The sequence below is a fragment of the Accipiter gentilis genome, chromosome 4 (genome assembly GCF_929443795.1).
Source record: "Accipiter gentilis chromosome 4, bAccGen1.1, whole genome shotgun sequence".
NCBI lineage: Eukaryota > Metazoa > Chordata > Aves > Accipitriformes > Accipitridae > Astur > Astur gentilis.
The window spans coordinates 15,214,114-15,286,202 of NC_064883.1; the positions used below are offsets into that span (position 1 = coordinate 15,214,114).

At 38.5% G+C, this 72,089-nt stretch overlaps 1 protein-coding gene across 1 annotated transcript; it reads left to right on the top strand.

The window, feature by feature from the left end:
* Window positions 1-4,125: 4,125 nt before the first annotated feature.
* Window positions 4,126-58,324, top strand: MEOX2 (mesenchyme homeobox 2). Its single transcript, XM_049798333.1, has 3 exons — window positions 4,126-4,877; window positions 44,328-44,500; window positions 57,011-58,324. The coding sequence occupies exons 1-3, from the start codon at window positions 4,367-4,369 to the stop codon at window positions 57,233-57,235; spliced, it is 909 nt and encodes a 302-aa protein (XP_049654290.1). The 5' UTR covers window positions 4,126-4,366; the 3' UTR covers window positions 57,236-58,324.
* The last annotated feature ends 13,765 nt before the right edge of the window (window positions 58,325-72,089 follow it).

Consider the following 72,089-nt stretch of genomic DNA (forward strand, 5'->3'; position numbering starts at 1 on the left):
GGGATTCAGTATTTTTGACAAGTCAGTCAACAAATTATTCATTTTCTGTGCAAGGATTTTCAGTTAAGGCATTCAAGCATCTCTGAGATGATGCATAATCCTCAGGCTTTATTATTGCTTATATCTGTGGGTTTCCATTGCAGCACAGGTATCAAGAGAAACGAATTATATTGCTTCTATGGGAGTTAAACAGGCAAAATTTAGGGAAAAAAGAAAAGCCTGAAAATAAACATACATCTGTTGTGAATCTGGATTGACTCTAAGGTTAAATAATGATGCCTGCCTTCACCAAATTGCCATGGAAAAATACGAACTGATCATAATTACAGTACAATAAAACTTCGTCCTCTTGCTTTGGTAGGCTCTTGAGTACAATAAAATCTTTGGCTAAAATAAACTGAATTCATATTTGTAAGCTTTCTCTTTGACAGTAAGGAAAATATTCTTAAATGGCGTAAATTGCCATCTTTTTGCTGACTTCAACAAAGTTATGACAATTTATACCACTCAAACGGTGGTCCCCAAGTATGCCCATCTGTCTGATTTTACTGAAGTATGCGTATTGCCAAAATGCAAACTGCACACTAGAAAGAACTGTTCAAGAATCCTACTTACATTCTGATAAATATTCAGGAAGATGGTTCTTTCAGCCTCCAACGTAAAAAATATAAGCAAGACTACAAAAGTCCTGAAGAGGAGGCATTGTACACTGGTTCATTCAGGTCAATTTTACATGATCTCTTTCCCCATAAATCGTAAGTTAAAAAAAAAAAAAAATAATTAAAAAATCACCAAACCGGAAAAACACAAAGCTAATGCAAATATTAGCCCATACATGAAAATATAAATGATGTTCCAAACTGTGTTGGCTCCAGATGTTTTTATGAGTTAAACGGTTTACTGTTTTCATATATTTAAAACATTCTATTTTTTCACTTGATGTTACAAGCTTTGGGCAAACTTGCTGGCATTGATTTAAGTTATGCTTTTGTACCACATGTAGGTCAAACGCACATTCTGAAAAGATATAATATGAACAAGAATTCAATCATTAATACTGAGAGGTAATAAGTGCTTACACTTTCTTCAGCAATTATTTCACTGAGAAGCTTTACACTGAAGCTTTCTTTGACAGAAAAGTCACAAATTTTTACAAAGGATGGTATCGTATAGCCACAGTTATCTGATAACTCTGCACGGAAACTTTTTGAATCATTTCAGTAAGCATTTGAGATTGTTTAGTTGCCTTAACATTAGTCGCCTCTATTTGCATTCTCCTTAGATAGTTCAAAATGAAAGCATAAAGCTCTATAGAGGTCTGTATTTCCAGTTCTTGCGTGCTTAAAACCCCTTACTAAAGAAGTAATAAGAACACTTGATGCAGGACTTGTGTACTTTCTAGGGGACTCAGGAGCCCAAGGAAGCACAGTCCCGAATATTGAGGTTTGATTACGAAGCTAATGGCGAACACTTAGCCGTGCCATTATAACTTTGCTATTGCGTTCTTCTTTTTTTTTTCCTCTTCACCTTTTGGAGCCTGTCCTACCTCTCCCTAAAAAGTGCTATTTGGCTCCGTCTCTTATTTCTCTTGGAAACCTAATCTTTCTCCCTCCCCCTCGCACCCTCTCACTTTCTTCATTGTCCTTCACTTATTTCACTTTTTTTTTTTTTTTTTTTTTTTTTTTAATCCCGTGCGAGAAATCCTGTGCGGCCATCCCCTAGAATTAAAAAAAGAGGCATTTTTACACTGGCTTGGGTTTGGGACCTCCCCGGCCCCTTCGCAGCTGTGGCCGTGTCAGGGCTTCAGCGGCGGCGGCGGCCCTTGCAGGAGGGGTCCTGGCATTCCTGCCCCCCCGGCCCCGGCCCCGGCCCCGGCCCCGGCCCCCCCGACGGCGTCTCGCCCCCGCGGCCCGGGCGGGCGGACTGACAGCAGCAGCAGGTTGGCGAGCCGCGGCGGGGAGCGGTGCGGCGGGGAGCGGAGCGGTGCGGAGCGGAGCGGGGCGGCCGCCGGGGGGGCCGCCCCACCGCTCCCCGCGCTCCCACCTGGGGCCGCCCGCGCCCGGCCCCGCCGCCCGCCCCCGCCGCCCTCGGGCCGTCGCCGGCGGGGAGACGGGCCAGGGCCGGCGGGGCCACGGCGGGCGCGACGCACCGCGCCGGTGACTCTGTCGCCTCACGGCAGTGCCTGCTGCTGGGGGACCCCCGCCACGCACCCCTGTGCTGGCAGCCCGGCGAGTCGGCAAACCCAAGAGGGGTTCAGCCACCGAGTTTTCTTTGTACTCCTCTCTCTTAATATTAGAGCACATATTGAAACGATAAACACAATGAAAAGCACAAAATATTTCATCGGTGTTGTAACTGTATATTTCCTTTATTCTGAAGAAATACCGAGTTTTGACCGGTGCACAGAGGCAGCAACTTCTGCTTTGGACGCCACTCTCTTTTTAAAGTCCGCATTGTTACAGTTAAAGCTAAAGACAATTTTTAAAAAGCATTAGATGTCAGAAAAGGGGGGAAAATCTTACCGTCGAAAGACTGCTGCAGGTTCCAGCTCAGCCTGAAACTGCAGGGAAAAGTGGAGCAGCTGCTGAACAAAAGTTTTAGATTTTTTTTTTTTTTTTTTTTTTTAGAAAGTCTGCAAAACTAATTTCCCACAAAATAGGACTCAATTTCCGTTTAAGAAACTCGCTCTTGCAAATCTCATACAATTCCTGATTTTTTCCAATAGCAATTCAAATTCATTTTATCTTTCGCACATGGACCCAAGAATTTAGACTTAAATTGCAGGAGGGCAATGGGTTTCCTTTTATTTATTTATTTATTTAGAATTTTGATTTGGGGGGGGGCGAGGAGGAGGAGGAAGGTACAGCGAGGAGGAGGAAGGGCTGAGGAACGGCACGTTTCCGCAGTAGGCACCTCTTTGGTCAGTGATCAATAGATGCGTTATCCTGACTTAAACCAGTTAACGGCCGCCTCCGTGGCTACTGTTAATTCCACAACAGGCAAGTTACACAAAATTAAAAAAAAAAAAAAAAAAAAAAAAAAAGGGGCAAGCCCGGACTCCCTAGGTTGTCCCTCTTGAGCCACTGAAGACCGCAACGAAGAAAATGAAGATACGGGGAATAAAACTCAGGAGAGTTCTTGTTTCGAAGGGGCAGGGGGCAAGCAGGGAAACTCGTCTTTCTCCGGCCAGCTCTGAGGGCCCGGTGGGCGCCGGTGGTTTCCCTGCGGAACCGGCCCCCTGAGGCTGGCGGGACAGCGGGAGGTGCGGGCGGGAGGCCGGGGCAGCGCGGCGGCTCGCCCCGGCAGCCGGGGCGGTGGGTGCGGGCGGGGCGGGGGGGGCTGAGTGCCCCGCACCCGCGGCCGCACCGCGCTCCTCGGCGCGGGGGATGGCGCCCGGCCCCGCACGCCGCCGCGGCCGCTTGCGCGCTGGGCCGCGCTGCGCCCTCCCACCTGGGCGCGCAGGTGAGGCGCTGCCAAGCGCCCTCCAGCCCGCCGGGGAAGGGGCGGTGGTAGCCCCCCGCACCCCCGCCTGCCACCCGGAGTACAGCCGGCGGATTCCCTTTCACGTCTTTATCGCGCTCCCCGGGGGGGGGCGGGGGCACCCCGAGCGGCTCCGTCAGCCCCGACGGGGCGGCGGTGGCCCTGCCGGGGCCGCACGGCTGCGGGGGGGGGCACCGCCGCCCCCCGCCCCCCCCGCCGCCGCCGCCGCCGCCGCCGCTCCGGCTGGTTGGCGGGGGGGCGGGGGGGGGCGCGGGCGGCCTCGCCGGCCCCGGGGCAGCCCCGGTGGGCGCCGCGGCGGGGAGGCGCGCTCCCCGCGGCCCGCCCGGGGGCAGGGAGAGGCGGGCTGCGCCCCCGCGGAGCCGGCCCCCCTCCACCCCCCCCCCCCCCCGCCGCTGCCGCGGGCGCCCGGGGCGCGGGCGCGCAGCGCTGCCGCCCGCTGACGGAGCGGCTCGGCGCGGGGACGGCGCTGGCGTTTTGGAGGGAGTTTGCATGTGGTCAGTGCTGTGTTGCTAAGCCAGCCCCCAGCTCACATTACACACTACTGTATTTATAACCTCTCGGAGCTGTTTCCCCCTTCAAGCAGTTCTCTGGGACCACCTTCTATTGGCTTCAACCTCTCCCACTTCTTGACATCTGAGCAGCTCTGAGAAAGGCTCATCTAGGTCCGAGTGTTTATGCAGCGGAGACTGGCCACTAGGGCTAAAGACCTGGATTATCTGAGCTCAGCTGCCTGCTGCAAAGTCTGTCGTTGCCTTTTTGGAAAAAAAAACCCCAACCCCGATCTGTTTACAGTGAAAGTTGACAAAGGGTGGTGAAGTTGGATCCGTCCTAAACTCTCCTGCCTGGAACCTGAGACTTGCATGCCATGGATCACACACTCTTTGGCTGCCTGCGCAGCCCCCATGCCACTGCGCAGAGCTTGCACCCTTTCTCCCAGTCTTCTCTTGCCCTGCATGGAAGATCTGACCACATGTCCTACCCTGATCTGTCTTCTTCTTCTTCCTCTTGCATAATAGCGGGATACCCCAATGAGGAGGGCATGTTTGCCAGCCAGCATCATAGGGGGCACCACCACCATCACCATCACCACCACCACCACCACCAGCAACAGCAGCACCAGGCTTTGCAGACGAACTGGCACATTCCTCAGATGTCGTCTCCTCCCGCCGCGGCCAGGCACAGCCTCTGCCTTCAGCCCGACTCAGGAGGACCCCCGGAGCTGGGCAGCAGCCCCCCCGTCCTGTGTTCAAACTCTTCCAGCCTGGGCACTAACACCCCCACGGGGGCAGCGTGTGCGCCAGGGGACTATGGCAGGCAGGCTCTGTCCCCGGTGGAAACAGAGAAGAGGTCCGGCAAAAGGAAAAGCGACAGCTCAGGTAACGGCTCACGCTTTCCCCTGCGGGGCGGGACCCCCGGGCGGAGGGTGCCGGGGGGAGCTGCGCTGCCGGGCCCCGGGACTCCCGCCGCGGCGCGGCGCGGCGCGGCGCGGCTCGGCTCGGCTCGGCTCGGCTCGGCTCGGCCCGGCCGGCCCGGCCAGGCTCCGGCCGCCGCGGTGCTCTCGTCGCCCACTGACACCGGGCTGCCGGGTCGCTCCTTCCCTCAGACGCGCTCTCGGGATCTCCATCATTAAAGCAAGCTTTATTAGGGCTACGGGGGCGGAGGGGGGGTGGGGGTGGGGGGAGAATAAAAAGGAAAAATCCAGCCCGTGATAGAGCGTGAAATCGAGGTGGCGGTGGTGGGCAGAGAGGTTCCCACAGTCAAGGAGAGAAACGTTTGTAGTTTTGGTGAGGATTTTAGCATCTGGTCCCGCGCCCCCCTCCCCCCTGCCCGGTACGCCACCTCTGCTTCAAAATTCAGAATAGAGCGCGCTCCTTCCCCTCCGCCCCTTCGCCGCGGAGCGGACTGCGGTTCCGAGGCGATTGCACAACGCTTGGGAACTCTGCCTTGGAAGTGGGGACTCGGGCGAGGAGCTGATGCCTTGCTGCCCTGGAGGAGCTGGGAGCGCCTGCACCGAACGCTCAGCGTGGAAGGGGCGAAACCTGGAGTCCGTAAAGCGAACGGGTGAATGGGAGGTTTCGAAAGCTGCCGCACTGATTCAGTGCGCTGGTGGCGGGGGTGGAGGGAAGGAAGGAGCTGTCTGACTTCTTTTAAAATCACCGCAATTCTTACTTAAAGACGAGCATAAAAACATGTAGACCCGCAGTCATTCCAGAGCGATGATTTGGCATCGCTGAGCGTGCAAAAAAACTTGACATAATCTCCGCTTCTTGAAACGGCAAAGCCTGTCAAAGTCCCACTCTGACAAAAGCCACTTGGCGAAGGCAAGGCGACTGATGGCACTTCCGTCAGGGCACACATAAACCGGGGGGTCATCAAAAATATACTGAGACAGGCAGGAGGCACTTGAAAAAGAGAGGGCTCAACAGTCTGAAAACTCAAGAGCAGGCGTAGCGAATTGTTTGTTATCGAGGAAGAGAAAGTGAAAGGCTTTTCCAGATATTTATGAAGTTCACAACTGAAACCGTGACCTCTTTCGCTCAAAATGTTGTGAGCTTGCTAAAGTAGTAAGCAACAGAAACTTTTTAAAAAAACAACCCTCAAGGATACCATCATTTTCTTCACTGTCCGTCACATTAGGAAACATTTACAGTAATTCAGAATGGGTTTAACTGAATTTCATCTCACATAGCTGGTATCCAGGCTGAAAACTCTTCCAAGATTAAAAGCCGTATTTAGTTAAAACACTGGTGGTGAAATCTGTTGTTGCATATTCCTTACATTTTATGAGATAAAAGGAATTCTTTGATTTCGTGAGGTATATGAGCAATACTAAAATTTGAGTCCCCATTACTACTGGGAAAATAACTGGATGCCTGTTGGTGTAAGGATTTATTGTATTGTCAGTCTGTTTAAAGCTGAAGGAAAAAAGAAAATTGGTCCCTTTCGCCATCAGGGAAGTATCTGTCTCGCTTTCTGTTTATTTCATTTTGCAATGCAAACCAAAAAACCACCAGCGGGGAATGCCCCAAACTGTACCCTGAAGTGACTGGAGTCTTCCGCCAGATTTAGTGGACGAGGGTTCGAGCCTTTAGCCATGGTTAAGCTTATCTTGCGCTGTACTCCGAACCTCACTTTCTAAGACTTTCTGAAGATCGAGGCAGGTCACCTTTTCCTCCTCCCTTCCCCTAAGAAAAAAATCTTATGGCGGTTCACACAATTGTGAGTCTCTCAAACAGAAAATAGGCATCTTGTGACAGCAACCGGGTAGCTGCTGTGTCTTTGGTTTTTCTTCAGGACAAGCCTGAGTTTTGGACCGAATATTTAACCCCACCCCTTTATTAATCCTGAACTCTGGTGCTAGATATTTAATGCCCTTCTAATGTATGGCAGCAAGAACTATTTTTAAGTCACTGTATTTCTATATTTGTCACCCATAATTGCCCCTCATTTGATTAAACCCCATCCCCTTTATTTCTCATTAATCTGTTTTTTTAAACAAATTACCGTACTTGAAAGAATTTCATCCATGCCTTCCCCACTTTTTGGAGACATATTCATCACACTTGGAACTACTTCAATAGGCATTTGTATAAAATCCTAATAGTAAATAACTAAGAAGTGAAGAGAGACTGTTTAAGTTTCAGTGCCAGCATTCTGAGACAATTATTAATGCTCTTGCTTATTTACAGATATATTTCCTCTTCTTAAGCGTATCACTTAAAGCCACAGAATGTTCAGTGTTTTCTTGAGCCCTGAATCTGTTCTGCATTTCAGAGCTGAAGTAACCTTAGGCTACCCTTTTCTTGCACTACTCTGCTTTTACTTCTGAATGTTTAAGACGAGGAACGTCGATTCGTAAAGCTGAGTTTATAGATAAAGAAAGTAAAATGTGAACATTCCTTGTGTCATTGATCTCCCAAACTAGTAACTGTTGCTCAGCCATATAGATACTCTGAAAATTTACCAGCAGAGATACCTCATTTTACTTATTTGCTATGATGGCAGGAGTGTAATTTTTTAAAATCATAAACAAAAATCTAGAGGGCGAGCACATTTTGGACGACGGGCTGTGTGTTTGTCCCTGTGCTTGCTCTTTCCCCCTGGAATTCACATATTGCAAGGGAATGGGAGGATAGAAGTATTTTGCGCTATGCTGTGTAATACTTTTGTTTGGGATTGAGAAGGCAAGGTAAGATGTGCATTCATGGTAGTTTCATAAACTGTCTGACTTACAGTTTTCTTTTGCCCTAACCCAGGTTTTAAGCAGTTTGGGAAGTTCCCTTTGAAGATATTGAATAGGCTGCTACAGAACAGGGTGAAATTGTCAACTGTTCTTGTTGTAAAGGACTGGGAAATACTGCTTACTTAGTCATCGACCCCTGCATGCTACAGCTGTCAGTGTCTCCAGGTTTTGTAGTTGCTCCCTCATTATCTTCCGAACATTCCTTTCAACCTGCGTAGGCCCAGAAGCGGGTCAGTAAACTAGCCTGCGAGTTGAGGAGTGATGCACACTAATCTTTAGAAGTTAATGTTTTGCAGTGAATAATGGCATCTGCATCCTTGCCTTTGTAACTCAGCTCTTCGTATGTCAAGGATGTAGGAGTAAAAAGACGATACTAAATTTGAGGAGAGGTTACAAATAAAATCGCTTATTTTAACGTGCACTAGTGGTCAGAATTATCTGTGTGCTAATGAGGTGCGGATGAAAACCATGCTGAGTGTATAAAAAACATATTCTTGGAGTGCTTTGTTGCTTTGTGGTACGAGTTGTTCTATAAGGAATATTTTGGATTTTTCTAATGCCTCCCCTTCTCATTACTTGCCTGTGACTATTGAGGCCATTTTATTTCTGTTTTTTTACAGAGTGGGTTTTGATTCTCAGACGATGCAGATCGCATCAAATGCAAAATTACTACTGCAATTGTCTAAGTTGGTCTCTCTTACGGAGGTCCAAGTTTTCTTAAAACTTCAGTCAGGAGAAAAGCACATTAATGCCTACATAGAAAGTGTAACCTAGGCTTACTGAGAAATACAAAAAGAAAGTGAATCTGGTAGCCTTAAGGAAGCCTAAAATGCTATGGCGAAAAAAAATATCTGTACTATGCTGAAAAGACCAGGGGGAGGCTGAGTACTGTTGAAGGAGTTCTGAGCCCTACAGCTATTCAAACATTTAATTGCGATAGATAAATGTGTGCTACAAGTAAATTTGATTCCAGGTAAAGTCCAATGTAATTAGACACATGCGCCCAGGCATGAGAAGCCTTTTACTTTTTTTTTTTTTTTTTAAAGTTTGACATGGAAAAATGTTTTTATATGACACAGATTTCCAAGGAAAGGCTAGCAGGTAATAACAACTATTCATATTTTTTACTCTGTTTACAATAGTATCATATAGAAACACTGCTGTTAAACCTACAAAAACATTTCAGGAATCCAGTGTTTCAATAGCTGTTCTGCTGGGTTTTGTTCATTGACAAATAACATGAAAAGAAAACAATACTCTTTTTTCCAGTGTTTTAACATCTTTTATAACCTACCTATTCTCAACATGCAAGCAGTAAAAAGTTACATCTCCAGGGAACTTATTTTAAACATATCTAAATATCATAAATCATACATACTTGTTTGAAATGGTCTCTAAAAAGCAGGTCATTTTGATAAATGATTATAAATACTGCAAAATCATGGGTTTTGAGGACTTCTGATTGGTTTCTGAAACACATCAGTAAGAAAAATGAGCTGCACACTTGTAGTCAAAAAGAACTGTGTAACTGATTCATCAATATGTCTGTGCTTTTCAGCGTGGTTGTAAACGGAAGCAAGAAAAAATACATAATAAAGCACAGTTTTTCTGGAAAGAGTTAATTTGTTTGGTATCCAGTATCAAAGCATCACTTACCAATAAAAAAAGCCCACCACCAACAAAAAAACACCTCTGTAGATTTCATAAATGAAACAAGTTCAAAATCTGATGAATAATAATCATAGTTTTAGGAGAAGACTTTTAAGACTACCTAATGGGCCACTTGCTGGATTGTTTACTAGATGAAAATTTGCAAAATGTTCACTTTTGCTCTCAGGAAATATAATCAGAACTTTTCTAGGACTGTAAAATTTTTAAACACTATTTTACTGATACATTCTCAGAATTTTTTGTCCATAGCCAAAGAGTAATTTTGTGTGGACAGAAATAAATATGGCCTCTAATTATGTATTTCTGTCTGTTCATATATATATATATATAAAATTATATATAATTTTTATATATATATAAAATTCAGTAGGATTTACACTTCTCCCCCCTGCCCCAACCCGCCCTTTTAGAAACATCGGGGTCCCAATGCAGACGTTCACCGGAGCACAAATGTTTATGTGAGAAGGTCTATTGATTCCGGTGGAACTACTGAAGTGCTCAAGGTTCTTTAAGCTGTTGGAGCTTAATTCTGTTACGCTGTTTAAAATCTTTGGCACAGAAATGTAACTGCATGATATTCTGCTATTATTTGGTATTAAGCTCTATCAAGGATCCCAGTCTTCAAAGCAAAGTCACAAAGGGATCTGGATGAATAAGAAGTGTGGTAGTAGAATGAAACACAGAAGGAGATATGGACACATGGAGATTAAAGATCCAAACATTCTGTCAATATCTGGAGAAAATGTCACTGAAACTTCTCAGAAAAATCATGGTTGGAGTTACCTTTCAGGATTTTTAAACTGCTCTTGCGTGGTAGGGAAAGAAAAATGCTCTATAATTCTTGCAGATATTTATTGATAAAATATTAGGATTGCCTGGTTAAGCATTGCCAATTCAGCATTATATATCTATATATCTCTATATCTATCTCTAAACTGAATTTTAATTTCATTGGTTTTAACATCCTAGGATAAAATTTGTCCTACCATATCTAGCGTAACTTCTCTAGTATTTTGCACAGTAAGTAATCAGTTTCTGGATTTTTTTTGTCAGACTTGTTGCCCTTTTTGGACATGCTAATTATTTAGTAAGTGCTTTTTAATTGAGCCTGTTAATCTGCATATAGTTTGCTGTTGGGAAATACTCATTCTTTAGTGATGTGATGACTCGATATGCTGTATCTTTGAAGTCCTCGAGTCGGATTGAACTCTGTGTCTTGAAATTCAAGGGAAGGTGACAACATTATCTTTGCTGATGTCTGCTAATAATCTGATATTGCTCAGTGGATTATTGCTTTCAGCAAATACAATGTTACACGGCAGCAGGAATGGTTGCTGTAGCATGTTTCAGTAGCAAAATGTATTCTACCAAGCAGATTTGCTAGTCTCTGGAAAGGAAGCAAAATAAATCTGGTTTTATCTGCTAGAATGAGCGGAGTTTAAATCCATCAGTAAAATGTAGTTATGGTGGGGTTGGGTTCAATCCTTATTTTTGCCACGTTATCCTGTGTCCTTGTTCTAATACACTTAAGAATGCAACTTGAAAGGACACGAAAGAAAAGTCATATTTTTTAAATATAAATAGTTGCATATGTCGCTAATAAGGTTTCTAACTAAAATAGTGTGGTGTTAGAGAAGTTTGATAAACAGTGCTTGAGGCTACTTCATTACATCAGTGCACAGCTGGGCACAGAACGCAGCCTTATGATCTGCCTCGAGCCTGTGCCCTGTCCTTTTGTGTCTGTTTCCCCAACCTATACAATGACAATACCAGTGCTTTCCTTCCATTTGTAAAGTACTGTAAGCTTTTATTTAATGAAAAGCTTTGTGTGCGTGTGTGCGCGTGCTTGCGCTTTTTTTAGTAGGCTTTAAAGACTTACAGATCTGCATCACCATTTCTCAACTATTGCTGGTGGCAGGGTAGGAGCGAGACGGTGCACAGCTGCCCTGCAGAAAAAGCCTTCCTCCCACTGCTCAGCAGGGCAATCACATCACCTTTACCAGCACGAGCTTGTGTGGCTGCATAGGTGTGCACAGCAAGAAGTCATTTGACTTCTGGGGTGAGTGTCTGGGGTCTTTGATGACCGGATAGCTGCTTTTCTATTGTATTTAATCGAAGTTTGAATTAAAAAATAGCCTGAGTAATTGCGTTGGATGCACACAGTCTAGTCTTGTATGTATTTTAAGTATTTGAATCACCAAAAAAAGTTATTAATATAAATGGTTTCTAAACATACATGCTAAGGGAAGTTTCACCTGGAAGATACTGATGACAAAATTCCCGCTGATTTTTGGTAGTGCCAGATTTTAAGATGTGTATTCTCACTACGAATTAGGACGAATTCTTAGCTTGGGAGAAGGAGATAGACCAGTTAGCCGTGCTAGTGCTTATGCTTTTTGTGATACGCTGTCTCTCATGCTTCCAGCGGCAAACACAGCAAAGGAATGCTGCTTTAAAAAACCACTGCTTCCATCGGTCTTACTTTTCTAGCTTTCGTTGTCCTTGTTATTTATTAATGTATTTTACAAAATCTGTGTCCTTTGATAAGTTTACCTAAACCATATCCTTTTAAAATGATATTTTAATAAATAAAAATTAAATCATACTGATGCTATTCAATCTCTGCTAGTTTTATATATATATGTATTATCACCAGTGCAGAGTTGCATCACTGTATCCTAGCATTCACTGAGTGATGCGAAGTGGGAAAAAAAAAATCAGTAGTATAATGGGGTATAGTGGTAGACAGTTCACTGTCGTACATGAAAAGTTGCTTCTGAAGTCTTCCTCTAAACTTTATAAATAGACAACTTGGGCTGTCAAAATTCTACTTGTTAACGTCAGTGATATTAAAGATATAATATTCATTGTAGATTAGGGAGGATGTCCTTCATTTTGAGATCTTGGACCCACAGAAGACAGTAACATACCTCCTATTCAGAATGTGAGTTTATTTTCCATATGGAATTGTGAATTTTACAAATAGTTCTGGGGGCAGGTTACCTGACTAGAAGTTGTGCATATTACTAAATAGGCACGCGATTATACATCAAAAGAAAAATCAGAAATCACATTTCGAAATTGGCTACTGAATATTTTGTTGTTTAATGTTCAATGTAATCATTCAATACTACGCAGTCTGAAATCACTGGAGCTTCTTGCTCTACACAAAGAAAAAAAGCAGTCTAAAGTTTATATTGAAAATTACCTGTGCTGAATAAACCTTGCAGTAGTGGAAAAAGGCCCCTAAAGTACATAAACAGAATAAAACATACATGAAAACTTAACGGTCATTTGAAAGAAAAGTTATTTTGTACTTGAACCTATGTTTCCTTTTACCCTTCTTTTCAACAAATGAAACAAAATAATTGACCAAATAGCAGAAGAAACAAGTCTCAAAGGAATGAGTCAAATCTTTCATTTATGATGGAAGAGCATAGTTTTACTAAACCAATAAAATCCAGTGGATTATGAAACCCTAACTGGAAGCCAAGTAATCTTTTTTCTTTCTTTCTTTCTTTCTGAAGCTGCTTCTTGGGCTAGAGAAAAATTGGTTGATTGAACATTATTTTATAGCAAATAGGATATGAAAAACTAAAACTGAAACAGATTACTGCAGGCTTTTAACAGTCCTTCTTCCTTCTGCATTCTCTCAGATCTCTAGTAGCTATTTTTTATTTTTAGCAAGTGAGCCTGAACAAATGCTGCCTTACATAAACTGAGTTAGATGCACTTCAGTAGCGTCCGCCACCATTGTGAGTTTTAATTCTTAGACTGTGATCCCATGATGATGCCAGCATGCATTTAATTTTGTATGTTGGGAGGTGAATGAAATCTTGCATGTGCTGAAGTCAAAACTATTGAGTGGAGCCAGGACTTCACAGCAGAAGTAGTCTTATTACTTTGATACGAACACACCTGAAGTTAAGTGGATGTTTACACATTTTGGCGAATTGGGGGCATTAGTCACTTACATTTACCAACCAGAAAGACTGTTTCCCACTTTGGTCCTTCTATAAATAGATACTAAAAAATCTGTTGGACATATGTGGACTGACAATATAGCTCTGAAGAGAGCTGAATGAACTGTGGGGTTTTCTACCTGCCAAGTAAAAAATGGCATATTCGAGAAGAATGCAATGTGCCCTGAGTGCGCACGGGGGCTTCCTTGGAAGGGGGTGTTTTTGCAGGGTGAGTGGGCCTCCTCGGGTACATGGGTCTCAGTAGCTTTTCAAGCCTTTCCTTTTCTTCCAGCTGGTGCAGAATACCAGAATGCTGTAGGCCTCATCCTCGTAGGATATGTGGACAAGCAAAACCTACTTGTTAAAGTGTTCTTATTACTGTAAAAAGAATGGTAGGAACAGTGACTAGATGTCTCCTAAATTCATGAAAATATCAGTTGGTTTAGAGAAGGAAAAAGAACTGAAGCCAGATGTGTTGATAAACTATATGATGGCATATTTTGCGAGGATTTGGTACACTGAGCTGGTAAAAATGGTGTGAGTGGAAGCCCAGGCGGCTGCAGTGACATTGACCACTCAAAGATGCCTTTTAAAGCTTTGTGCTTAGAACGCCAGACAGTATTTTCTGCCAGAAGAAAACAGTTAAGGCATGTTCACTCCTTTTGAATTGGTATCTTCTGAACTAGACTTTAAAATCTAGTAAAAGTCCGCAAGTCGTACTTGCCTTATATAAGGCTTAGAGAGAACTGAGAATGTTGCAAGTCCTTTGCACTTTGGAATTACTGATTTGATTGACTCAAATGTGACATAGTAGTATTAAGCTCTTTTTTTGGTCTTTTTTTTTTCTTCTTTCTATGTTCTTGTTTTGCGAGTACCACAATGACCTCAAGCCACAGCTGTGTGTTAAGTCTTGCGCTCCTGAGGACATTAGGACAATACATACTAATGGTCTCACTCCCGGCTCCCTCTCCCTCCCTTTCTCTCTTTCCTTTTTTTACACAAGTACATTTCTGAAGGACTGTATGCAGGTATATCCTTTCAGTTTCCATTTATCCTCACAGAATGAACACTTCCTTTTGAAAAAATAAAAAATTACCCTTTACCTTAATCACATTTGCATTGGATGTTAGCCTACAATAACTTAAGAACCGCAGTGATCCGCTAAATAGAACAGTGCTGTTAGGTGATGTAAGTCTGTTAGGCAATGCAAGCTGAAACAGTTATGGATCAGTGGAGCAGAGTCAGATAAGAATAGGAAGCTTCATTAGCAGTTGTCCATAAGGTGTCTTGAATCCACAGCATTATCTTTTCTTGAATCCACAGCATTATCTTTTCTTGTATTATCACTTTATTTTACATAATTTTCTAATAGATTCTATTATTGGGCCAATTAAAAGAGTGACTGTTCCATTTGCATTATATGTTTTTATGAAATAATACATTATTATTAAAAGTAGTAAATAGAATAACTAAAATTCTAAATTTAAAAAAAGTAGTGTGAATAAGCACAGGAGAAAAAGCTGGAGACAAGGTCACAAATATTTTGGATTGGTTTAAATTATGAAGAAATACACTGCCAAACTTTCCTGTAGGTTTGGTTTAGCTTTGTTTGTTTTTTTTTTCTTTTTTCCTCGACTCATTCTGACCCCTTTGCTTTTTACACTTTGATACATTGCTACAACTTTATGAGGCAAACATCTTTATTGCTTTAATATGAGGGTATGTACAGAAATCTACAGTATTCGAACCCTATAAAGCTATCTTTATTTCACTGGTTCCAAACTGAAATTTAGACATGCAGAGAAGGTACCAATTGAGTTTACAGTCTGCTGGCATGAGAAATATCAGGGATTTAATGTTTTCGTATTTGCAAACATATCACCAGAGCTTTGCCAGACATGACACCCAAACAAACGCTGTTTTTTTGGATAGAGATTGTGTGTTTCAAGTACAGTGGCTAAACACATCCAGCCATTTTGAAATATGTTTGGTGAAATTAACTTACAGACTGACCCAGTCCTTCAAAGTTCTCTGGAAAGCCATTTCCTTCCCTCCTGCAAAAGTCACTCAGTGCTTTACCAGTCCGTGTACTGATGCTCTAATCCTGCTGAAGCTTAGGTTAATGTGTATAATTCTCTTGGAATTAACAGTATAACATTCAAAAAGTTAAGCACAGGCATGTTATTCCTACTCTGTCATTGATTCCTCCAGCTCGATGGTGTGCGACTAAGAAATGTTTGTAATTCCATAACATATGGGTAGATACCATAAAAATATTATCTATGGAGGCTCTGGCTCGCTTTGTGTTTTTCAAGCATGTTTCCACAACTAATTGATAGTCTTAATTTACACACACACAAACTAAAAGCTGCATCCATGTTAACCTTGAAACATATGGTTGACCTGATTATGTAGATAAATGGAAAGCTTGATGCTACTCATATAGAGGAGTCTGGCTGCATGTTATTGCTAGCTTTTAATTAAAAGGACCTTGTTAACATATCAGCAGACTCTTATTACAAAAGGTGGAGGTGAAATCCACACTGAGCTAGAAATGCAAGTACTGCTCTTATCTGAGGTGTTCATACGGACCTGCACGGATCCTTACTTGTTCAGAAGTTATTTGATGAGGGTACATGTTCCCTAAATACCTCTGGAAGAGTATTTCTGCAAGTTTGGGAACTGAAGCAAGTCCAGGGAATGAGTGTAGCATATTGCACAACAAGCACTGCAGGAAGGTCTCACTAATCAGCCTTTGCACGTTCCCTGCAATGTCATTTAGTGTCTCCTGTATCTCTGCTCTCCATAAAGCCTAAGAGCTACCTTTATACAGTTAAGGTCGGTTACTTTATAAAAGCAGACAGCATTTCCTTTCTTTCCAGGGCATAAATGCACAGATTTAGGAAAAAAATGCTCACAAAAGAGACCTGGGGCTAAGCACAAAGCATCTTTTCACAGGGGCAGAACAACTTTGTCCTTGGTTTCCCCAGTACAAGGCCACAGGCTGCTGCTTATTCTGAACAGGGTGAGAACTATGGTTTAGAAGATCTTATTTTGCCGCCAAAGTTTGCAAGTTGCTTTTATCAGTCTTCTCTCTCTCTCTCCAACATGTTTTCAGACCGTTTTGCAGATGACTTTTATACCATTTAGCAGAATTCAAATCCTGTTTTCCTGCCCTGGCCCTCTCTTGGCTCCTATTTGAACCCTGCTAAAACCAAAGCTGATTAAATCTACCTTTCAATCACACTCTTTTGAAATTCCCTTCCTAGAATCCTTCTTCTGGTTCCAGCTTATCCGCTCAGAGTTAAACTGTTACTTCCCCGCAAGGCATTGCCCAACTGCTGCTCAGCTGGTATTTCGGATCCTGTTTCTTACCTACCTCAATGTTTTCTCTGTGCTGTCTTAAGTGTGTTCTTCCTTTTTCCATTCACACTCTTCTCTCTCTTCTGTATGGCTCACATATATGCAAGAAACATCCAGAAGCAATAGTCTGTCATTATCTCCCCAAACCATCAATTGTTTTACTGTGAACTTACTTTTGATAACTGCAGGTCAGTCATGACTCTTCCATGTATTTATGGTGTGTCAGAAAAGTGTGCAAGGCTGAGAGTAAACAAAAAAAAGGAAAAAAAAAGTTTCATGTGCTGTCTCTTCTCTTCTTGAGGTTTTAACTTCACAAGGGTGCGCACCACAGAGGACATTCTGTAAACGGCTATAGTGGAAATCGAGCATGACTCAGCCATGACAACGCTGATGGTTAATATTTAATACCAGTAATGTACCCAGTGTTGAGCAGAGCCTTGTGTAAAAAGGGAGTATCTGAAACTAGGCTGAAGGGGTGAAAAAAAAAGAATCTAACTTTCTTAAAATGCACTCTTTTAATTCCAAGATTTTAGGTAATAATTACGTGTGCCAGAAGGAATGTGCTTCAAAGAAAGTAAAGTCTCATTTTGAAGGGGCCTGTAAACTCTTTAAATATCATTGGCAATTTGTCCTTTCACTCTGCTTTTCTGTAAGAAGAATTTTGAAAGTGGTAAAGAATTTTTTTTCTTTTAATTCCATTTCATTGATATAATAGACATGAATATACATTTGGGGTGTGTGTGAGTGTGTGCATGCATGTGTGTATCAAATAAAAAATAACAGCAGATAGGAACCTGGGATAGTCCACTCGATTTGACTGGACCAGCACTTGGTTATACTGTGCTATTTTATTCCTAAATGTGTTTTAAAAACAGTCTGGGAAGGGTGAGGGAGCTGCAGGCAGGGAGAGGAAATAATGGAGGAGTCTTGCTGACACCTTTTGAATGCTTGGGCTTGGCAATTTTGCAGTTATTTTCAATATCTAGAGTTTTTCAGTGTAATATCAGCAAATAGAGTGCATGGTAAAATTACAGAAGATATTAAATTTGAACTCTGGAGACATAAATTCACATGAGGATCAGATCACAAGATTGGCTGCTTTCCGGCTAGTCTCCAGTGGGCTTTTTTCCATATCACAAAAATCACCATACAGTTTGGCACAACCTTCAGGCTCAATGAAGAGGATTCTGTTCCAGGACTGAAATAGCCAAAAGCACTAGATGCCAGAATTGAGGTGCATTTGCAGTGTAGGACGGAGACAGCTTTACAGCTTTTGTCTCAATGCTTCTTTCCCCTTGCTAGGAATAAATCTCTTTGGGTTTTGGTAAGAGTTCTATCAATTTTATAGAGGAAGGAGGGAGGAATGAGACCCTAACCTTAGTGTTTGTGACTTTATAACTACCAAAAACCTAGAAGTGTGTGGTGTCAGTAACTCGCATTCCTGTAGCACACATTAGAATCTAATAGGCAGTGTTTGAGAAGAATTTAAAAAATTGGTAAACAGATATCTTTCTGGTCAAAATTAGAAATAAATTAAACAAGGAAGATACAGACTTCTGAAAGTGATGGAGTCCTGCTCCCTTCCCCCACCTCCCATAAGCAAGCTGGTGTTTCCAGCAACTTCAAAAACTGAAGACTTCTCTGTAATCCTAAATGTACATAAGGAACAGATTAAAGTCCTGATTTGTGAAAAAATTTGAGCATATGCTTAAGAACCATTGACTTCAATGGGAGTTAAACATGTCCTCACACACAATTCTTGAACTGGAGACTAATAAGGATATTAAAAAGGATCAAGAGGCTGCCCCCCTTCAGGAAATGCTGCAAAACAGTCATAGCTGAAAGCATTTTTTGTCATAATCATACTGACTTTCATCACTACCCTCCTCACCTCACTTCCAACCTTCACAAAGAGGAGAAAACAACGCTTCTCTCCCTCTCTTCCCCTCTATCCTCCTCTCTTCTCCTGTGCCACTCTATGCCTGACTAAGCTTTCTCTGGCTCCAAAAGGGAGAGTAACTACAGACTCTGCGGTGTCCATTAGGGATGCCATTATTTCCGGTGTAATGAATGTAGAAGATGGTCAGATGGTACAGTGGATGGTGGCTGAACAACCCCCCTGAGAGAATTAATTGCAACATAATTCATTACATTGCTGTCTAGCTATGCAGACCTAGGAATGATTGGAAGGACATAAAACACAGTACAGGTAAAAAAAAAAAAAAAAAAAAAAAAAAAAGAGGGAAGAGAAACCTTGCTAAAAAGCCACACAAAATTTACCTAGATGAAGCCTATTTACAGGGAAAAAGGTACATCCCACCTCCCCTAACTGCCACCCCCCCCCCCCCCCAAACAGCAGTCTATATTTATATTCTTTTATTTAGACGAGTGACAGATGGAGTGAAGTAGTGATGACTAAAAGGCTTGAGTGTGGGTTGATTTCTTTCAATTCAGTATGACAAAATGGGTTATGTATATGGTTTGTGAGTGTGGTACTAATTTATTAAATGCTCATTTGGACTTTAAAAAATAGCTTGCCTTCATTAGCAGTCTCAGGAAACAGACTCCATGGTGTAATAAATCTCACTTGCAGGAATTTTGGCCTGATACTCATCTTAAAATACTCCAAACTTTCTTTTTCTGAACTTTGTCTCATGCTTTACTACAGTCCGAAGTAATCTATCCTTTCTCTTCATCCTCCATCATTGGAAGGCAATTCTCATGCATCCTTATATGCAGGATTAGTTAGATTGGGGATGAGTATTTCTTCTTATCTTCAAGTCATTAATTCCAAATTTTCATTTTATTTTCTTAATGAAAACTTTTTCTACAAATGAAGGTCAGAGGGAACTTTGGCACAACGGCTGTTTAGCATAGTAGCAGTTATAGAAAATAATTGATGTAAGAATCATAAAGCAGTAGAAACCTTAAACCTGAATACAATTTGGAAAAGAAAATCTGATGAGAAGAATGCTTATAAGGTATAGGAAAAGCTGAACATGGACTGGATGTTTCTTTCCATCCCCCAAATTTTATTAAATTAGCTCATGTAAATTAGTAAAGATGTTTCCTGCCAACTCTGTTTATGTGCTTCTTGAAGCAGCTTTCTTTCATTCAACTCAGAAAAAAACACAGATTTCCATCCGTGGTTTTGTGTTTTCACTAGTCACTGTTTCCTTTGCTGCTGCGTGTGTTGTAAAACTAAAATGAGATATCCAGTTGTTCTTTACTTTTGTCCAGCTGAGTCTACTTATTCATGAACCTGCTTGACAGTGTTGAATGTTTCAGTATTCACTGTGATAAGCCTGCAAAATTTCTGTGTTCTTAAGCAGAGACTTTCTTAAAATGTTTGAATTTGCACATTTCTGCAGAACAAGTTTTCCCATAGTGGGAAGAGGACTAGGAACAGACCTTTACTCTCCCAGGGTTAGTATCAGGTAATGCTGTGCATTTCCTATGCCATCTCTTAGTTGCAGAGGTGTGACACTACCGTGCAGTTACATTCATCTGTCTGTCTCAATAGTTGCCCTGTAACATTTAAATACAGTCTTTTGACTACTTAGCACAGCTTTCAACCATCTTAGGACGTGCCAGGGTCCAGGCACGATGATGTATCCTGGGCTCTTGCAGAGCATTGCAGCTCCTGTATCAGCCTCCGCACCGCTGTAGAATAGGTGTAATTGTCCTGAGCAGCAGGAATTACATAGCCTTAAAACTTCCCTTAGCATGGTGTGGCACAGCACACATCGACTTATGTTCTCCTTCCACATAATGATGTGATCTCTTTTTTGTTTTCTTATATAATCTACTTGGTAATTTTCTGACTGTTTCTGCTACTGTGTTTTGTTTTATGCTGACTTTCAGTCTGTTCTGTCTTCAAATCTGTGAGTTAAACTGTGACCACTTTTTGATAGCCAAGTAAGAAGAATTCATATTTTTTTAAATGTATTAAACCAAAAAATCTTGTTCCAAAAGATATTGTTTTCAAAGATATATTTTTACAATGACTTTATACAAACTTTATGTCTGCTACTAATAAAAAAGAAAATATTGCAAATAGTCCCTAACTGGGCATTTTGCTAAGTTAGTGTTTTATTCGTCTTATTATACTAAGGAATTTAAAAGCTAGAAAAGCTGGCATTAAACTGAAAGGGCAATGGAAAGTTGGTAGCCTAAACATTTGTTTTGATTCATATGGAAGGAAAGAATTTGGACCAGATGCTTGAAAGAGCTCAGAACCCAGCAGCCCCCATTGTTCTTCATTTAGGTGCCTAAATGGTAACAGTCGGGTGTGCAGCTTGCTTGAAAGCTGATCCTTTTGTGTTGAGGCAGCTTTTAGGCTTTAGCCTATCTCTTCCTGGCTGTAGAACTTTAACTGTAAACACTTGATTCCAGAATTGTCCCTCATCTATATCCTTCACGCATTTGCTTATAGTTAAGAGATCTATTGTTAATATTGCAGGGCTGCAAGCCCTCCAGCGTGTCCTGAGTTTTAAAAATATGTCCCCCTCACGTTGCTTTCATACTGGGGACCTACTTCGCTGCATCTAGTGCTTTGGTAATACATTTTCAAGGAATTCAACCAGCGTGTGGACTCTCTCAAAACTGCAGTACGGTCATGCTTTTGTTTGCTTAGGCTGGCAATCCTGTAAAATATAACATATTTTACAGAAACCAGGACTGTGCACTTTCTTCTACAAAGTAAGCTCCCAGTCCTAGAAAATTTCTTGAGTGAGGCTAGCGTATAGGATGCTTGCAAATCATTGTGCTTATACTTTAAGGTTCATAATATACAGATTGTCATAATACATGTAGTTGCAGGATTTGGTTAAATCAAGATCAAACAAGGCATCTAGTGTGCCTTCTTATAGTTAAAAAAAGACAGTAAAAATTATCTCTTGATTTTACATAAATTCTATATACACACACACTCACAAATAAAAACAGTGAGAATAACATTTCAACATGTGGACATGTAAGGTGTTGTATTTGATTAAAAAACGCCTTTGGACTTCATTCTTGGATTAACAGTTTTTAAAATTTAGGTATAATTACTAAAAGGAGAGGACTATTAGTGGGCTTAGAAGACTAATTTTTAATAAATAAGCCACCATGCTACCTTGCACCCGAAAAGTAGAGAAGATGGGTGGCTTTGAAATAAGACACCGGAAAAAAAATCAAGGAGAAGAAAGTTGAGTTTCCAACTCTGCCATAGACTTCTTGTATGAATTTGTCTACTAGAACATCACCCAGAAGCACCCAAGCAGGCTCCAGGGCTGGAAGTTAGCACATACAGGTCAGCATCATGATTTTGCCAGGCAAACTGCCCCTGCTGAGAAGCAAGTACGTTATTTTGGGCAAATCACCCTGACTATACTCCCTACAGGAGTCCCTGCGTAGACCCACTAGTTTAATTTCATTCAGAGTAATTTCAATAATCTTTACACAGTGCTGTAGTTATTCCATACTTCAGATCTTCAGTCTGTAAAATGGGCAAAACTGGCTTACAGTTCCTTATGTATAAAGAGAGCTAAACCATTCAGGATGTCAAGCTAGACTGGGGAGTAGGTGGAATCAAAACGCAATGATAATTCCAGTTCCTGAATGCTGGGTGAATTACCAATCAAGGTATTTTTGAGCAGGTGTGTGGCTCCAAAGAATAAATAACACTTTTTATTTTATCATCTTAAATAGAGGCATTTTTAACATTTTGATGATTTTTTGAGCCAATTATTGGCAGATGTGCTTTAGCCAACCATATGTATAGAGGTGATGTTCAGATATATTTCTCTGCCTCAACAAATATCCCAGCTTCTTTCCAAATGGTGTGTTTGTTTGGCTGATGCACGACCTCAGCCAGACTTTTTTCTGAAATTGAATCCAGATCAAATGGAAAGCCTTGCTGACTGGCTGGATCTCAGTGCTTGCCTTGATCAATGTTCCTCACCCTTATAGAAAATGGGCAGTTGTCAGGTTATCTGGGATTTTCAACACAGGTTCCTCCTGTATATTATCCATAAATCTATTTTACCTTATTTGACAGATGCAAATGTCACATCCAGTTAGCATTTGAAGACTATAGCAACATAAATTTGGTACTATCTTGCTCTAGAAAGTTTTATTTATTTATTTTTCACATTAAGACCACGCAGTTCTCTGAGTAACCTTTGTGCATTGCGAATCTACCACATGCTGAAAACCCTGTGCCTTTTCATCCTGTTCAAATGAGTTTGATCAGCCATATTGTACAATTTATATTGGATCCCACTGAAGTTTCATATCAATTTTCATGTTTTATTGCTCCAGTGTAAAATTCTCCTCTGTCTCGTTCCATAGCACCAGGAGCTATTGCCATGTTGTGAATTGTCTGTCCAGAGGAAAGGACTTCTCTTCTATCTTGAGATTTAATTGGAAGAGATCGAACACCCAGTTTTTTCTTATCTGTCACTGAATGACTTATTGCCAGGAGATATTCAACAGTCTGGCTCCTTTTGCCGTGTTTTCAAGTCTGAATGTAGGCCATCAATATACCTGGATATTTTTCAGTACAGTGGTTATTACATTTCTGTACAGAGCTCTCGGAAATTGTGTGAAGGGTGCTATATAAATGTACAGATTAGAGTGGAGTGGATTAAATAGGACTGGATTTCTGGAATGCACATCACCCCTTACTATGAGTTCTCATAGTGTGGTTAGAGCCAGCCTGTACTGCATGAAAATTTTTTTGTGATGTCCATTTAACCAATAAATCTGTCATCACTGACTGGTCTCCATTTCCTCTGAAATAAACAAATCACTGTTAGGTTCTTTGAAGCAGCAGACTGCCAGGAAACACAAAAGTCACTTTTGCTTCATCCACGGAGATAAAGTAGTTAGTAAGTGGAAATGAGCTGCAACTGAAGGAGCCTCAGTGTTCTCACACCTGCTAGAAAGTACAGTAGATTTCCACACAGCAGGAATTCAAACAAACCTCAGATCACTGTGTTCAGTGAAAGTGAGCTTGCCTCGCCAAGAAATGAATTGCAGGCCCTTAGAAAATACTTAAAGAAAGCCAGTTTCACAGGAACAGAGGAAATTTGAAAGAGTCCAGGAAGCTCTTCGAGGTCTGTGACGTCCATTGAGTCATCTATTGTTTGCCTGGCACCATATTTCTGACCTCCACACTTCGCTGGCTCCCTTTTTGAACTAGATGGTCCTCTGCTTGCTGCACTTGGTGTTTCATTCCACAGGGTACTTTTCTGTGCCTTGACTGCCTTTAGCATCGAGTGGTTTCACATGTAAGTTTCCATCTGCTTTTTCTTTACTCTTGAGCTGGGATTTATTGCGTTGCAATCTTTGTTTCCCAAGAATCTGTGGCTAAAGTCTTATCTTTTACCTCTTTTCAATGTGAAAAATGAGTCTCAAAAAGCCAGTAAAGTCCTTAATTCATTCTGATTGTTCTCTGCTGAACTACTTCCACTGCTGAAAAAGGTTGTGGAAATTAAGCTTCTGACAGGCGAGTGTAGTTCTTATAAAGGGAAAAAAATCTTGATTTTAGGTTCTGTAACTCATTTTTAGGTTAACTAGTATAGTTTACTTCTTCATAAAAGTGAAGGAAAATGTTCCTGTTAAAAATTTGCAGTTATTTTCAGCAAAGTAGCTTTAAGCTTTCTTCCTAATAAAACCTGACTTTTGACTTGTACAAATGTCTGTGAAAATGAAAACTACAAGAAACTGCTCATGGAAGCTGAACTTATGACAGGAACAATCAATAATAGAAGAAAGATGATGTTTTTTAGGAAAATCTAATGAATCTTCATTAGGGGTGGACCCCTGGCCCAGCAAAAGCTAATGAGAATTTTTAAATGGGACAGCTTTACAACATAGTTTATAAATAGTGTTGAAAAACCTTTTGTATTTTTTTATCCATTCCATTTTTTATGCTTGTTTCTAAATCATTTGATGCTTGTTAAGATCAGTATTTCCAATGATATTTTTTTCTTTGTTGGAAAATAGTGTTATTACAGTTTTAGTAAAAGTTCTGTCTTGGATTTGGATCCACAGCCCGTAATTTTTTTTTTTTTTTTTTTGCCTTTAGTTGTATAAATAAAATATTTTATTTGTTCTTATCCAAATCCTTTTAAGTGACTTATTTTCAGACTCGTGCTGACATTCCACTCTTATTTTTTATTGCTAGCAAATTTAATACTTCACATTTTGAACTCATGATAAGGTAGAAACTATTCTTGTAATTACTGCAAACATAAACACAGGCTTCAGTTGTATCCTGTCAAATACTTATTCTAACCCATGTATTCAGATTGTCCTCTGATGGTTTGTGTATATACTGTGTTTTATAAGTTAATATGGACTTCTAAAAAAATTGACATGTTTTTACCAGCAATGACTTAAGGCGACATTCCTGTATCTGTCCCTTTCCTGCCATGGGTGGGGAGTTTGCAGGCTCCTACCACAGTGCTGAAGTGTCTCTACCTTGTCAGGGAGGGTTGAAGGGAATTGGAGAGAAAGACAGTGCTGTGCGGATCCACATGCTCTCCTGAGCCAGGAGCTTACCCCATCACACCAGCTCATGTGAGGGTGGGATGGGGCTGCCCTTCTTCCTTCCTTTCTTATTCTTTGGACTCTGGATTGCACTGGTGATGGGGAGATGTGAAAACAGACCCATAGTAAAATGGTATAAAACTAAACCAAAAGGAATACGGCATTTGCTGTGGTGCCAGATGCCAGATCTAATTTGGAAAACTTCTGGAAATAACTTGGGACTCCAGCTGACGATACATATTTCCTGGCTCATATTTAATCCCATGTAAGTGGTGTTTCTGTCAATAACAGAACAAAAGTGAGGAAAAGGAAGGCATGTATCTGTCTGCCATACGTATGACAGTTCAATTTCTACAAAACACAGTACTTATTTATAAAACTGGTATTAATTCCCAAATTACATTTGCCAAAATATCCTGAAATGAATCCATATACACTCTGAAAAAGTGTTCAGAGATTCTTTTTAAAATGTGGGTTTGGTAGCTTCAAGTCCTGAAAAGACACATTTGTTGAAACTACACAACTGTTTCGGTCCTGATGTATCACAGATATAATCTGTCATCATTAGGAACAAATAATGAAATGGCGGGAAGAATTGGAGAGTATAGGAGAGATTACAAAAGTTGAATTTCCTGAAAATGCTATTATGCCAAATCTAGCCAGTGGGAATGTAGGAAATATGAAGTAGAAGATACAAAGTTTGGCCATGCCTTACCTTTTTTTGTTTCTCCTTCACTTGTCATCTTTTGGTTTGTTTGTTTGTTTGTTTCCCAGAGATGTATGGCCCATCATTAACAATAAATGCTTTGAGAAACCCAGTCTAGGGGAAGGTGTCCTTGCCCATGGCAGGGGGGTTGGAACTAGGTGATCTTAAAGGTCCCTTCCAACCCAAACCATTCTATGATTCTGTGATAACTGTGAAAGGCTGATGGTTGTTCACGTGAAGAAACATCTGCACACCTGTATCTTTGTATCAGTCAGGTAGCATGTAGGCTTCTGCATAGATGGGAATCCTGGTTTTGCCACTTTCAAGGTTATCTATAAAAGAAATAGAGAGGAAGACCCCATAAGATTAAATAAGCACAGGTATACCTTAAAGGATGCGTGAATAAAAATTGCATAAGGGTTCTTGGAGTATGTCCTTAGATGATTTATTTATGTAACTGCTAAAGCACCTTGTTATTAGAAGAAGGAAAAGTTGAGGGCGACTAAACACTTAGCTCTACATTACATGAACTTCAAGGAATTTTAGTTATATGGCAACTGTAAAGAATATTTTTACATTTTATTGAGCAAATAAGGGATCACTTTCCCTGTTGATTCATTTAATACCTCTGAAGTTATAAAGAATGCAGTGAAGAAACAGATTTTTTTCCAGATCAAAAATAGTAGGATGAGGTAGTGCTAAAATGGGATCTTCAAGCCATTTTAAATAATCCTGGAACTCAAAACTTTGAAACTTGTGTCTTTGGTTTGATGGCTAGTTTTGTAGCGGTTAAATGCTTGGGAGTTTCCTGTTTACTTTGTCTTCCAACAAAAAATTGACCCGAAAAAAAGTATCATGCAGACTGTAAAATCCAATCAGAATGATACTTCTTTTCTAAGAATTAATCCAGTCACATAAACCTAGGTTTGAAAAATTGGGCAAGCTCCAGGTAAGTATCAAAAAATTTCAGGGGTTGTTCAGAGCAAAGGTACAGCCAGTTTTTCAAGGCTGGTTTGCTATTTTTATTTATGCTTGTCAAGTACTTTTAGTGTGTCATGGATTGAAATAATAAAGAGTTTTTAAGCTACTTTGTGAGAACCAAAGATGTCATGTTCATGAATTCTGTATGTTAATACGGCAGAAAAGAATTAACTTCTTCCTGTGCATACTACACAGCTTTTGTTTGTATTGTGTGTATATGCATAACTTATTAAATCAGAGTTAAGAGAGCTTTGTATCTGCTCCTGTAAGCCACGAATTCTGGAGCTACACTTTTCTTATGGGAACGGAGATTCAGTCTTGGTGGGAAAAAAAGACCTGTCTCTGTGTTTGTGAGCCTTTCACACTCCTAAGTTTTATAATTGTTTCAGTGGAACACAGTTGTCTTAGAAAAGTTGTATCTTGGAAGGAAAAAGCTGCCAAGTTGCTCAAGCTATTTCTGTGGCAGGCTTTAAACAGCTAGAGAGACCTTGAGGTGGACTCTTTACTTCAAGGGGGAGCCAGTGCACAGAGTAGGAAAGGAAAGTGGTATGTCAGGTGAACCTTCATGCTAAAGCAGACTACTTGTGTGTTTATGTGTGTGTTTATGTGTATTATGAAAATCAAAATTTTTCAGGATGCGTGACTTAATACCTGCATATGCATTACATCAGTTAGCAAATTCTGCTCATTGGTGCCTGCTTTGTTTCGGGCAGGACGAGGCATAATCTTCATCATCTGGAGTGAGAGTTAAGCACAGTGAGAATTAATCCAAGCACATACACAGAGGGTAGGCAGTGACAAGGGCATCTGCCCGCACGTCTTAACATCAGGAGGAGGGGGCGTGATGCGGAAGGCATTCAGAGAGAAGGAAGCATTTCAGACAAGTACTTTGGTCCTGTCTAGAGTCAGCTATGCTTTGTCCAAGTGATGGTTTGTACTGGATATAATGTTGCCATCGCCTACATTTTTCTTATTTTATTATTGATTTAGAGTAAACGAGGAGCTGAACATCATTTTTGGCATCTCAACATTATTGCCTTACTGGTTCTTAACTACTTTTGTAGAAATATCGAATGCTTTGAGAAAGGAATGGTGTAGATATTCCAGGACATTGCATTCATAATGATTCACAAGGTTCTGGATCTGAGAGGAAAGTCTGTGTGTAATAACCCATTAAAAATGGGATGGATAAATTTGATGATCAATAGCAGGAGAAGGTGTAGAGAAATTACTAATCCAGAACAGCACTGTGGGTCTTAGAAGGTCATTTTCATCAGAAAAATGTGTACAAAAGGCAGTGTACTTTCTACTGCTTCTTTCTTTTCACACACACATTGCCGAGAGCTATGAAAAAACTTATTGCTCATATCCTGTATGAGTGCTCCATGGGATTGTGACTTGTAAACAGGTTTTCAGAACTGGATTTGAGCTAATGATTTTCATACATTATGTGTGTTCTTTCACCAGGTTTTAAAAATTATTTTGGTTCCCCTAAACATCTCCTGTGTGCAAAGGGAGTTTCAAAATGGCTGTTTTCTAAATATGCTTAGGAAGATGAAAGTCTAAATACTGATAAGTGATTTTACCCCTGGGCAACTTGACATATGAATTGCCTAAAAAGAAATGTCTGATTTTCATAGCTCTCTTTCTGGTAAATGATTATCTTACATTTGCAATGATGCTTATATAATTTCAGAAATTAACTCCACCCTGAAACTACTTTTGGGTGAGTGTGGCTTGTATTCCTGCTTCCTAAATATGTTTCTGGAGTTTTAGGTCACATTTCTATGTATAAGGATGTCTTCATCTGCGTGAATTATTCATTTATAAAAGGAATAGATCATACCCACATTGCATATTACCAATTGTCTTGTAAAAGATATGCTGATTTATACCCACAAAAACTGGTGCTTTCAGATGTTAAAGCATCTGAATTACTATGTAGTTCAGCAGACCTGAGCATCTATTGACATAGCTCTCATGAAAGGCTTGCTCACCTTCTCACAAAAGTCTACAAAGGTTTGCTGAGAACTATATATACATTTTCATGTTGCTTTTGTCCTTTCATTCTTGGTTGAGACTCCAACATATTTCTTTTCCTTAGCCTTTTGCTGAATACAAGTCTGAGGACACTGCACCTTTTGACCTTTTCCTCTGGTTCTTTAATTTCCCGCAACTTTTGAGATAAATTATACTTTTTTCCTCATAAGCATATTGTAATGAATTTCAGAATTGCACCACTTAAGAACACCATTTTGACTCAGAAACAGATTGTGTTGCCGTTCCTTCTGCAGTTGGCTGTCAGTGAGACATGACCTGAACATCATCCTATGTCCTGTCTGGATACCTTTGACTAAATCATACACAATCTGAGTCCTCCTTGCCCTCCTTTTCCCCCAGGTCTGTTATTTAAAATGTGAATTCTGTGCGATACTACTTATATGCGAAACAATATGTAATTATACAAATTTGGCCAATTATTGCCACACCTTACTCAAATAAAGAACAAAGTCTTGTTCAGGATAGGAACTGTTGTTTTCTGTTAGATGAACTGTGAGACTAAGTTGAAGGATGTCACAACCATGATGTTTTTGCTCAGTCTTTCCTTAAAACCTGCTCTGGCATAATACCCAGGACGATGATAGCTGGGATACAGTGATCAGTGCTTTCACTTGTTTGTTACTGCCATGAAGAAGTGAGGTACAGCATACAATAAATGCATTGTCAGCTCTTGGGAGCATGGACTTCCATTTGTTACTATGCCGTATCCAGTAAAATGAGAAGGCCCTTTAAGCAACACTGCTACACTAATACTAAAGGATAATATATTTAGAAGTTTCTCTGTCTCATTCTATTTGTGCAAATACGTCTTCATTCAAAGAAAGAGCTTCTGGGCTCTTTCCACAGTTTTTTGAACCAAACAAATGTCTTCCTAGCTAGGGAACTAGCCTTCTTAGCTGAGGCAGGTATTTTTTGGTCTTTGATTGAATTGTAGTCTTTTCAAAGTAGTATTATAAAAATGTATTTGTTTATTTATTTCCCTTTAAGGCTTAGTGGGGTCATGCATTAGTGTCCTGATAGTGTCACTTCTCTGAGAATTAATGATGAATAATTTCAAGTAGTAGCGAACTGTCTGAAATGGGCTCCTATTATCCCTCAGTGCAAGTTAAAGCAAATCAAATAAAACTAAATCAGAAATAGTTCTTAACTGATTAAAGGGCATTTTTGATGTATTAAGATACACAAAAGCAAGTGTGGATCTTTTCAGTAGCTTTTAGGGGCAAGTCGTATTTACAAACAGGGCACCATCCACACAAACAATCCTGTTTGACTTGCATGTTAATCTATGGGTGAAATAATGCTCATTAATGTGTTGAAGGAGAGTGGTTAACCTGAACTTCTTATCTGGTCACCACTGATGCAATTCAAGAAGGAATGACCAGTGATTTTTTGATGTTTTCAGCCTTGTCTTATCAAAGTCTTCTCATTCTGTCCACAAAACTGAAGATTAACTTGCACGACAAGACAATTTTTATTATGTCAAGGTCTTGAAGGGCTGACATCATGAAAGTGAATGAAGAGAGGAAGGGGTTGATACTGAGATTTTTAATAGGGACTAGACCAGCTTGAAAGAGGTAAAATTTGTGGAACCAGGAATTGAAGCCATCATTGAAAAAAATGGGTTATGTATACATTTTTACTGATGTGACTTAAAAGCTAAGGGAAATAAAATGAGAACATTCTGTTGTAATTGCATGATTATGAGATCTGTTTCTTCAGCTTTAGGACCGGATAAGCAGCTGAGTGACAGAACACCAAATAAGCAAGAGGTCTAAATCCCAAAATAGAATACATAGATGATGTAACCAATGAGATCTTTTATTGTGATGGTAGACCAAAGTCTCCCTTGGAATTAAGGTTAAAAAAAAAATAACAAAAGAAAAGACAGCCTTTAAAGGGAAACTACAATCTAGGAGCAATGTACTGGGATTCTCTGGTGGGTTAGGTAAAACATATGGTACAAAAATCATTAATTTTTTGTGTTGTTTACATTTTGAGGCATGAGAAGACACAGATTTCCGGCTTTCAAAAGGAAAGTGAAAATATATGGGAGTAGGAAGGCACCAAATTATGTTTAGAAAAAGCTTAGTGTTCAGCTAAACGCACAGATGCATAAACTAAACACTTTCTATGCCTAAACCACTGTTTATATAGTAATGAGGATTTTCCATCAGTTTCTTCAGTTAAACAGTAGCTGTCTTTTCACTGTTTAATGGAAACAAGGCAGTCTTGCATAAAAACATCAGATATATCAGCATGTTCTGCTCTTTTATCTTTTATATGAGTTCAGCATAGTCATAACCCTAACAGACCAACATTTTAACCTCCTTTCCTTTTGAATTTTGTCTTAGATTTGTGAAATGAACTGGGTCCAATTTTGCTTAAGAAGCAAGCTGGGGTTTTGGATGATAGAGAATGTCGATATCCAGTTTTTGTTTTTGTTTTGAAAGATGGAGAAAGCTTGTTTATGACTAGGAACATCCGCCAAATGCTCTAACACCAGCATAAATTAACTATTTACTCAAACCCATGTTTACATCTGCTAAAAAAGCTATTGCTCCATGTTTTCATTGCCCCAGAGGCCTATAAATCCCCGGGAAAACATTGCAACAATGTAAAACAACCCAGTGCAGTTATTCAACAAGTACCATTTTTATAGGGCTGTGCTGAACCGGAGCATGTTCAGTCCAGCATCCACGATAAATCCAAGCCCTAGTGACATTTGCTCTACTGACTGGAGTCACAAGGGACCGCAGAAAGGAAGGGAGATGAAAGTCATGCTAGCTGGAGATTTTAAATAACCAGGCAGCAAGCAGATGAATCCTAAAAGTGCTGTGTTGCTAAGGAGCTCTCAGCAGAAGAGCAGGTAAGAGAGGGCATGAGGTTGTTCAGGACTTACCTTTACATCTGCCTCAGGACACTTTGTCTCACAATACGCAATTGAGATCAGATGCTTCAGTTTTTGTTTTATATCAATAGCAACTATCAGCCAGTATATCATAGTGATGACTGTGCTAAGTGAGTGGTCCCTCCTTCATAGGCGTCCCCTTTGCCTCAAGATCCCAAGCAGGGATCAGAGAGGCCCGTATTTGGGGTGGTTATCAATGGGTAAGAAAGATTGGAAAAGCTCCTTTCTTGGCATTAAGGTTTTTCAAAGCTGTGCAATTTTAAAATAAGATACCCTGGATAAAAATAGTATCACGTCCAATCATCTTATTTAATTGGGCGGAAACTCAGTGACTGAGTAGTTTAAAATTAGATGGAATAAAGTTTTATATTGAAAAGAGTAACGCCCCAGAGCTCATGTCTAACTGCTGTAACTCATTTTGTTGGAAAGCTGCAGACCTTTATCCCACTTCTTAAAATACCTCTTGAATTTGTGCCGTTTCAGAGCTGCTACGTACTCTTTGTCCGAGCTGCCAGACCAGAGTTCAGGAGGTATTTTTTGAGGTTCAGAGGGAGATTTTTCTACCTCCCCCTCCTCACCCCATTAGCTCTGGAAAATGCAGCATTCATTGCTGTTGCATGAAGTCCAGCCCGGGAATTGCTGGTTACTGGTATATATGCTGGGATTTCATTGTTGCTTCAAGTCTCTGTTTTTAGAGTACATTCCTACATCCTCCAGTAGTCATGCTAATAATTTTATTGCTCTTTTTTCCCCCCTTTCTGTGATCTGATAATCTCAAGTACTGTGTCTACTTTTACTGCAGAGCATCCAGCCCTAGATTATATGGATGGGAAGAAGAGCAAAGAAATAAACCAGCAATTTTAATTTCTTAGAAAGATGGAATTCAACATTTTCAGAGACAAAAGGGGGGATGATGTTTTACCTCCAGCCTGCCAACCATTACAGGAGGTGACAACTGATCACGCTAGAGAATGTGGGGACTGGTGTGGGTTGTTTTACAGAAGAATTAAATAACCTTTGTATTTGGTTTTGGTGCTACAACTTTTAGGATGGACAAAAAAGTTACACCTACCCAACTTTTGTCTTCAGTTGTAATGAATGTTTCTTAGTTTTCTTATTCCAGTAGAGGTAGGTATTTAAAATGAGCTTTGTTTAAAAGAGTAAACCAAATACTGTCTGGGATTATAAAACATATATAGGATTTACTATGCTTTGACATGCACTGTCAGACTATTTCACTAGCACATTACTTTACCAGGAAGGCCTTTCTTCTCCAGCTTATACGCAGCAAGTTGTGTGAGGTGAATGATGGAAGAGTCAGGCCATATTATTTAACATTTGTGTGCCAAATGGCCTCTTTTATTTGGGAGAATAAAAGTTTCTACTTTTGTATTAGTACAGTGATCACAGAAAGACTTTCCATTACTGAAAAGGAGTCGGAAATGAAGCTGGGGACAAAATGACCTTTTGATTTGACTAACATACTGTGGACTTGTGGTTTAATTATTGGATGCTCTTGGGTTTTGGGGGATTCTTTTCTTTTTTTTTTCTTCCTTTTTTTCTTCCTAAATATATCTGTTCTCAAAGTGCTCACTTGAGACCTGAACTTCATGTACACACTGACATGTTTGAAAAATCAGGCTCTTATTACTGTACGTTCTCTTTCCAAACTAAAAATTAAGACTATGGAAGGAATATCAACTACTTTGGAAGTAGCAGTCAATTGTAGATGTTTAAAGGAGGCTTAGACCTTTTAGTTACTTTAACTATAGTGTCTCTATATTATACATATAAAAGGGGACAGTACAAATATGGCATAAAAGTTTGTTGTCTCAAAAGCTATACTTGAACCCATAGCTGAAGTGGCCTCTCATCTCAGATATATAGTAAATATTTTCTTGCACTCTAATCTTAAAATAATAGGAAGTACTCCAAACAATTATGTTGCAGCCTTTTGCTTGCATCAAAGCAAGTTGAAGATGTTTTTTTTTTTATTGTACCCTGCCAAAGCTTTCAATTATGAGTCACAAACTTTAACTGTGCAACAAGTTTGATTGCTAGCAATCAAGAAAAACTTATTTATCAAAAAGCTCTCCTAGACTGTAAAATTAATTGTAAAATAGATTTAGCAGAAAACTTAAACCTGTACTGTTAGTTAGATTTTATTTCTTTTACAGATTTATTTCCTTTAGCCAATATACTATTTAGAGAACTACTTTGGGTTTTCTTTTAATTATGTGAACATTTTTCCGTCCCTTAACAATTGTACTCTAGGTTGAGAAAGGAAATTGTGTTAGCTTCAAACTTGACAAATCCTCTGGGTGTTTTTGATGGATTCTGCCATTTACGATAATTGTTTGAGAAAACACTAAGAAAAGAAAATGTGGCACGCCACTAAGTTGGAGAACTTGTAAGTCAAAACCAGCTGATAGTCAGGACTTCTAAAGTAGTCATTAGGAGGTTTTCTATCTAGTATTAACAGAAAGTAATAGTTTTAAGTGAAAAACGAAACTTTCAGAGTTGGTCTGAAAGCCAATGGTATAAATAGTTTAAACATCTGAAAAAATTTATTTTATAACCCTTTTTATTTTGTTTTCCCCTGAAAGACAGGTAATTCCATTTAATTGCATGTGGGAAAGTACTTTCCACTGTTTTTCCATTTTTATAGTTAGTGTTATACTTCAGCACAATGTTGTAAAGTAAACTGTGAATGAAATAGTAGAATACACCCAGAACAGCAACCCTGTTTGGTAGGAGTGTGTGTGTGTGTGTGTGTTTTTCTGTTCTTAAAAAAAAGTCTGGATATCTACTAAGGTATGTTATGAGCACAGCTGGGCCTGTTGGCTTCATTTTAATGCTTTCTGAGGGATAATAAGATTTACAAAACATGTCACTAAAACATATGCAGGCATATGCATTTGCACAAGACATCTATGATATTTCTTAAAGACCCAGACAGGGATTACATTTGTGCCTGATGCTGAAAGCTGTAATGCCAAACTGGCTGAGCCATGTCCAACACGGGCAGCCACCAAGGCAGGGAATGAGCACGTGAATTTGCTTGTGAGGACCGTGACACTCACCAAGACTGTGAAATGGAAGGTGATTTGTGATGCTGCAGTTCTGCAAGGTGCGTCATACACTGCAGAGGCCAGTTATGAGTGTTTCAAAAGGACAGGTTTTAGAAAGAGTAAAAACATTTGAGGCAGAACGGTTGAAAAGAAAAAAAAAAAGGGGGAGAAAAGGCATGCTAACATAGGATTAAACAGAAATATTGGATGTTAGATTTGCTCCAGACACTGTTTTTTTTTGCCACATGTTCAACATATATAAAATTGTCACTACATCATTAAGGAGTTCCAAAGAAATCTGTTCCATGATGAATGGAAAAAAAAAAAAAATTAGCCAGTGTAACACACGTGGAAGGATTACACTGAAAAATACCACTGTGAAATGGCTTCCTGTTTCCTGTGGCAGCAAAATAATTCTTAGAAAGAGTTAAAGTAGAATTGTTGGTACCCATTTATATTTTCCTTTGTGTAACTGTATCCTGAAGACCTGCTTTGGAAAGATGGGTGAGTAAGGCAATATGGAGCCCTAAAGAAACTCCAACTGTATTAAACTTCTGTAAGTGTTTCAACTTTTATTGCTAAGTATGGAAAACTAAAAGCCTGGATACTTTGGCTTATGTGCAAACTATTTATTTTTTTGTTAAGGGCTTTCAGACAGGAGCTCATGCATCTGCAATAATTTTTTTTTTTAAAAGCAAACTTAGAAGTCAGCAAGATTTTGACTGTAAGTTCTGCATGTATATTTTGAGAAAATATATACCTAGAAGCCTGAGAAAATACTTTTCTTTAATAAACTTGAAGACTTATCATCATCATATACAAAGTAAGCTGGGACTTTTAATGGGATCAAAATCATCTCTGACACCGTTGTGACTCAGAAGTGATTCCACTGAAATTCTTGAGCTTGCCCCAGCTTGCCCACTATGATTTGGGGAACAACCTGGCCTATCCTTAGAAACTGCCCCAAATGGCACACTCTTTTCTAGGCCATTTGCTCTAGTGAAGGTACATATTGTGGCACAGTGATGTCGTGTGTTACAGGATCTACAAGAACTACTATAGATTCTGGCTTTTACTTTTTTTTAATGTAATGTCTTGTGTGGGAGGAGTCGGGGCAATGGCACTGTCTGTATACAGCACATCAGCTAAGGAAGAAAGAGCATAAGGCTATACACTCAGTGAGGCCTGGCAATTACACCTTGATTTCAGCAAACTTTGGATAACGTGACTATGTGTAAAAAAATTGAAGTCTGTTTGCATGTGGATAAACCACAATGATTGATTATTAGAAGGATATTTGGAAATTCACAATGCAGATTTATTGTAGTGATATATGAAGATTAAATAACTGAGATCTGTATGTGGAGTAACTAAGTTTGTAACACCTCATTAAAAGTGTGTTACTCACAGATTCAAAGAATAATATCCCCAAGGTCTGAACTTTCTAAGCAACAGAATTATTAGCAAGAGCTGACTGCCATTTGGGAAGCAAACATCGCTAGTCATGCGGTGGAGTGTACTGCTGCTTTAAATGTAAGGGACTTTGAATGTAAATTTGAAAGCACGTAAAACTAATGGACATTTATATAAAGAAGTTAATAGAGAAACAAGGTTTGTAAAATGCATTGCTTGATATAAGTTCTCATCCCCACTGTACTTTGTATTCTTAATATTAACAGTGGCATTCTGGCTTTACAGAGAAAAAAAGAATATAACAAACCACGATATTTAAGTTCTAGATAGCACATGCAGGATACATAGTGGTATAATTTCTTTATATATTTCTTAGCAAGCAAGTCACTGTGACATATTTTTCCATTCCTTAGCCTCATCTCTGTGTTTGCTGGCACTATCTTAAGCTAAATATTTAGTATTTTATGTTGTGTGAAGTGGAGCAACCACAACTCTATTTTAACTATGACAAAGAGGCAGATCTACATATACTTGTGAGAAAGCATCTCCTCAAAAAGCTCACTGGCCAAAAGGATTAAAAAAATCCAGAGTGAGTTCTTTATCACTAAAGTATTTTAGGTTTTTTTCTTTTTTTCAGACAAAAATTAAATATGGCCTTTTGTTAAACCCGAGTCCCAGAACACTGCCTATGTTGGCTGCTCTAGTATTTTTGGCTTCACAAAGCTACAATGAAAACTACAACCCATCATTTTAGGGAGATAAGACTTGTTGAGAGGTGATTATCTAAGTTCTGTGTGTCATATGCTCTTTTCTCTTCTTAAGCAACCACTTCCCTACAGTTTGTAGTGCTTTAGATGTTTCGTGTACCATCTTTGCAGGAAACCCCCCTATTTTCATAAGTATTTTTATACAATAAAGTAGGGCCAAAAGGAATATTTTAATGCCTCCTTGTTGTTCCGATACAGCTGCTGTCTGGGGAAGGGCCTTCATCAGACCGATGATGATGACTGAGGCACGTGCAGTGTTTGGAGTGGGTTTGGTCACTCTTCACTTTTATTCTGCTTCTTTTGGGTATGAAAGAGCCTCTGTGGGAGATGTCTAGGAGGCAAGACTCAAGAAAAGAAAGATTATATAAACTTCTATGTCAGCTACTGTTTTCTCCACTTGGATGTCTTCGTTCTAAAAGGCTTCTGCATGGAAAATTTTTGGTTTAATGTTGTAGGTTAACTCTTACTCAGGAGGAGTCACCGCTGTTCTGTGGGGAGATGGTGCTGGCAGCTCACATCTTCATTTAATGAAACTCTTCAACATGAAAGCAACTTATAAAAATGGTTCAGTAAATCGGCAAACAATCACCACATGTATGTTATTCGATGCTGCATGTAAGAGATGTATCTCCAGAAGTCCAAATGGGAATTGGAGGTCCCACTGGATAAAGTCCTATTAAAATGCAGCCTGTAAAGTTTCTTTAAGGGAAATTCTGTGTCTCCTTTCCTAACATAAGCTGTGATTATACAAACATTTGGGACTGAGAGTAGTGTCTTCCACATGAAGATCTACTAACTAGTGTAATTATTCATATAAGAGAATTCATATGTTGTCTTCCATATTTGCATGGTTTGAAGAAGAAATGACATGTACATGCTATATAGTTAGATTGATCAGATGACCTGGCAGAAGCACATCTTTTCCAGCATAGGTGTCTTCAAGAACCTGCAGCATTAGCTATCACAGTGTTATGAATCAGTGTTTCCAATGCTGCAGTATAATTCCTAGACTTGTACGTTCAGGAGGCAGATATAACAAAATGTTGGCAGCAGCAACTAGTAGGTAATGGTTTAAGACAGTATATAGTGTGTTTCAGAATACTCACAGGTTTTGCTGTGCCAGTTCATGTTTTTTGGGGAGTGGATATGAGGCTGTTTTAAATTGTTAATTGCCACAGAATGGGTTAGAAAGCATTAACTCAATAAGAAAACAAAAGTTTGCTTACATTAGAATGAAAAGAAGGATTCATGTAATTTTAACATCATACTTGTGCTACTGTGCAGCTTTGCCCATTTGCACATGCAGAGTTGTGAATTATGGAAATGATGATGCTGTTTGTTCCAATTTTCAGAAAAGATTCCCTGAATACATTTAGTGAATTGCAGCTCCAGAAATACTTTTAATGACATTCTCAAAAGAAGCACTCAGATTGAATATGTTCACTGATTTGGAACTGTACTTTTAACTGAGAAGTTATAAGAATATTATTTAAATGACTTTAAAGAGAAGGAAAATTATGAAACAAAAACAGATTAATTAACTCTGCAGCATTTGGTTGCATAGTCTTCACTGGTGCAAATAAGAGTAGGTGCATCAAAGTAAGCATAACTAAGTAGACTGAAGTAATTTTTTTTGGTACAAATATTATACTCAAAAGTAGGGAGTAAGGATTTAAATTAGGATCCTGCAAAGCCATGGGCAATGTTTTGGACACAGGATAAATTTATGTATTAATTCTGAGCAACTTTGAATTGAAAATTTGGAAAAAAATGTCATGGAAAAACTTCATAGTATTCTCTATTAAATGTCAAAAATGTTTGAAAGTTACTATTTCTGGGTAAATCTTGTTCTCACATGTATTTGCTGGCAAAACAATAGGAACCATATGGAGACCTTTATGCCAGCTCCTTGCCTGTGTCTCTGAACTATTTCATTTTGTCAGAAAACATAATTAACTATAAAGCATCAGAAACAATTAGATTAGGCAATTCAGCTGTGTATCAGTATGTACTTCTGACCATTAAAAACATAGTAGTTCTCTCTTTGCAACCTTAATAGTACAAAGTTGCTTATTTTCTTCATATATGTATTTCAGATTAATGATATTTTTGCTAGATTATTGTCCTAAAAGTACTAAAGTACTTTTCCCTAAATTCATATTGCTAACATCTTGAAGGAAAAAAAAAAAAAGCATTATGCACTGAATCATATATCATTGTTGTATCCTATTGATGTTTAGAAGCTTTTGTTTACATGTTACTGATTTAAACAAATGTAAAGGAATTAAGTTTGAAAGAAATGTTCTTTCACGCAACATTGAATTACTCAGAAGTAACAAGCTTTTTGCATTGATTAATTTGTATAGATTGCTTAATTTTAAAGTAAATAATCATGTAGTAGTTGTTCTCTGCAAACACTTGAATGTCATTTGTAGGAAGGTATGCAATTAAGAACATTTAGTTTACCCAACTTCACTATAAATTTATAGTGAAATAAACATAGAAATAGGTTGTTCATGGTAGGGGCTTTCTGAGAATAAGTGTTAGAAGATGTGAGTGAAAGTTGAAAACCTGGACATTGAATAAAAACTGCAGGAGTGAAATTCTGATGGCCTTTTTGTCACAAATCATTAGTGGTTATTGTCACTACTCACTCTCAGTATCAATTGCAGGATCTGAAAACCATCTGCAACTGCCAACAGAACACTAGCAATCTGACTTATTTTTGAAATTTTTTGTCTGGGATCTTACATTGCAGGTATTAACTGGAAGTTCATTTCTGTCTGAGAAATGACGGTATGTCAGCTGTTGAACTAATCTAAGAAAAAATAGCAGGTGCTTCTTCCATATTTTGCCTGTGATTGTGACCCTACCTAGTCAGCAGCAGATCTTTGTATCATGGATATTCTGACCAGTCTCTTTTCCTGATTCTGTGACCAGTCCTTTTTTTCCTAGGTATGCATCAAAAGCAAGAATACCAAAATGACCACTTTTCATACTGTACACATAGGAGTTAGATCCTGTGTTTGTTTGGTACGCTTCATCTCTCAGTGATGTAGAGAGAAGGAAATAGGAACTCTGGTGGGACAATACAAATGTTGGTATTACCAGCAATCCTTTCCTTAGAGTAAAGTAGAAGTAACTTTTGAGGGCGGGGAGTAGTGCAATTACTAATGACTTTTTGTAAAAAAAATTTAGGCTATTATGAAACTTAGGAAAAATCTAAGCCTCCAAAGGTCTGTAGAGCAGTCATTTATAGCTTTGAATGTCTTTCCATATGGTACCTTCTACATCAGTCACCGACAAGCATTTTTGTCTAACAGCAGACATTAAAGATGCTGCCTGGAGTTTTTGAAAACTGATAAAAACAGTTCTGAGAAAGAGGTATGACCTGCATCCCTCAAAGCGGTGTTTAACTGCCTACATTACTTGCCATCCAAAGAACAAAGGTCTGCAAAAGAGAGACTGATAAGGTACTAATACCTGCATGTAGGCTACATGTTCTGAGAGTGTGCCAGAATTTGTCTGGGAGAAAGCGGAAGACAGACAATATAGATTGCTGTATTTTTCATCAAGTGGTTTGTACCATCTGTATATATTTTATGTGTGCCTTTTGAGAGGCAAGGAGTGTAACTTAGATCCCCCTAGGCTTTGTTCTCTGCCTCTACACCTACCATTTGGCATAAGATGTAGCCAGTAGAGGAAAACTAAGGTTGTTAGGACTTTTTTCTTGTCTTAGTTGCAACAGCTGCAAAACAGATGTAGGCTGACATGAGTTCTGCCAAAAACCTCTTCCAAGTCTCCCACCCATTTTCCACCAAAGAGAAGCTAGTCAGGTGATATGAACAGAGATCTGAAGGTCAGAAAGAGATGGGAGCTCCCAATCCTGGCTTTGTAGAGACTGTTAAAAAGAAACAATCAGAAAACCTAGATTTACCACTTTGGAAATTAAAACAACCAAAATTTCTAAAATTATTATTCCAAGTAGTATGATGTCAATAGGAAATAAAAGGCAATCTGTACATGAACCACAGCAACACTGCAGCAGAGAAAGTCAGATGACAGCAAGAGTTCATAACTGGTGTTCACCTAACTGGTCTCTTTTTAGATATATTTTCAATATCTCAAATGCATTAAGCAAAATGCCATTGTCTTGCTGGCCAGATCTTTGCTGAAACAGATTTTCTAGGATTCCAGTTGGTCTGTTGCATGAACCTCAATATTGAGAGGGAGTCAGCTTTCTGTGTACCTGTGTCAGGTTTCTGCGTACCTATCCAACTTCTTCTGTCAGCTATATTTGAATATATCTTGTGGGTTTTTCAGAGTATCTTTACTATTACAAATGTATTCAATGACATTCACAACAAATAAATAAAAACCTAAAACTTTTCCACTGTGTCAGTCTGCTGATGAAATCATACTGCTCACAAAACTGTGGCTGCCAGGCACTTACAATCCAGCATTGATGAAAAGGTAGTATCCAGCAATAGCAGAAATCTCTAAATAACCAATTGTCCAAGCATGCTTATATTTGCACAGGATCTGTGTGGGCTAACATTCTTAGCAGTGCTGAATCCTCTATGCTGGCAAAGATGAAAGACAAATACTACTCATGCAGTTACATTTCCCTTTCCTTACATCAGTGTCCCAGGAACCTGGAATTTAGATGTTAACCTCATTTGCAAATTGGGAACTCAGAACCATGAGTACTAACCGGAACGATGACTTAGCTCCTTATGGTTTTACTGGCTGTACAGTAATTCTGTTTTCCTCATGGAACCATCTGCTTGCAGAAAAATTGCTTGTGCTATAAGTCTCAGTCACTTACGGAGATCAGTGTCCTCTTGAGAGACATTTGGGTGGGTACTCCTGAAGTTTTTCCCCTTGACCATTCATGATAGCAGTAGCTACCAAGGTTTTACACCCTTGACCCCACTTTCTCTTGCATTTCCAGGCTTATGTCTTCATTTCTAGTATTTAATTTTCAATATGGTGTCAGTGTCATCTGACTTTTTAAAAAATGCATTATTTTATTTACGGTTGCAACCTTTAGTTTGGAAACCAGTGAGCCATGGACCTTTCTACCAGCAAGTACTGACATGGGAAAACTTTTTGGCTCATAGCCTCACACAGGCACAGATTTACCAAGACAGTTAAAAGGACTTTAGCAATGACTTGCATGGAATACATTTCTGTGTCGAACTGCAGATAAGGAGTATGCACACCCACCTGCTTTCAAACATGTATGAAAGACATGTCTGGTGGTATAAGAACGGTAAGCTTGAATGCTATGAAAAATGATTTAGGTATCCCTCTTCAGTGACTCATTGGACCGCTGATATAGGAGCTTAAGTATTTAAGTTCGGGTCATCTACATAGTATTTGGACCTTATAATGAGGCGGCAGATGAGGAAATTTCCAGGAACAAAAGCAACGTGCGTGTTCCTGCATCGGAAAAATGCGGAGAAGTTATAGTGACTCTAGCTTGCCAACTAGTATGAAGGAAGAAATGTGAACTTCTAGATTTAAGGTGGTTTTGATCTGTCAAGTTTTCTGTGTGGAGTTTGGATAATGGACCTTGGACCCAGACTGTAGCCAATGGGTGTGCCATCTAATGGGGTCCTATCCTAGAAAATCCCTGCTCCAGTTGTGGCTGAACATTTCCCAAACCCACTCAACAGCTTTGGTGGATACCCTCAGTCATACAACCAGAAGTACACTGCATGTTTGAAGCAAAGTTCTGTGTGTCATATCAGCAAAAGTTAAGAGGTTTGATGATTTGAAGCCATTAGCTTTAGAGTATTTTAAATTAATATATTAGACTATAGCACTGAGTCAAGCATCAACAGTTCTCATTTAAAAAAAAAAAAAAAAAATTCCCTTCCAAGCAACAGAGTAGCTGACAAAAAGTGAAAACATTTTTATACCTTTATAAAATATAGATAGTTGACTGTAGTTTTGAAACCAGACTCGCTGGCCAGTTGGACAGTCTGAGGCATGTCGATGATTCATCTTACACAGAGTCCCAGGGAGTGATTTCTTGTGGGCCTGTTCATTTGGATGTTGATGCAGGTTTCTATTTAAATCAGGAGCTGAAGTGTGAATTTATCTGTGACATTTTTAAGATGGTTCATGAGGCCAGAATTTGACTAATGATACTCCTACTGATCTCCTGCTAATTTTGGATTTATAGGTGTTGTATCATACCCAAACTTATAAATGTCTGGTCCTTTTTTCTTTTCTTTTTTTTTTTTTTTTTTCCTTTCCACTCTCTGTTTTCTTTGGGTTTGGGTTATTTTTTTTTTTTTCTTTTTTTTTTACAGTTTGATCTCTTTTCATTTATTTAAACAGACTTCACTGACAGCAACAGAATGACTGTCACGGAGTTCAGTAGTTTGGCTCAGCATCAAATGTACCTGTTTCTGAGATTAAAAGGAATCAGGAGGGTGGTAATGAAACTTTCAGCAAAAAAATACAACTCTGTGGCCAAAGTATTCCTTAGGTAATAAGCTGTAGTGGTAGCAAATTTCTTATGCTGATACCAGCTGTGGCTTAACGCCCTTACCTGCATCATGGCATGAGTAGGAGAAGATCCCATTATCACATGTGACGTGCTCACTGATTTCTTTTTGATGAGTGTTGAATTTCCTATGCTTTGTCTGTTGCCTTTCCCTGAAAGTGTAATTGGACTACACCTTAAGTATATGCTTTAAAATTAAGCTTTGGCTTAAGGTATTAGTGAAATGATAGGAGAGAGAGATTCTTGAAGTATTACTCATTAAGACACTAATCAAATGATACACATCCTGTACTGGTTGGATGCACTGTGAGTTGCCAGAAGTGGCAAGGAGTTGAAGCTTTGCAGAAATTCTACAGAGAACTGTTAGGAAATGAAAACCTGCAAGGTTTTAAGTTAAAGTTTGCATGAATGGAAGCAGCAGCTCATGTCTGTCGGAATTACTGCTGCTTTCCTGATTTACAGTGAAGAAACCATAGGTATGAAAGCAAGGGTATTTCTGAGAGAAAAAGGTTTGAAGAATGTAACTTAAGCATGTTGTTATCTTTGGGCGTGTTTACTGTTTAGCTGTACACTTGTCATTACGTTCATTTTGTCTTTTTTTTTTTTTTTTTTTTCCCAGATTCCCAAGAAGGAAACTACAAGTCAGAGGTCAACAGTAAACCCAGGAAGGAAAGAACAGCTTTCACCAAGGAGCAAATCAGAGAGCTAGAAGCAGAATTTGCTCATCATAACTATTTGACCAGGCTGAGGCGATATGAGATAGCAGTAAACCTTGACCTCACTGAAAGACAGGTACTGATGCAAAATAATGGACTTCCAATGTTTGCCCAATATTTACCAGTGGTTAGTAGCTCCTCACAGTAGAGCTCTTGTTTATGTTACTAGTAGATACGTTGATATGTCATATTGAATGTTTGTAGCAAAATTATATGCATTTATTATCTCTCTGCCATACAAGTAATTTATATTTTTATATGTACCAGCTACAGATTAGTTTCATTTAGTAGGCAGAGATGTAAGATAGAAGCACAAGTAATATATCTGTTAAACTGGTGCACATCTTTTCTAATCTGTCCACACTGATGTGACTGAAGAAGCGGTAGGTCACTAATACTGCAGGCACAAGCAGTTGATTTGCCTGCATGCAACAAATACGAGCATCTTGTTTTAGTCTGTTAAATATATGCAGTTGCCATTTGTCCAGAGTTTCTGCACATCCCGTTTCCAGATGGCAGCAAGAATGGGAACACCAGCAAAACTGGAATACAGGCATTTTTAACCACTTTATCTTACCCTGCACTGTGAAAGCAGAGGAGACAATGGAATTTCTTATCACTGTTATTGGTTTCCTGCTCACCAAACCCTGGTGTGAGAAACACTTCTGCGTGTGCTCAAGTTTCATCGTGCATGTTGTCACATTGATTTCTAATGGAAATATTCATGTTAAGCATGTACTGAAGTGTTTTAGGATCTCATCCCAACACACTAAATAGGTAGTCAAGTCACATTTCAAATAATAATCACATCAACATACATCAACATTTTAAAAATGTGGTTTAGTAAGATGTTTAGAACACTGGACTCACATACACCAAATCTGATGAAATATTAGCTACGGTTTTATCATTAAAATTGAAAGCTTTTTGCCCACTTATAGGCAGTCATCCTTTCTTCAGGAATTAATACTAGATCGAGGCATTGCTTTAGATACAATCAGTAAGATGATGATATATTCAAGGGAAGGTATCAAAATAGCACCATGATTCGTGAAATCTAGATATGAGAAGTTTTGCAATTTTTTTGAGTTTCGTTAACACCTGTTATAAGTAGACATCTCAGTGAAAATCCAGCCTTTTCTATACATATGAACACACATTTATTCACACTAGCAAATGAAACAGTATTTTTCTTTGGAGGCTTCTAGAGAATGGCTGTCCCTTCCAGCTTGTCAAGGAGAAGCCATTAATTTCTCTTGTTTGACTTGAACACGTTGCCAGGTTCTATTGGGGTCATTTTCAGTTACTTAAATAAGCTTGTTATATTTGTAAAGCACACCATTTTGTATCAAACATTTGATAAAAATTTGCCTTTTTCATTTCCACTGACTAAAGTAAGCTGAGACAATTAGATTAACTTCCACACCTGATTTTGACAGCTAAGGGGAGGAGGAAAGAATTCATCTCAGTGACAAAGGTAGAATCGGTGTGGAACTGAGCAATGATAAATAAATTTAAAAAAAAAAATCTGCTGGCCAATTTGACAGGAATCAGTCAGCTGAATTCAGAAAACATATCCCCATATTTAATAATGGTGAATTTGGCCTGGAATGTAACTATTCTTCCTGCTAAATTCATTATTCTTTTTTTCAAAGATCAGGTTGAGTAGTACAACTAAATGAAGAGACAGTTCACTATACTAAAGGAAATAATTAAACTAAAAGCATAAAGAGAAGGGATAGATAAATATCGAATATTGTCTCTGAAGGAGAAAAGGCAGCCTGTGCTACACAAGTGCAGAGAGTTCATTTAAGCCATGGGAGAACTTGCTGTTTTCTAGGTGTCACATAATGTTTGTTCTAAGCATTCTGCTGATAATTGTGATAGTTTCTATAGAATTATAATTAGGCTATCTAATTATGTAATCTAATTTTCCTCTGCTTCCCCAGATTATCACAGGGTGACAACTGAGCTGCTAGACATAACTCCCTTCCCTCCTTCCTTCCTGCTTCCCTGCCTTCCTCCTTAAAGCCACCCTTGCTTAGAAAAGGGAAGTATTATGATTTTTAGCTTAATAGAGTCCAGTTCTGTATGTTGCCACAATAAAACTGTCTGAGAGGGAAAAAAAAAAGATAGCATAAATACTATATAGTTAATAGAAAACAAAAAGAAAATTGAGAGGAAATTCTGGACATATTTTTCAGTTTCTGAATCGTACTAAGCCAAGTATTGATGTCACTTCCAATGTTGTCAATTAGAAATGTCTCTTTTTAAAATCAAATATATTGCTTGGATGGAAAAATGGTGTAAATAGGTATGGAACTGGGTGTGGGTTTCCGTGGTATATGGCAGTCTTCAGAAGATGAATGCAGTAAATCTAAAGGCTTGACTCTTGCATACTTGTTTTCCATTGGTATTCCTTCAGGGACTTAAAAAAAATACTCCTGGGTGAATGTGGTGTGACACTAATATTTCTTTTTTTTCCAGTTGAGAGACTGAACTCATATTCAGGATCTGTTTTTCCATCATTAGCAGAATGATTATTCTTGAGTGGGATAACATCACTTATTTGTTTACTTACTACTGTTATTACTTTCTTCTACTAGCTGTCTCAACAGAGGAGATCATATTTGATAGCTATCTTAAACAGATGCAACAACAAAAAAACCTCCTTTCTCTAAAATTATCATGACTGAATTAAAATATATTGATGGAATTCCAAAAAACCACTCTCCAGTGAGGTAGCATTTTTAGCAAATTGCTATTTCTGGAACAGTTTTCCTTTACTATTTTTCCCCTGAAGGCTGCTTTGCAGAAAATGGTACCTGATAGGCAGTAGTTCCTTTGTTTGAAATAAGTGAACACACAAGTGATAACCTTGATCTCATCACAGGCTTTAGACCTATTTGTGTTGGAAGCTCTCTTGATCTCTCAAGAAACACTGAATTTGCAGAAAGAGAACTGAAACTTGCTTTAGATAATACAATGACAAAAACCAATAGTGGGTATTGGGTGAGCTGATCTATCTGCTCAGAAAATAGGTTTGAGAGCAGACCTAACCCCTGATGGAATGAATTGTTTAGCAGAATTGTTTTTACCAGGATTTTAAAAAATGACAAGCATCCTATTATTCAGAGGGCAGAAGAACAAAAAATAATCCAGGGAGAGTATTGTTGGGTCATCCTAAAGTTACAACTTTCAGTTATTTCCCAAGATGTGAGATAAATCACGGAGCCTATTATCTTAAGAAAGCTCTATCTTCCTCTTGACTACAGTGATAATTTCAACCATACGCCACAGCTTAAAAGAGGCACTGACCAACTAACATTTCATAATTACCTTTCTGGCATTTAAACAAGCTGTAGAAAAACCCATATGTCTGACCATATTTAAAAAGCTGTATAAGGGTATTAAAGTTTTCTACGGTCATCAAAGTAAGGCTCCATTTGACTTTTGAAACAACTTACAAGATCAATTCGAACATAAATGACTCATGGAAGACCATTTCACAAAAATAATAATGAAAAAAACCTCTCACAACATATGGATCAAGAGAAGGAAGTAATCCTATCACTCCCTAAAAGGAAACCTGAGTTACAAGACAGGAGGATGAAATGAAATAAGTGCCTCAATTGCCTAGATATTAAGAGTGCACTTTGAGAGCATTATAAGCACATCTGGTGGTAGGATGGCTCTATTATGGTATTGTAAGAATTCCAGCAGTATAGGTACATATAATTCCTGCTCCATCTCCTTTAGAGTGCACTCACAATCCCTGCTCAGCCAGCAGTTAATAATTTTCAGCTGGCAGGCCTCTATTATATTTTGAAGAGCCAGTTAGACTAAAAAATATCTTAGCTCCCTAGATATTTGTAACCTTGACAAGCACATTCTTGGCTTTTTTGTACATCCAGATAAACTTGGAGAAGGTTCCATGCAAACTTTTTAATATCTCGCTGTGGGATGAGGAGAGGAAGCAGCTGCAGTGGGGTATCAGAGGCGTGGCAAAATGGACATTTTTATGGAGTTGGTCCTGCCAAATATAGAAAGAGTAGGAGATCTTTCCACCTCGCAAGATCTTTTTGCATGGAGCTAATCAAAAGAGTAATGTTGCAGTTCTGCAGGCTAGCTAAGGTTACCGGAATAAACAGTCCAAATATGTAATGCCTTCTGTTTGCCAACATAAACGGAAAATCCCACCTAGTCAGATTAAATTCTGCTGATGGCAATGAGAAGGTTTATTTCTTCTTAACTTTAATTTCCAGTACCCGCCCAGAAGCCACCAATCATTATAAAAGGCCTGAAGCCATTGATTTTAGAGAAAGGACAAAATTTTGTCAAAATGAGGAGTGCTTTTGCATCTGTGTTTAGCTTCCATGTATGTGGTACCAACATGGGATGAGTGACAAAGGAAGAAACTTTGTAACAGCTTTTTATACCACAAAAAGAAGCAAGCAGCATTATTATTTAAATGCATTTGGGCAACGTTGCTATAGTACCATAACCCACTGTAACACTGCATTGTTATAACTATACAAATAATAAATTAAGTTTTCCATTAGAAAAGTTTCCCTCAGACCCAGTTACCTCAGTCCTTCATCACAAGTGACTTCATTAAAATCCTTTTCAGCATCGCAGAGCTTAAGGGAGGGTAATCACTGCATTTTTTAGACTTGACTGGTAAGGCAAGAGTAGTTCCCCTCACCTGGGTGAGAAACCATGGAGTTCAGTGTTCCTCCATTAGGCATTTGTTCCGAACCACCTCTGGAAGAGTAAATGTTTCACACAGCATGACTAGTTTCCTACTTTAGGAAGCTAGATTTCTAAGGTTAGGTGGTGAAATTATTCCCCTGTATACCTTCAAACAAAATCAAACGATGGATTGATAGGACAAGCTTGACCATATCTGTCTGATTTATTGTGCTGTCACATCTTCTCTGAAAGGCAGCTGCTCATTCCAAACTTCCATGTGTTAAGCACTCTCTATATACACTACAATAATAAGCCTGTGTGGCTTAAAATCCTTTGGATTGTTTGTTTTATTTAAAGTAACACTCTTAATAAAACAAAACTCACTAATACTTTTATATTTGTCTTGAGCAATATAAATACCAGCAGTAAGAGTTACTGTGCTAATTCAGTTTGTTCTTTCTTAAGAAAGAATGCTCCTGGCAAACTTAATTATAACTTGTGCATAATTTTGATTTGTATGATAATTCTTTTTAAAAAAGTACATGGCAAAACTTCAAACAGCATATTTACTTTTGCAGTATTGATTGAATTCGAACAAGCAATTCCATGTGCAAAGATCCAACTGCCTCAAGCTGTTAGTTGTGAATGGACCCTACACCTGCAGAGAAACCCCGTGAGGTTCTGGGTGGGGAGAAACCTCTGTCTGTGCCAAGCAGTATACGTGATACAGGCAGAAATATTAGCAGCTCATAGAGCTGCTTTTACAAAGTGAGTAAGGCTCTGCTGTCCCCTACCCCTACCCTTTCTTAGACACAAGTCAAGAAATATGTGGCTTCTAATGTCGCCTGTTTAAGGAGATGGGAGCTTTTTAGGTTTGTCATTTATGGTCACTTTAAAAAAAGAGAGAGAAGAAATCAGTGAGGAACAAATGGTATTGGAGAGGTATAAATGAACATGTAGAAAGACATGTAGGAGATATTTTCTTATGCAGGGTATTGAAAAATGTAGAATCTCTTTCTGGTTTCACTAGTTTCTTCTCTTCAAGGCAGGCCCTGCTAAAACCAGCCGCAGCTTCTTGAGGCTTACTAGCGTTAAAACTGGTTGTTGATTTTGAGGCTAGTTTACTCTCAAAAAACTCAGTCAGGACTGTTGGGCAGGGAGATGGCTTCCAGAGCCATAGAACCCTGGAGGATTGTCACGGGCTGGTGGTCAGAGGTTGCTTTCTGCTGAGTCTTGCTTCTTGACATTTGCCTTTCTTTGTACTAAAGTAGTAGCAAAAAAAAGCACCAACATACTCAGGCAAAAGCCAGTCTTGATTACCCACCATCTTTTAACTTTCACACTCAGCTGACCTGTGCAAAATGGATGCAGAATGATGCATGTTAGAATATTTTTCTCATGAAATAAAATGCTCTACGTGTGAGGAATTCATGCAGGTAAATGCCTATACAAAGAAGCTACGAAGTTTAGCTAAAGGCGATCTTCCCCACAAATTAGTTTTCCACCATGTGTTTCTTTTGTAGATTTCTATATATATGCAAAGAAATTGGATGAAGGTAGACTCTAAAAAGATATGTTATGGAAGAATAAGGTAGAGAATAAGGTAGAGGGAGTTCTAGCAGTAGCCCCACAGATTGCCTTTCTTTGCCTCTGGACAAAAAAGGGAGTCCAATTTTATAAAAAATACACCCTTAAGTTATGTATGAGCCAGTAGGAGGAAAGAACCTGAAATAGTGTGTCCCATTCTGCTTAAGGTATGTTAACCCTGAAACCTAGTTAAGAGAAGTTTTGAATAGGAAGAGTTAGCTGTTTGATTATGAAATTAATTTTGAAGATCACTGGTGGAGACGGTGGCAGTTCTTTGGTTGGAATAGAAGGAGGTAAAGAGAGTGCTCTCAAAGGCTTCTGAAACTGGAATGAAATACTCGTATCACTGCTCTCCTCTGAAATATAATGTCTATTCCATCCCTCTCTAAACGTGGGAGGTAGAAAGGAGAATGTATCACCTAAGCAGTACCCAAACCTCAACTGACTTCTATGTAATGAAAAACCAGAACTCACTCCTACACCTTCCTGGGTGCCAAAAGCTCCAGCTGTCCTTTGTGCACCTGCCAAAACCTCCCCTTTTTCTCAATAGCTGCTGCAAAGTACTTGTGCACATTCAGTGCAAAGTCCTGTAACGTAACACAGAGCAGATTGCTTTAAAACAGTGAGCAGGTGACTTAAGCAATTTTAATCAGAAGGTTCTGGTACCACTCATTAATTTCCAAAGAAAAGTCATTTTTCTCCAATTGATGTATTTTAGTACTATTTTATAATAGCTAAGATGACATTTAATACTCAGATTTGTTTAAACAGGTTTTAAGCTCAAAATACATTTAAGATTTTTAAAAGGGGTTTTTTAAAATAGAAATTAGAATTTCCTTAAATCATATAAGGAAGAAAAATAGTTTAATTGAATAAAACTACCTTAACTTACTCTCCCACGTATCCAGCATGACTGAAATACAGCTGAACTATTTAAAACCTCACGTTATCTTTAGTTAAGGAAGTGAACTGATAACTGACTACCATTTCTGTAAATATTTTAAACTAATAGATTTGATTCTTCCAACCATTATATTTATTCATAGTCTAGAAGAGGAAAATAAACTTCTCTGGTTTTACATTCCTATTTGCTTTTAGTAGTTTGTTGAATAAACTGTCACAAAAATACTATCTCTATATATGCAAAAAAGGTAAGTTTCAGCTGTATAACACCAATTATTTCTGTAAAGTTCAGGAGTTTGACTTTCTTTAAAACTTGGCAGTATAAGTGTACTATCTAAAAATAACAGGAACATTTTCAGAGCCAATGAAAGTTGAGAAGTAAACTTTTCCATTTTTTTAATTTCGAGAAGTCAGGGTTATTTTTTGTTATCCATATGTCCATAATGTTATGCATTAGAGGAAAGTAAATTGACAGATTAAAAATAATAATAATAAAAGAAAATGGACAATGGCTGACCAGGAGCAGAACCTTAAAAGGCTTGGTGATTTGGTCTTCCTGACACATTTAGGTATAATAAAACATGGAATTTGGGATACTGACTTCAAAGACTCATACTTAGAAATATGCATCCCTTATAGCAAAATAATGGTTTCAACTGGCACAGAGCTCTTGTTTCTAATTTTTAAGGTTTGTGAGACACCAGGCCTCAAATTTTAATCTCACTTGGGGCTCATGCCACTAAAACCTGGAATAGAAAACCTAATTTTAGGAAAGAATCTTTCATTTCAGAAAAGAACTTTTTTAAAGAGAAATGTCTTTTTTCCTACAAGAAGAAAGAGAGTGGACAGTGTAACTAAGGTAGTTTTAAATCAATCATACTTTAATTTTTCAGACAAGAATGTCTTTATTAAGAAATACTCATTAATTATAGAAGGTATTTGTTTAGTTTTTCTCTGTAAGCACAGAACGCTAAAATCCCATGCCAAAAGGAAGCATCTGAGCTCTACAGAGCATGGTAGAAGTCAATTATTCTTAAAGTTAATGTGACTGAAGTGCTCTGCTGAAGAAGGAGTATTAAATCAGAAGTTTAGGTGATATGCTCATCTGGAACCAAAATGACGTGTTGATGTCCACATCATGAAGTTGTATTAATGATATACATGGAAGACAGCACATACTGTGGCCCTTAAGCCTACTAAGGACCTTTATATCATACGTATATAATAATTACTTTAGTAATGTAGACACTAACAGTGTCAGCCTCCTCATTTTGAATCTCCTCCCATGATTCCTACAGAGTAGACCTTAAGATAAATTGGTCACAGCAAAAACATTTATGTTGTACATCAGGAGATGCGCAATGTGAAATCATTTACTCATATCTTAAGTAACAGTCTAATCATCAGATGTGGAGATGCAGATGCTAAACAACTTGTTGACTAAGGGAAAAGAAGCTGTGCTTTCGTGCCAGTAAGCAGATGTGCTCAATAGACTGGCTCATAAGTGCTGATTTAGAAACAGCTGTTAATGCTACCATCATCTTTAATATAGTTCATTTCCCTCCACTTCCTTTGTTTTCTGTACATACATATGCTTGCTTTATACAGTTAAGTTGTGCTAGTCAGAGGGTGGAGAAGAGGCAGTGCATTTTAATAAATAATAGGCAATCAGGACCTGATTCTGGGAGGTGGTGAGCACTCTCGGCTCCTGCTGGAGCTAACTGAGACTTGAAAAGCAGCATAAAAATGTTCATAAAACCTGCGGTATAAAGTTTGTTATAGCAGATCTCTAAAGTACTTTAAAAGGACATCGTTTTTGCAAAAGTTGTAAATGGCACAAGCTAGTTCTTTCACTGGAAAAAAGTTTGAAAGTTTTTCAAGTTCGCTTCAGTAAGGGCTTTTTCTCTCTCCTTTTTAATTTTAATTTTTAAATTAAAGATATTTTTAATTGTATTTTTTCTTTATTTTATTTTTTTTATTTTTTCTCTTTTTCTTTCAGTCAGTCTCTCCTTTCACTTTTGCTCTTTTTCTCTTTCTTTCATTCCCTCTCCTTTCTTTCTCTTCTCTCCTTTTTGTTTCTCAGGGTGTTTTGTTCTGATGCATGGTTTCTGCGTTTGAAAAGCACAGTTTTCCGTGAATGCAGATAAACTGACACTCTGAAGTACTTCACACAAAGTTTGCTTCACTTCCTTCCCATTACTAAAATACAGATGAATCACATAGCAGTAACAACTGTACTCCCCATAATTTACTCTTCAGCTCTGAAGGAAGTTCAGAATTCCAATACCTGAATTTGATCTCTAGAGGCAATAACAAGTGAAGGACCTGTCTCGTATTATTAGCACATGAGCATTAAAGTCTTCATCTAGAGTCCATTGAACTATGGAAAACCTCACATTCACATTAGTATACTTTGGATCAGGTCAAAAGTGGATTTCAGTACTTTATAATAGAGGACATAAAGAAAAAAAAAATATCTATATATAATACCTAATGTATTCCCCTCATATAAGAGTCCTGCTGTACATTAATGCAGCAAATGACACCAAATTAAACTTATAATATTTTCAGTGATAAACTTCACTATAATTGATTTCTAGCTTTCAAAAATAGTCTTTGAGATACGAAATAAAGACATTTCTTATTTGATATTCTCTAAGTAAATCAGATGCAGATTATTTGAAGTCATTAATAAAAAAGTTTAAGCCTTTTTTTTTTAACCTGTTTTTTTTTTTCTTTTTTAAATTGTTACCATTTTCTCTTTACAGGAAGCCTGATAGGCTACATGCCAGTCAGTAGTATATACTCTTCTATAGGACCGCCAAGGTTACTCTCTTCCTCTTACACTCAATAGAGTGCATGCAAAAGTAGCTGGAGTCCTTTCAGCCCTACTTTCCTTAAATGCCATGTTTCCCAGATAGTGGGTCATGTGCAGACATAGTGTTGCATGCTGGATCCTCTGAGGAATTTATAAATGTTTCTTGCACTCATTCTTGAAAAGGGAAATAATCATCCTTTTATTATTTGTGTCAGCTACTATAGAGATGCTGACCTAGACTCATCCCTGGTGGAGGCATTTCAGGGCATGGTCGGATGAGCTAGTCTGAGGGTAGGTGATGTGAATGAAGATATATTCCCCAGCCTGTCCTCGGCTACTCATTCCTTGGAAGCTGGTGCTAATCGGTTCTCTTGGGTTTAATGCTCAAGGAGAGAGACTGCTCTCGACTGCGGTTTTGTGAAGAGACGAAAATGCCCCGAGAATGGCTTAGATCTTTTAAACATCGCTCCAATCCTGTCATTTCTTCTTACCAAATAAAATTCTCGCAGCCCTTATTTCAGAAGAAGAATGATGATATGCTGTGGTACTGGGTTGAAACCAAAGTGTATTATTTTTGATGTTTAGATTAAGACTGCTGTTGCATCTACTGCACTGTCTGGCACCAGTAGAGTAGTGTCTTTTGCAAGAGAAACTTCATTGTCTTAAAAACTGAAAATAAACAAAATGACATCTTAACTTCCCCCAGAAAGCTGCCAATGCTGTACCCTTTTGAATACACTGTTTCCATGGACACCTCTGATACGTGACCGGAGTATGATAATTCCCAACATCACAGCAGCCAGTAATAAATACCTTCCCCTTTACACTCATTTCACTTTACAAGCCAGATTCTTTGGCTCTGATGAGTTGACTAAAGGAAAGGATGTGCTGTGTTTTGAGGCTCTTAACTAACCTGGAATCTTTTTTGCTGTGTTCCCAAGCGATTGGCTTTAACAGCTCACATTGGCTTTAACAGGAATATAGAGTATAAAAATATAAATATACCTCTCTTCCCTCCCACATACGTACACACAGATAGTGACGTTAACTATCAGTTCAATTGTAGTAAAATTTTAATGTAAAATTCAAAGTGATAGTAAAGGTTAAACACTGCAATGTTTCCTGGATGTGTAAGACAGATTCAGCAAAACAGCATTTTTGTGGCTCTATTACTCATGTTGTACAATATGTCCTGCTGTGCCTGTTCCTTGCTGTTTCTTTTAAAACGCTGAAACACATTCTGCTAAGCACAGCAGAGGATACACCAACATTGCAAGCTTTCTTGCTTTCTTTCCAAGTGAAAAGTTGCAGACATTGTTTATTTTTCTGTGGAACCTTCATGTGAAGAGCTGCACAGTCACACACGCACGAGATTTTTTAGCAACATTAACTCTAAATGGATCAAACCCAACAATCTTCTATTCATAGTGTTTTCAGTGACAATATTTTAAGATGATTTGAAATCAGCCTTTAATCTGGTCTAATATATTTGACAGATGCTATGCACATCTTTTTTTTTTTTTCTTTTCTTTTGGCTATTGAAAAAAGTCCTTGTGGTTTGCAGTACTGGTACTTTAAAACTGTGCAAATAATTTAGGTTTACTTCCCCCCCATATATTTCTATACAGAGAAGGGGAGGAGGGGAAATGAGTTTCAGCTGGAGCAAAATCTTGGGGTTTAATGTGACTTAAATACAAATACATTTTTAATCTTTCATGTTATGAGTTTCTTTTCCATTCTCATCTGAAATTATTTGCTGATTTTGACTCAAATTTATAAATGCTTTGCGCTCTGGCTTTGGGGATATTTATTTGTCTGAAAAATTTGACCAGGGCTTCTGGCTACAAGTAGTAGAATTGAGGATCAGTCAACTAGCATCATTTAAATACGTTTGTGAAATAGACAGGGAAGTCGTAAGTTTTGATGGTAAGAAACGCTCTTTCAGATACTTCAGCAAGTGAAAAAAAAAAAAGAAAAGAGCTTTTAGAGCGCTCCACCTGAAACTCACCACCAGTTCACAGAAACAAACAGGCAGAAAGCAATGCAAACTTTTCAGTGCAAGTTCCCTTCCAAACTAACGACCCTCGCTTGAAGGGCAATTAAAAGCATGAGGGGCAGCATTATGGGTTCCTGCCACCAGACGGGGTGATTTCTATTACACGAAATGCAGGTTCTTCTGCACAGTCCCGCGATGGGAACCAGTTTGCCTCTGCTTCCCTGCCTGTGAAATGACATGAATACATTTTGCAGGAGTATGTGAACTTTTTAACGTTTCCTAAAGGGCTCTGAGATCTTCCTGTGCAGCAGGAGCTACCTGCTGCAGATAGCCCAGCTGCCTTCTCGCGGTAACCCCTTTCCTTCTTTTGCAGTCGTCATCCTCGCATCCCCAGGGTTCACGTCCTATCCGAAACCAGATTGTCTGTTCCTCAGGGAAGGTTTTCACCACACAGACAAAAAGGCACATTAAAAAAAAAAAAGGAAAAAAACCTCCAAGTGAAGTGCTGTTGCTGTGCTACAGCTGGAAAGGTCATTATTACCCTCAGTGACCCCATCTTTGTTTTCTTGTTTTGTCTTTCTTCTGCGAAGGTAAAAGTTTGGTTCCAGAACAGACGAATGAAGTGGAAGCGGGTAAAAGGGGGCCAGCAAGGGGCAGCGGCCCGGGAGAAGGAACTGGTGAATGTGAAAAAGGGCACGCTGCTCCCCTCCGAGCTCTCTGGCATCAGCGCAGCTGGTCTCCAGCACACAGGGGACTCACTAGCGAACGACGACAGCCACGACAGCGATCACAGCTCTGAGCACGCACACTTATGATACACAGAGAGTGTCCCAGCTCCGTTCTCAGGAAAGATGCTTTGCTGGCAAGCCTTACACAGGCATCGTTTACGTATGCAAGTGACTCTGGCAGTGATTTTTAAAGTTGTTATGGAAAATTCAGGCTTATTGTGTCTGCTTTTCTTGATTTTTAGATGGTTTACAGTAAGTGCCATGTCTTAAAGGTGCCTCAAGAGTGGAGAAGTGGAAGATGAACTTACTTTGAACATTCCAGATTTGTTTGTCATGTTTATGACAGCGGGCAGGTATTTTTGCTTTAGCTTGCACTGAAAATTACATTGCTCTCAACAGACGTTATATTCTGAAAACCACAGTGCCACAAAATCACTATCTAGTGGATAAGAAATGTATTTTAACTCTGTATATATTTACCTTACAGCATTTTCCTGTCTTCACTAATTTTAGCAATGCATTCATATTAGCTGATGGCAATAGTCACTCATGACAATAAATGGCTTTTTGTCTCTTTATTTTTGTTTTGTTTTTCCAAAGACATACAATACATGCAGATACTTTTGTTCAAGTAGAGAACAATACAATAGTGTCTGCTAGGACACGTCCTTGTATGACAGACAAAACAAACCTTATGTTGCATTTACTATCAACTGCTGCTAATAGGGTATTATTAAACTTACCTAGCTCCTCAATTCTTCTTATCTTATAACTGCAAAAAATGACTTTTAGGATCATAAGGATAGTCCAGTAACCTGCCAAAAAATGTCATGTTCCACTCACGCTCAGTGGAAACTTCCCAAAGGATTATTCATTTCTACTTTGTCATAATTGAGTACATTGATAAATACTGACACTCTGCAGAAATGTTGTTGCTTCATCTTCAGTTTAAAAAAAAACAGCGAATAAGCTGAAAGTTATTATCAACTGCTTATGTTGGTAGAAATCAAAATATGAAGGTAACTCAGTATTGTGTCCCATGTGTAAAATCAAGACACATTTTCTGTTATAAGCTTTTGTGTACATACAGGCAAATACCAAACCCCAAAATTTAATGCAAACCATTGATTGTACTTTGTGAAGAAATATGTTTAATAAATAATCCTTTTTAAATAACTCTGGTCTGTCTACAGTGATTTCATTGGATACTTCAAATGTTTTTTGTAGAAGTCCTAAGGAGCTCCACCTCTTTTGGGTCTTTCAGAACTTAGTCTGTCTGTGGACAACACAAAGCTATATTTTCAAATTTAGGCTTTTAATCTTGGATAAATCTTCCACCTTGATCCATTTGGGAAACTCTTTCCTTTAGCAGGAAAAAGGCATCTAGCAGCTAATGATGTCTTCAGCCAAAACCAACAAGAGTCTATTCAACCATTTTTCCAGATTTAGAGCAAATATAAAGGATTATTTTGTTGGACCTTGTTGAAATGGATGAAAGGGAATAAATATCAGGAAGGGATGCATACTTATATCATTATGCCTTTGTTCAATAGAGCTGTGCAGGAGAAAAAGCCAAAATATCCCTAAAAAAATTTGGAGATGAATTGGACTGGGTAGTGTGATAGAAGGAGCTGAGTGAAAGAAGGAGCGAGCCAGAAATGCGCATATCCTAGTAAATGTTTGTGAGCATTCACTGAAGCTCTGCTATGTGGAGCAGTAGGGCATCATAAAAGTTAAATGTGATCAAGAACTCTGTGTTTGTTTTCCAAATCCTTTCCACTCTAGGTTTGATCTTTCTTGCACATTAATTGTTGTCATGATCATTTTAGTTTAAAATATCCAAGCAATGGGTAATTCATTTCTTTAAGGACTTCAGAGAATTTTATTGATTTCAGCAGTTAAGGGGTTTTGCATTTGTTTCTCTTCTTTTTCAAATGCCTTTGTCATACAAAATTGCTGAGAATGGGAGTAGGATAGAGCAGTAAGCCAACTACTTGTGAATACTTGATATTTTTGATTTCATGGCTGGATGGAAAAGGTTTTTTGGGTGGTGGTGGGGATTATCAAAACAGCAAAAAACTGCCAGTGATTCAGACTAAAGTTTTTTGTTCTTGGCTCTTTTCTCTCTTAAATGAAACATAGCTAAATTTCAAAATGAAAAATCAGAATGAAAAGTTGAAAAAAAGCATCTTGAATTTTCAAATAACCCTTTTTAACAACAGAGATTTAGTCTAATATAATGTTACTTGTTTTGCTAGTAAAGAGGGGAGAGAAGATTACTGTCTTTCAAATACTCTGTTTGCCAAAAATGTCTTTTTAGGTTTGCAGAATTGTTTGTTGCTGTCTTTCATAAAAAGTTTAAGATTGAATCTGAAAAGAGATCAGGCAAGTTTGAGCTGACATTTTACAAAGCAAATGGAAGTGCTTTAGTTCCATTACCTGAAATGCACCAGCAATGTGTCCCCAGCCCAAGGTATTTTGAGGTGTATTGTTCTGTTAGCAGCACCGTGATTTGACTGGGATACTGGCAGTGGGGGAGCAGCCAATATGTGTGATGATGGCAATCTGTGAGCCATAATAATCTCATTACCTAGAAGAATTTTTTCCTATTGAGAAAGATAGTCTTTTCCATTTCCTAGTTTTAACTGAATCTGTTGAGACTTAAAGCACAGGTTGAAGAGAGAGAAACGTGCAAATGGATTTACAGTGCTAGGAGAATTTTTGTTTAGATAATTGAACGAACCTTCAAAGGCCCAAATTATGTAACTTTAGATTACAGAAAAAAAAGAAGACTAGCAAAATTGATTGTTTCCCATGCTTTAAAAGCAGCTTAGACTTTGAATTTGGCTGTAAAGTGCAAACTGTTTGTAGTAACCTCTCGGATTACTTAAAGACATCTGGTGGCTTTAAACAACTGTTTTGTGGGTGAACCATTGGTTAAGTGCAATATGATGCAGAGATCTCTCACTGGCAGAAGTTGAAGCTATGAAGTCTAAGCACAGTGATCTTCCTACCATGGTCTTGGAGGAATTTACTTACAAGCAGAGCCCCACAGAAATAGACATCCTTCTTCCAAATTTCAGCCAGCTCATATTCAAGCCACACATAGCAGCAACGAACACCCGGCACTTTAACTCTGCTTTGTGGGTTAGTGGGTCTGCTCAGGACTCATCAATGCAGATGATGTCTCATCTTGTTCTGAATAACCCAATTCCTCAAAAACTGTCTTATGGAAGCCCCCAGAATCAATCACCTGCTGTAACATATTATGACTTTGTATCAAAATTTTAGCATAATAGTGTTGCTGAAAACAGCTATGGATAAAGACTTTTGAAATATAACTTGAAGTTTTGTTTTATCTTTATTGGCTTATATATGTCTGCAGACTAACAGAGGGTTCTTCTACCAATCTAGCCATATGGTATAGCTAAGAATATACCATTTAACAGATGGACAAAATCAAGCTCTAATTTTGTGATTTGCCCAAAGCTGTGCAGGCATTTAGTGGTAGAGTGAAATGTGATGAAACCTAGTTTGGTTTATTTATCTTTATTAGTTCCACTTACTAAATAGTGGCTAATCACTTTTCATGACTTATTGTCAATGAATCCTGCTTCTGAGGACTAATGATATCTTTTTTGAGTTACAGTAATTTTTATATCATATCTGTCCAGAGTCTACCTCTCTTTGATGTTCTGTTGTTGGCATATTGCCAAGCCAGACACAGAAATGTGTACTCTTAGGAAACATACACACAAAATATAATTGATTATACAAAGGCAGTGATGTTTAACAGTTTAATTTTCAACATGATGGATGACAAGAATTCTTTTTTCTGCTGCCTCTAGGGTACAAGGCTATATAATATTTGCAGGGTTTCTTTCTCTTTCCTTATGACTGTTGAGTTTTTATTTTGTGTTTCTGTTTACTATGGCTTCATTGTCTTCAGATTTATTTTGATAATAGCAGTTCAAGAGGTATGGTTAAAATAACACACTTGCATGCTGGCTGAATTTATTAAATCACAAATTGGAAGTAGTTTGGGAATTTAATTAAATGCTTATCTTTTCTTGACTTTCTTTTCTTTTCATCGGATCCAAAAATAGTCAAAAAAGGGGCACAAAAAGGACGAACTCTATACCTATGTCTTTCCACTACAGGACAAGTTTCAAGGTAGTTTATGCATCCTGCTTTCTTAAATGAAGGCTCTGACCGCTGCAATATTATTTGTACAAATAAAGGAACACCATTAGGACATGCACTCTTAGGAGATATGAGGAAACAGTTATATAAGTTAGGGACAAAATGTCAGCTTGAGCCTTCTTTTAGAATTTCCTGGCTTCAGTCAGTTTATGTCTCTTGGGTGAGCTTGTATTTAATAGAGTACATGTAGTATTTAAGAGCAGCTACAAGATTCAAGAAATTTTAAAGACTAATGTTTAACCAATTATGTACTGTAATTTAATATCATGTAATGTGTGTGGATTGAAAGGGAGATTCTGTACACAACTGAATGTCTATATTAATTTAAAAAAGGCAATGTAGCTGATAGCTGGCAATAACTGGCATAGGGCTTCAGTGATGATGCACACTATTACCTCAGATTAATAAGGATTTACTAGAGCTCATTTGCTTTTATATATTTCTATTAATTTTCATTTTAAGCCCATAGTCTTTTGACATCATTTACAGCTGAAAGCTGCACTGTAGGAATCAGTTTCAATGTAATTTAAGGCCGCTGACTGTTAGTCAGGGCCTCCATATGGCATAATAAGAGGTTATCACAGTCATCTGTACAAACTGCAAATGTATTAGAAGTTTCTCAGCCATTTATTACTTCTGTCCAAGTTGTGCATGCAGATCTGTTAGCCCTTGTCCTTTTTTCTGGCATCTGAACTGTCATGACTCCTATCTGTGGAAATTTGGTGAAACTTTACTTTCATTCAGTTGAAAACAATCACCTGGGCAGTAGACTTGGTTAGTATCTTTTTTGAAGAAAGGTAAGTTTTGAAATAGCCTTTTTAATGGATAAAGGACAAGGGACTCAAGTAATTTGTACTGGCCACCTTGTACCAGAGGCTCTATAAGCCTTTTGGGATAAAGTTTAGTGCCCTGCTGAATGTGCTGTGAGGACTTGGTTCTGTTCTTTTTTTTATCTTATTTGGCCCTTGAGTGCTTTCTATGACAACTTCTTCCAACCCTCATGACCCTGACTCCTTCTCCCAATAGGATTTGCAAAAAAAGAATAAATATGTGGTTCTTCAAAGCAGAAGTAAAAGATATAGTTAAGATTAGGTATAAGAATGTGATCCAGGACATTAAATAATAATTAAATGGCATTAGTTCTGTTCAGAGGACTAATTGACTGGAATAAAGCATAGTGCCACATCCCTTTTCTTTCCATAAATGGTTTCATCTTTTTATGTTCCAATGTGATTATTTTAGAAATTTTTACCTATTATGTTTACATCTATTAAGGGTATATGCTTGAATTTAAATATTCAGTTCTGATGTCTAACAAAATAACATTACTAGTCCACAGATAGACTTCTTTCTCTCAAGAGAGAGACAAAATTTGGCCATAAGTACTTTTCCGCTAACATTTGGATTTTATTTGTAAATTTTGAAATTTTAGCATCCATTAAGAGAAACCTTGTAAAATGTTATTTTACATTGGTGACCAACAAGTTTCAGATTCACTCATCCTTTAAGTAAACAGCATAATAATTGATTTCTGTAGGAACTTTCTTGTCTTATGATCACATGATAATATCATGGGTTTTGTGTTATAAAAGTGTGCTCTGAAACCATATGAAGCAATGAACATGACAAATATCTATAAAAGAGGTTTAGTATTTAGGCACAGATTCTCATCCTCAGTGTCACCATGAATATATAGACACCATATATGTTACTTATGTTTGCTTATGGACTGCAGGGTTTTTAGAAATATGCCTATTCTGAATGCTTACCACATTATTTGCCAAGAAAGTCACATGCACAGCTGAGAAAATACTGAAATGGGCATTTTCCCAAATTAAAAATTTATCTTTAAAAGTGCCCTTAGAAAAATTTTATGCAATCACCACAGAAATGCATTTAAGAGAGTAAAAACTACCAGGGGAGAAAAAAGTGCCTTAGTTTGGAATTACAACACACTGTAAATAATTTTGTATATGTATTTCTATAATTCTCAAGTATATACCTATTCATTGGAACTGTGGAAATAAAATGCACAATTTTTTAGTTCATAAGTGATACTAAGTACAGCATAGAGCTGTTACTTTTCTAATTTTAGCATATTTGCATAAGACATTTGATTCTGAGGACAATATTATGAAGAGTTCTCAGGACTCCTTTTATACAAAATATTTTTGCAAGAAAGAAGTAAAGATTCTTCTAAGGAAGTGAAGGACCTCATCTAAAGCCTATAGATGGCAATGGAAATATTACGATTGATTTCACAGGGATTTGGATTTAGCCCAAAGTACACACAAAAGTTCATACAAATCAGTGAACAGTCCAGGATTAAGACATTAGCCTATAATTTCCAAAGTGACTGTTGACTTTGTGCCTCCGTTATGACACATGGTATCCTGATTTCAATGAAGTTTTGAGCACACAGTGAAAATTAGGACCACTTTATGGAAATGTGAGTTGAGGACCCCATATTACTAGCCAGTTAAGAAAATTTTGTTCTTGATTCTAACAAGACTCTTATAATACAGGATTTCTATAGCTGGCAAATCATCACATTATGTTATTAAATTGTAGGTTTCATAACCAATAAAAAAGAAACTTGCTAGGCTACTTTCCTTCTCCTGTAATTTGTGGCATTAGTAGATAAGAAAAATAAAGCGCATTATATATAGAGGTAGGTTTGAACAGATGTTCCCGAATGGTTGGGGGAGGGTAGGGGTGTTGAGGAAGGTAAAACTTTCCTTCCACTCAGATGTCTGTCTTGAATTTCTCACAGTTTTTGCAGACAGTTTGGCTCACTTCCAACATACATCGTTGCCTGTCTGGTATGAAAAATGCCATCTGCGGTGTATGGAAGTTCTTTCTTTAAAAGTGGTCTGCTAATTATTCTTCAGGCAGGTGTTACTAAAGTGAAGTCAGGTGTCAAGCATGGTATAACCTTCAAATTGCCTAAAATTGCCCTATTCTTGTATGCTGGTCTTTCCCAAAAGAATAGAACAGAATATTACAGAGAATTGAAATGTTGGTTGATACAAGATTGAGATGACTCATGCAGCAGTATATATTGTGGTGACACTTAAAAACTGAAAGTTAAAGGATGTGGGTTGAATGAAGTGTATGAATTTTCCAAAACAAATATGCTCCTGATTCTTATAAACTGAATTTCTGTTCCTTTACATTTGCACTGCCATCTTGCAAAATGTTAAAAATCCTGATGCTCTCGGAAAATTCAGACGGGGTAAAAGGTGGTGGAAAGAATTTCCTTCTGTGCTTTAATAGACTGGGAGAGCTGTTTGTTGAAAAGAGCATGGAAGATGGCTGTATTGTGTGAATGACACCTGCAAATTCTCACTTATATTCACTCTCCAAAACACTCGCGCTTTAAAGCTTTTTGAAGATTAATACGATGGTTAATGGGCCAGAATCAACACATGGGGGCTGCAGGCAGCCATTCAACTGATCCAGGAGCCCCAGCTCCCAGGATAAGGACTGCTGCTGCCTCTCATTTACAACAGTTAGCCTGCTCCTCTGTTCCTTACATGACATCAGCCCTCCCAACAAAAGATGAAAACTCACCACACTGAACCAGATGTTACGACACTTCTCTCTCCCTAGCAGATGAGCGTTGTTAGGAGGTGAGGGATTACCAGTAAAAATGCAAGGCTTCCTATTTCCTACGCCGTTTTCAGAAGGTCTTTTGAATAAACAGTCCTTTTACTCTTTGTAATCTTGGCGTTCAGAATGAATGACATTGTTAGTGATTTAAAAAAATGAGGATGAAGAAAGCACAGGCACATTTACTTCTTTTGACAGTAAGACTTTGCATTGTTTGCTTTATCAGTGGTGAAAGTAATCCAACTTTCTCCCCAAGCCTTATGCAGAACGCTTGGCAAAATATTTACAATAGATTGATGTGACACTGAGATAAAGAGCAGTTCTGTAAGTAACTGAGTATCTAGTGCTGTTACATTTTTGATCAACCCCAAGACATCTGGATGATTTTGAACTACCAGTCTTCTACTACGAAGAACAGTTTTACTTTCAAAAGGACTTCCTCTTGTGTTTTCAATATCATGCTTAGCCTCTGACTGACTTAGCATATTGCGATAATGAGATGTACACAAAGCACTGGCATGCAGCATTATTGAGATGATTTCCTTTTTGGCTCAGCCAGATTCCTGTTAAAAGTTATACGGACTCTTAAGAGACTAACAAAAGAAGAATTAAAGATCCAGCAATGGCACGAAGATAAGCCTGATGAAGCTGGAGTTAGGATCTCATGAAATTAAAAGCAGACTTTGTATGAATACATTTATTGAAACATATCATTGACATTTCATTACGCAACAAAACCAAAACCTTTCTTGGCCCAGGTTGAATACCTATCAAAATCCCAGTATTTACTTGTTAGAGTGGGTTCTTCATTAAATTTGGAGAATAGAGGCTTAGATAAAAGCATTTTGATTAGAAAGAAAGGAAAACAAAGCTGAAAACTGCACTGGAATTACTCCTGTGCTGTAATGCATTAATGGCTAAAACCATCCCATACCTGCTCACATTATGGATTAAATGAGGATGAAGCCATAACTTTGTGACTTACTCCACCCTACAATGGCCTTTTGAATGATTTTGTGAATACATTTGACATTTCAATACAGAGATTTATTTTAATTCTAGCAGGAGACTACATTTTCCTAACATGTTTGCAAGATAATGTGCAAACACCTTCCACTGCCTTAGAATAGCAGAAAAACACAATGGTATAAAAGAAGGCTTTTTCACTGCACAGTCCTTTTGGAGTCATCTTTGATGAGTCTGATAAAGCTCTGAGGACCAAGGCAGATATAGGTTTCTCAGAAATTTTGACAGCAAAAGATTATGTAATCATCCAGGTATTCAAACTGGCATCTGATGGATCATGCTGAAAGGTATATGCAGCTTTATGCAACTATAAGCACCTATTAACCCTATTTTTGCCTATCACTGCTGCTTTAAGGTGAAACTTCACAGCTGCATAACAATTCAGAGAGTGACAACGGAAGAAGTCAATGTGAATAATGATGTATCTAACCGCAACTGCAATTTGCTTGCTTAGCACTACTCTACTGCAATTACACAAACTGGATTTTAATTGGGACATTGGATTTCACTCCTCTCTTTTTTATTTTTTCCTATCTTAAAGGAAAATCTTGTGTGGATTTTTTTTTTTTTAAAAGTGAATTGGGAAAGCCAAATATGATTGCAACAATTACTTACATAAAATGCAATTTGTGATTTTTAGTAACTAACAATTGGCAGATATGTCTCGCATATCAACTGATCAATGGCAAATTCCCCAGACTAGCATCAATAAAATCATGTCTGGGCATTGTATCTCTCAGATGCAAAGAAAGGATGACAATCTACGGAAAAAAATTCATCAGTTCAGTTCCCACACTGATCTCCAACTCAGGTACAAGCATGTCCTAACCTGGCATAAAACATAAGATTTCATTTTACAAGTGATTCTATGATGCTCAAGGCAATAAGAACATCTTATTTTTAAGAACATTTAAGATCTTTTTTTGTGTGTGTTTGTGAGTTATACAATCAAGTGAAGACTTAGTGAGGTATCTGAGATCAAATCAAATCATTCCTCTGAATTTAATTAACCTGATTCATCAGAACTCTTCATAGATTATATCTATTATATCTATGATCATAGAGTATTCAATCTGTGAACTTTTAGGAAAATGTAATTCTTGTTCTGTGGAAAATATATTTGAAATTAGTTTTCAGCCTAAATCAAGTTGCAAAGTGAACCTAATCATAACAAAATTATCCACAAAGAAAACATTTACAAAGCAAAATTGAAACTTGTAGAGAACTTATATATAAAAAAATGTTTTGAGTTAGAATGCTACTTTCACATTTTATTTTTTATTTAAATTAGGAAATTGATAAAATTTTGGTTCGTCTTCTCACTATTGCAGTGGCTTAGGCATCCCACACAGGTGCGATTCAGAAAAACAAAATCAGATTAAGTACTTATGTGAGCAACAGAACAATTCAGAGAATTACAGTTGCCCAAAATAGCCAAGAAAACTAATGTAGAGATTATTCCCCTTCTCATTTGGGCAAATAAAAAGAAAGTTCTCAGCTTCTGAAACACCAGTTAGCATAAGGTCCAAGTCATTTTTAATATGATAATGTCAGTAAACTGACAAGAGGTCTGTGGAGGGAGTTTATGTAGAAATGTGCTTCGCTGGAGCAGAATGACTGGATGTGACAGATGTCAACATTTTACACAGTATTTGCATATCTGGTAGTTCAGAATTACACACCAAATGTCTCTTTGCAGATCCTAATGTCAGCTACAGTATTGTAATGCTAAAGCAAATACAGGCCTGTATGTGATCATTACATCTAGCATCTAGCAGAGAAAAAAAACCAAAAAAACCACACCACAGAAAAAAGGGAAAGAATCCTCTAAGAAGCCTTTTCATTGACAATTTTCTTTACTCTTTATATTAGAGTAAAAGCCAGGGTTTGCTCAGGTTGAAAGGTAAAAAAGCTGAGAATATATAAAGGCAACAAAATATTGAGAGCTAAACTGCAGACATAGATCAACATGTTTCAAATTCCTTTAACTTTGTGACAACACCTGGACTCCAAAGGTACACCCATATTCAGTGGCACTTCTCAAAAGAGAGTCTGAAGTTAATAACATTCTTCTCTGAATTCTGAAGAGTTGGTAGAGGAAAGTCTGTGTTTATTCTTGGTTTCCCCACTTCCCATCCCATCCCTTCCTCTCACTGCGTTCCAAACCCAAAGATATAACTGTCCATGACCCAAAAGAAAGGACTAACCATGGTACAGAAATGGCCCAAACATGTCAAGAGCAATTCTACTGGCTGAGAACCAGGATCTAAAATCTTCACCAATTTACAAGTAACTATAGAGAGTTGTGAGGTCAATGTATTTTTTTTAAAAAAAACTGAAAAATGCAAAATAATGTATTTTATAAATTTTATTGCTTTATTCAGATTGACTATTCAGATTGTACTAGATTTCATAACCTTTTAAGAATGAACATGCATTCCCCAGGTAGCTCATCAGTCTCTTAAAAGCTAGAGAGATGATTCATGTCAAAATTATGGAGTTGATTCATTACAAACCTACTCTAAGTAGACAGAATTGACCTTGATAGGTGCATCTGGACTCTTGCAAATCTTTTTTTCTAATTTTCCACTATTTTGTCTGCCAGTATCTTGAAAAATTGCCACAAAAACCCCACAAACCCCTGAGCATCCCCCAACACACTACACATACAAATCTTACTATTTTGATTGGGCTTTGGCTCAGATATTAAACCAGTGTTTCAGAACAGGTAAACAGCACAGCAAAGAAAACCTTACAGACATCTTGATCACAGCTGCTGTATAAGTTACTCTGTAACACTGGAAGGATTCCCCAAAACTAAATATCAGCGAATACATTCCATACTTATGACATACAAATTTGAAGCCTATTTCATTCCCTGAACATAAAAAGAGATTAGAAACATTCATGAATATATGGAGAACTAAATTTCAGAACTAGAATGAAGGAGGAAAAAATAGGTATTTCAGAAGTGAATTTTGTAGTGGATAGCCTTTTTTTCCTCAAAGTGATGTGTATGCATAAATGAAATTTTAGTTATCTTTTCATTTATATTCATCATATAAAAAAAAGAGGACAAAAAAAAAAACAACCAAAAAAAGCTTTTGCTATGGTAAAATGTGACATATATATTACTTGAAATTTGATTGATCATACTTATTGCAATCATTTATTTTATCAAATAACTTTTAGAGTTACTCTTGCTTTTCATACTATATTAAAAAGTGTGGGGCATGAAATGAACTTCAGGCTTGCAAAATGAAAAGCACTCAAAGATTGAAAACATTTATCCTTAAGTTTAACAGACAGTTCCAGTGCTTGTGCATTATGGCAGTCTTTAATTACCTCATCATATGCTACCTTGTACCGGGACCTCTAACTACATTTCTGCTGTAGATTTCGACTATTCCATGAAGTTTGAGGTTTCTATGAATTTTCACTTGCTTGCTTTCCTTTGAGGTGTTTTTCATAACATTTTTTCCCCTAACAATTATTTGCAGATTTTGTTGTATTTATTAATTAGTTTTTGCTCTGGTTTTAATTTTCCTTCAGTCCAAATTTCAGCTTTGAGTTGTTTCTGAAAGCTTTCCAGGCCTTCTAGAGCTAACGGCTTCAGTCAATCACCTTCTGAAAGAGAGACTGTTGATTAGAAAGGGCCTGCAACTTCTGTCTTTATCTGATTGCTGATTAGAAAAGAACCTATTTAGGTCAGCAGGACTTCAGCTAGTAGGTATTTTGGTAATAAGGGAGTCAGATGGGGTATGAAGATCATGCTGCAATATCTCCAGCTAGGATGGGATTGCACAGCATTGTTAGGTTTGGTCCTCAACACTTGACAGATAAACTACCTGGAGCGCATCAAAAGTACTGGAGCAATGAAGGATGCCCTTATGCAGATTTGGGCTGCGGGGAGCACTTGGTGGTTCTTCCTGGGGTGGTCTCACAGTGTGTGTGGGTGCTTAGGCACGGGATAAGGGAGCAGCAGGAGGAAGTGTGTGACTGTGTAGCTTCAAGGATGACAAGCAGGTGATGGACAGGGTCTTCACAGGGACCCCTGGAGCAGCATGAGCACCAGCTGCAGGATGTAACAAAGGAGAGCAAGAGGCTACTTGTGGATGAGCGGTGGATGGACACTCCCTGGTGGAGGAGGCTGTCAGCTTGTGACTCCAGGCAGCAGGAGAAAGGCTCCTTCTTTGCTGTCAGACATGAACTGGCAGCATTGATGCAGTGGCTCAAAGGCAAGGAAGGGGAACAAACTCTACGAAGGGGGAGCACAAAGGCAGCTGGACCAGAGGTGAGTCCTAGCTCTGGAGTAGCAGGGGACAGTGGCTGTAGACTCCCTTTGGGGGGTGGAAGGGTGGCAGTGTCCATCTCCTACTGGGCTTACTGGCATAGGAGGCTTGTTGCCTGACAGAGGGCCAGGTAGCTTAATCATTAGAAGAAAAGAAAAGGGGATTTCCACCTTTCCAAAGGTGTTCTACCACCTTTGGTAGTTAGGCATTTTACTCTTTTTATTTGTTCAAATGCATTAATTGCACTCAGCATTTATAACTCACTGTAGTTTATTTAAGGGAGTCATCCACAATCTCTCCCTCAAGGACTAGGGATTTGCAGGCTTTGAAGGAATAGAAACAATGTGATTTTCCTAGGAAAAAGAAATTATTCCCTGTGCCTCATGATAAAGAAAAATAGTTGATTTAAGGCTAGATGATGCTTGAAGATTTCAAGCTTTAAAGTATTACCCAGTGATTTTTATCAAGTACATCTGCTGCTGGCACTAGAATATATCTTTAAAAAGATGTTCTGTGTCAATTTATGACAACTGTCTTTCTGTTGAAGTTCAAATATATGTGCATAATCTTTATAATTCTCTAGGACTGTTCCTTAGGATACAAAAAAAAAAAAAAAAAAGTATCAGTTTTTTGGTTAGTCTTACTTGAAAGGTGGTATTCCCTATGCTTCCACTCAGAAATGACCCAAATAATTCCTGCCTGTAAACATGAAGTAAAGTGGTAGCATGTGCTGCAGCTCGTGTCATGAGATGTTTCATAATTCTGGATCTATCTAGTGTTGATATTCATATGCTCCTAATTCAAAAACATGAAAGAGACTATTCTGGTGATAACAAATAAACAGTTATAATCACTGGTCAGATGACATAAAGACCTGTTAAATAGGTTATAACGTGTCTGATCAAATGATCTTGGTGTATGAGATATCTATCCTCAATCTGAGGTTGCAAGCTATATAATACTGATGTACCATGTAGGTTACAGCACGCAACAACTTGAACCCTGGTGTTCCTAATAAATTAAACTAAAATAAGATTTTCAGAAATAAAAGTGCAAGAAATTGCACAGCAGAGGATGCCAAATAAAATTTGGAAACACTCACAACAGGTGGGCAGGCTGTTCTTCTAAAGTTAGTTGCCTTGAAGATGGAATTTATTTTTCCAGTAACTCCCATCCCATCTCCTCTCCCACCAAAAAAACAAAACACATTTTTCCTCAGTAGGAACAAAAGGTTAAAGTATTTCAAGAGTAGAAAATGCTGAAAAAATAATACAAAAATGCCCTTAAAAAGCTTCTGCCTCATTCTTCAGCCTGCCTGAACACCCTGATGACTGCTTCCTGACTCACTAGGCAGCTGTGCTGTCTGCATCAGAACTGGGCATGAGCGAGTCAGCTGGTGTGGGGCTGCTCATGGCTTAAAAGCAGCTTCTTGGAGTTGTTTCAAGCTGTGCAGAGACAAGCAGCTGAAGAAGCCAACTTCAGGGAGTGCCAATAACGGACCTAATTAAGAGTTCACCTCTTAGGCAGATTGGTAGTGGAACACCCAATAGATGGGGCAGCCTAGGAGCCCACTCATGGGCAGCTGAACAGCCCAGGCAATGAGGCATGCAGGCAGAGGATGAACAATCATTTAGTCAGACCACATGCCTGTTTATTGACAAATCTCTCTACAGAGCTTAGGCATGAGATACCAAGATAAGTTTGATGTTCTGAAATTCCCAGGCTTTCCTCAGCAGGGTAGAGTCTAGACTACCATGTCGTCCTGATCATCCTTTCTGTTGTGAATATCTGTCTTGACTTCAGTCCAG

Excerpts from the sequence above, each read along its gene's own strand:
- MEOX2 (XM_049798333.1), top strand. The coding sequence starts at position 4,367 with ATGGATCACACACTCTTTGGCTGCCTGCGCAGCCCCCATGCCACTGCG. Across the intron at positions 4,878-44,327 it reads AAGGAAAAGCGACAGCTCAG|ATTCCCAAGAAGGAAACTAC; the intron begins GTAACGGCTCAC and ends TTTTTTTCCCAG. Across the intron at positions 44,501-57,010 it reads TTGACCTCACTGAAAGACAG|GTAAAAGTTTGGTTCCAGAA; the intron begins GTACTGATGCAA and ends TCTTCTGCGAAG.